Source organism: Phyllostomus discolor, chromosome 2 (genome assembly GCF_004126475.2).
Source record: "Phyllostomus discolor isolate MPI-MPIP mPhyDis1 chromosome 2, mPhyDis1.pri.v3, whole genome shotgun sequence".
In the NCBI taxonomy this organism is placed as follows: domain Eukaryota; kingdom Metazoa; phylum Chordata; class Mammalia; order Chiroptera; family Phyllostomidae; genus Phyllostomus; species Phyllostomus discolor.
The window spans coordinates 162,736,646-162,797,593 of NC_040904.2; the positions used below are offsets into that span (position 1 = coordinate 162,736,646).

Genomic DNA, 60,948 nt, shown 5'->3' on the forward strand with positions numbered 1-60,948 from the left:
ATTTGTCAAATGCTTTTTCTGCATCTATTGATAAGATCATATGATTTTATTTATGTGGTATATCACATTAATTGACTTGCAAATATGGAACCAAACTTACTTGCATCCCAGGAATAAATCCTTCTTGATCATGGTGTATGATTTTTTAATGTATTGCTGAATTTGGGTTGCCAATATTTGAGGATTTTTGCAACCATGTTCACTAAGTATATTGGTCTATAATTTTCTTTTTTTGTAATGTTTTTGTCTGCTTTTGGAATCAGGATAGTGCTGACCTCATAAAACTAATTTGGCAGCCTTCTCATTTCTTGAAATTTTTGGAATAGTTTGAGAAGGATAGGTGTTAATTGTTTTTTGAATGTTTGGTAAAATTCACCTGTGAAGCCATCTGGTTTTGGGGGGAGTTTTTGAGTACTGATTCAATTTCATTGTAGTAATTTGTTCGGATTTTCTGTTTCTTTTTTATTTAGTCTTAGATTATACCTTTCTAGGAGTTTAACCATTTCTTCCAGATTTTCCAACTTTTGGCGTATAATTGTTCATAGTGTTTTCTTATAACCCTTGTATTTTTGTAGTGTCAGTTGTCACTTCTCTTCTTCCATTTATGGTTTTCTTTATTTGGATCCTCTCTTTTTTTTTCTTGAAATCTGGTTAAAAGTTTATCAATCTTGTTTATGTTTTCAAAGAACCATTTCTTGATATCATTGATCTTTTATATTGTTTCTTAAATTTTTTTATTTTATTATATTTTTTACTGTTATTATCTTTTTCAATTACAATTTACATACAATATAGTATTTTGTACCAGTTTCAGGTATACAGCTTAGTGGTCAGACAATCTATACCCCACAAAGTGCTCCCTCTGTTATCCCAAACACCTGTCTGGCACCATACATAGTCACTACAACATCACTGACTGTATTCCCCATGCTGTTCTTGTATGGTTTTTTTAGACTCTATTTCATTTATTTCCATTCCAATCTTTACGACTTCCTTTCTTCTAATCACTTTGTGCTTTGATTGTTGTTCTTTTTCTAGTTCTGTTAAGTGCAAGTTTAGATAGTTTATTTGAGATTTTTCTTCCTTATTGAGGTAGGCTTATATTGCTATGTATTTCTCTCTTAGAACTGCTTTCTCAGTGTCCCACAGATTTCAGATGGTTGTGTTTTCATTTTCATTTGTCTCAGGTACCTTTTTATTTTTTCCTTGATTTTATTGTTAACCCACTCATTGTTTAGTAACATTATTTAGCTTCCATGTGTTTCTGTGTATTTCCATTTTTTCAAATATATTTTATTGATTATTTCATTACAGATTGTCTCCTTTTTTTCTCCCCTTTATTCCCCTCCACCCTGCACCCCACTCCCACCAGCATTCCCCACCTTTAATACATATAAGTTCTTTGGCTTCTACATTTCCCATACTATTCTTAACCTCCCCCTGTCTATTTTCTACCTACCATCTATGCTAATTATTCTCTGTACCTTTTCCCCCTCTCTCCCGCTCCCCCTCCCCACTGATAACCCTCCATGTGATCTCCATTTCTGTGGTTCTGTTCCTGTTCTGTTTGTTACCTTAGTTTGTTTTTCTTTTTGTTTTAGGTCCATTTGTTAATAATTGTGAGTTTTGTTGTCATTTTACTGTTCATAATTTTTATCTTCTTCTTTACTTAGATAAGTCCCTTTAACATTGCATATAATAAGGGCTTGGTGATGATGAACTCCTTTAACTTGACCTTATCTGAGAAGCACTTTATCTGCCCTTCCATTCTAAATGAAAGTTTTGCTGGATAGAGCAATCTTGGATGTAGGTCCTTGCCTTTCATGACTTGGAATACTTCTTTCCAGCCCCTTCATGCCCATAAGGTCTCTTTTGAGAAATCAGCTGACAGTCTGATGGGAACTCCTTCTCAGGTAACTGTCTCCTTTTCTCTTGTTGCTTCTAGGATTCTCTCCTTAATTTTAATTTTGGGTAATGTAATGATGATGTGCCTTGGTGTGTTCCTCCTTGGGTCCAACTTCTTTTGGACTCTCTGAGCTTCCTGGACTTCCTGGAAGTCCATTTCCTTTGCCAGATTAGGGAAGTCCTCCTTCATTATTTTTTTGATTTCTGGCTCGTCCTCTTCTCCTTATGGCACCCCTATCATTCAGATGTTAGAACATTTAAAGTTGTCCTAGAGGTTCCTAAGCCTCTCCTCATTTTTTTTTTTGAATTCTTGTTTCTTCATTCTGTTCTGATTGAATGTTTATTTCTTCCTTCTGCTCCAAATCATTGATTTGAGTGCTGGTTTCCTTCCCTTCACTGTTGGTTCCCTGTACATTTTCATTTCACTTTGCATAACCTTCACTTCTTCCTCTATTTTGTGATCATACTCAACCATTTCTGTGAGCATCCTGACTACCAGTGTTTTGGACTCTGCATCTGATAGAGTGGCTATCTCTTTATTGTTTAGTTCTAGTTTTGGAGCTTTGGTCTATTCTTTCATTTGGGCTGGGGTTTTTTTTTGGTCTCAGCACACCTGTTACATAGTAAGGGGCAGAGGTTTAGGTACTAGCCAGGGCAGGGCAACCCAGGTCGCTGTGTTGTTGTGCTGTATGTAGGGGAGGGGTCCAAGATGAAATAATGCCACTTGCTCTGCTCTCCCCTGGCTTTCAGTTACTTTCCCCACTACCCACTAGCATATTGGACACTTATGGTGCTGATTCCCAGGTGAGTGGGTTTGTGTGTGTTCTAGGACCCTGTGGGTCTCTCCAATGAAATTTCCTGTGAGGCTGGGAGTTTCTCCCACTGCTGCAACCCCCATAGGTTTTTATAGGTTTTGAGGCTTTATTTCCCTGCTCTGGAACCCTGGGTTGCACAGTCTGTCTCACTTCCCAGTTGGTTCTCCTGGTTTATCTGCACACAAATGTGGGACCACCCAGTTCACCTGCTGCCACATCACCTGCCCCAGCCCTCCAGCCACTGCCTTGCCATGAGTCCTCTCCACCCCGGCTTACTGTCCCCGCCTCCACTACTGGTCTGGATGAATGTTTTTTCTTTAACTCCTTGGTTGTCAGACTTCCATGCAGTTCTATTTTCTGGCAGGTCTAGTTATTTTTTGTTTTTAAATTTGTCGTTGTCCTTCTTTTGGTTGTGTGAGGAAGCAAAGTGTATCTACCTGTGATTCTATCTTGGCTGGAAGTCTGTATTTCCTTTTTTTTCCTTGTAATTGATGTCTAGTTTTATACCATTGTGGTCAGAAAAGATGTTTGATATGACTTCAATCTTAAATTTATTGAGACTTGTTTTGTGACCTATAATGTCATCTAGCCTGGAAAATGTTCCATGTGTACTTGAAAAGAATGTATATCTGCTGCTTTGGGGTGAAATACTCTAAAAATATCAATTAAACCCATCTGGTCTAATATGTCATTTAAGACTGCTGTTTCTGACTTCTGGCCAAGGTGGAAGCATAGGTAGACACACCACACCTCCTTGCACAACCAAAAGAAGGACAGCAACAATTTAAAAACAAAACAAACAAACAAAACAACCAGAACTGACAGAAGATCAAACTGTATGGAAGTCCAACGACCAAGAAGTTAAAGAAGACACATTCATCCAGACCAGCAGGAGGGGCGGAGATGGGCAAGGAGAGGACTCGTGGCAAGGTAGTGGCTGGAGGACCCAGCAAGGCGGTGGCTTGTGGAGCGGGGTGCGCAGAGCTGGAGCTTGCCAGCAAGGTGGCGGCTGGCAGAGTACATGGTCCTACATCCATGCAGAGATAAACCAGGAGAAACAACTGGGGAGCAAGACAGACCATACAACCCAGGGTCCCAGTGTGGAGAAATAGAACCTCAAACCTCTGATTGAAAAACCATGTGGGGGTTGAGGCAGCAGTGGGAGAAACTCCCAGCCTCACAGGAAATTTCATTGGAGAGACCCACAGGGTCCTAGAACACACACAAACCCACTCACCTGGGAATCAGCACCATAAGTGTCCAATATGCTAGTGGGTAGTGGGGAAAGTAACTGAAAGCCAGGGGAGAGCAGAGCAAGTGGCATTATTTCATCTTGGACCCCTCCCCTACATACAGCACAACAACACAGCGACCTGGGTTGCCCTGCCCTGGCTAGTACCTAAACCTCTGCCCCTTACTATGTAACAGGTGTGCTGAGACCAAAAAAAAACCCCAGCCCAAATGAAAGAATAGACCAAAGCTCCAAAACTAGAACTAAACAATAAAGAGATAGCCACTCTATCAGATGCAGAGTCCAAAACACTGGTAGTCAGGATGCTCACAGAAATGGTTGAGTATGATCACAAAATAGAGGAAGAAGTGAAGGTTATGCAAAGTGAAATGAAAATGTACAGGGAACCAACAGTGAAGGGAAGGAAACCAGCACTCAAATCAATGATTTGGAGCAGAAGGAAGAAATAAACATTCAATCAGAACAGAATGAAGAAACAAGAATTCAAAAAAAAAATGAGGAGAGGCTTAGGAACCTCTAGGACAACTTTAAATGTTCTAACATCTGAATGATAGGGGTGCCATAAGGAGAAGAGGACGAGCCAGAAATCAAAAAAATAATGAAGGAGGACTTCCCTAATCTGGCAAAGGAAATGGACTTCCAGGAAGTCCAGGAAGCTCAGAGAGTCCAAAAGAAGTTGGACCCAAGGAGGAACACACCAAGGCACATCATCATTACATTACCCAAAATTAAAATTAAGGAGAGAATCCTAGAAGCAACAAGAGAAAAGGAGACAGTTACCTGAGAAGGAGTTCCCATCAGACTGTCAGCTGATTTCTCAAAAGAGACCTTATGGGCATGAAGGGGCTGGAAAGAAGTATTCCAAGTCATGAAAGGCAAGGACCTACATCCAAGATTGCTCTATCCAGCAAAACTTTCATTTAGAATGGAAGGGCAGATAAAGTGCTTCTCAGATAAGGTCAAGTTAAAGGAGTTCATCATCACCAAGCCCTTATTATATGCAATGTTAAAGGGACTTATCTAAGTAAAGAAGAAGATAAAAATTATGAACAGTAAAATGACAACAAAACTCACAATTATTAACAAATGGACCTAAAACAAAAAGAAAAACAAACTAAGGTAACAAACAGAACAGGAACAGAACCACAGAAATGGAGATCACATGGAGGGTTATCAGTGGGGAGGGGGAGCGGGAGAGAGGGGGAAAAGGTACAGAGAATAATTAGCATAGATGGTAGGTAGAAAATAGACAGGGGGAGGTTAAGAATAGTATGGGAAATGTAGAAGCCAAAGAACTTATATGTATGACCCATGGACATGAACTAAAGGGGGTGAATGTGGGTGGGAGGGGACATGCAGGGTGGAGGGGAGTGAAGGGGGAAAATGAGACAATATGTAATGGAATAATCAATAAAATATATTTTTTTAAAAATTGCTGTTCCCTTGTTGATTTTTTGTCTAAAAGATCTCTCCATTGATGTTAAAGCCCATTACTTTGACTGTAGTCCCCTACTTTTGACTCAGTCCCCTACTTATACTGTCATTCTATATATATATGTCCCTAAATATCTGCTTTATATATCTCAGTGCTCCTATGTTGGGTGCATAAATATTTACAAAGGTTATAACCTCTTGTTGGATTGATCCCTTTATCATTATGTAATGTCCCTCTTTGTCTCTTATATAGCCTTTGTTTTAAAGTCAATTTTGTCTGATATAAGTATTGCTACCCCTCCTTTTCCTCATATCCATTTCCATGAAATGTATTTTTTCTTCCCTGAAAGTAAAATATATTTTATAAAATGAAAATGAAAATGAAATAAATATATTTTATTTTACTTTCAGTCTGTGTGTGTCTTTCAATCTGAAGTGGGTCTTTTGTAAACAGCATCTATATGGGTCTTGCCTTCTTATCCATTCAGCTCTCCTATGTCTTTTGATTGGAATATTTAGTCCATTTACATTTAAATTGATTATTGATAGGTGTGCAGTTATTGCCATTTTATTATTCATATTTACTTCCTATTTTTTCCATCTTCTTATAGAAGACCCATTAACATTTCTTATGATGCTTGTGTGGTGGTGATGTACTCCTTTAGTTTTTTTGTCTTCCTGGGAAGCTCTTTAACTCTCCTTCAATTTTAATTAACAGTAGCCTTTGTTACAGGTCCTTGCTTTTCCGTCACTTTGAATAATTTGTGCCAATCCCTCAGGCCTGAAAAGTTTCTGTGGAGAAATCAGCTGACAGTCTTACTGATATAGAGAGATCTAATCAGATCACAGGGGGAAGAGCAGGGAGAGTCTATAAGAGGAGGTTGCCAGAGGCAATGGTAAACAATCTAGGACCGGATTGGCTGAATGCCTCCAGAGCGCATGGAATCATGGACCAGAAAATTTAAAATAAAAGAAGGGCAGAGACAGGCTCTCTCTCTTTCTGGAGGATGCTTGAACGATTGTACTTCAGCTGCCTGTGTTTCCCAATGGATGGTATTTTGGATGGGAAGGAACTCCAGACACAGCCTACGATTGGTGGAAGGGTTATTCTTCTTTGAGTGTTTTAGAGAGGATGAGCTCTGAGGCAGAAGCCTGCCTGCCATTCTCCTAAAATTGTGCAGCTTTTATGTTGTTTTTAGTTTGTAAACTAACCTTATAGAAATAAAATGATTAAAAACTAACAGGGAAGGATAGGAGAATTCGGGTTAATTGATAGGCTTCAGTGATTAAAGCTGTAACTAAAGAGTTAAAGGTTTTAGTCCTAGCTGGTGTGGCTCATTGGACTGAGTGCTGGCCTGCACACTAAAAGATTGCCTGTTTGATTCCCATTCAGGGCACATGCCTGGGTTGTGAGCCAAGTCCCCAGTTGGGGGCAGGCAAGAGGCAACAGGTCAATGTATCTATCACACATCAGTGTTTCTCTTCCTCTCTTTCTCCCCCCCTTCCCCTTCTCTAAAAATAAATAAATAAAATATTTTTTTATTAATTAAAGAGTTAAAGATTTTAGCCTTAATTGGTAGACTTAAGTACGTAGAAACTAATGCATGTGGAAAGCTGTTATTCCAAAATCGTGTAGCTTTCGAATAGAGACTCTTTTCCTTTATCACCAAACCTCTGCCTTCAGAATTTTGCCTAGATGGTGGCAGCAGGACTCCCCTTGCTGTTCAGTAACATTATAGGTGCTCCCTTATAGGTAACTAACTGTCTCTCTTTTGCTGCTTTTAAGATTCTCTCTTTGTCTTTAAACAATCCAATTGAAAAATGGGCAAAGAACCTGAACAGACACTTCTCCAAGGAGGACACACAGAGGGCCCATAGACACATGAAAAAATGCTCAGCATCACTAGCAATCAGAGAGATGCAAATGAAAACCACAATGAGATACCACTTCACACTGGTCAGAATGGCCATCATTAATAAATCAACAAACAACATGTGCTGGAGAGGTTGTGGAGAAAAGGGAGCCCTAGTGAACTATCGGTGGGAATGCAGATGGGAGCAGCCACTGTGGAAAACAGTATGGAACTTCCTCAAAAAAGCAAAGCTGGAATTGCCTTTTGATCCAGTGATCCACTGCTGAGACTATACCCTAAGAATCCCAGAACACCAATTCAAAAGAAGCTATGCACCCTAATGTTCATAGCAGCACAATTTATAACACCCAAGTGCTGGAAACAGCCTGAGTGCCCATCAGTAAATAAGTGGATCAAAAAACTGGTACATTTACACAACGGAATACTATGCAGCAGAAAGAAGGAATTCCTAGCCTTCCTGACAGCATGGATGGAACTACAGAGCATTATGCTAGTGAAATAAGCCAGGCAGTGAAACACAAATACCATATGATCTCAACTATAAGTGGAACCTAATCAATAAAAGAAATGAGCAAAATAGAACCAGAGGCTTGGAAATAAAGAACAAACTGACAGTGACCAGAGGGGTGGGGGGAGGAGGGTAACAGGGGAAAGAAGGGGAATGGGACAAGCAAAGGTACAGGAATAGAGGACTTATGGGTGTAGACAGTGGGGAGGATTGGCTGTGGGAGTGAGGAGAACTGGGTAGGGGAGAGAAATGAGGAAAAAGGCAGGACAGCTATAACTGAACAACAAAGAATTTTTTTAATCTCTTTGTAAAAATAATTAATTTAATTAAAATTTTAAAACTCTCTTTGTCTTTAACCTTTGCCATTTTAATTATGATGTGTCTTGGTGTGGGCCCCTTTGGGTTTATCTCTTTTGAAACTCTGTACTTCCTGCATTTGTATATCTTTGTCCTTTGCCAGGTTAGGAAAGTTTTCTGTCATTATTTTTTCAAATAGGTTTGAAATCCCTTGCTCTCGCTCTTTTCTTTCTGATACCCTCATGATACAAATGTTGTTATGCTTGATGATGTCCCAGAGATCTCCTAAGCTATACTCACTTTTCAGGGTTGAGGGAGGGGTTCTGTTCTGATTATTTTCTGCTACCTTGTCTTCTGAAACACTAATTCAATCCTGTGCTGCATCTAACCTGCTGTTGATATCTTCTAGTGTATTCTTCATTTCAAATATTGTATTCTTCACTTCTGACTGGTTCTTTTTTTATGGTTTCTATGTCCTTTTTATGCTTACTATCTCTGTTGAAGTTCTCACTCAGGTTATCTATTCTTCCCCTAAGTTTCTTGGACATCCTTATAACCAGTGTTTTGAACTCTGTCTCTGGTAGATTGCTTACCTCCATTTCAGTTAGTTCTTTTTTTAAAGTTTTATTTATTCATTTTTAGAGAGAGGAGGAGGGAAAAAGAGAGGGAGTAAAATATCAATGTGAAAAATATTGACCAGCCACCCTTTGCACATGCCCCGACTGGGGACCAAATCCACAACCCAAGTATGTTCCCCCAACCAGGAACTGAACTGACAACCTTTTGCCTTGCAGGATGACACCCGACCAACTGAGTCATACTGGTCAGGGCTCATTTAGTTCTTTTTCTGGAGATTTCCCCTGTTCTTTCATTTGGGACATGTTTCTTTGTCTCCCTATTTTGGCTACCTCTCTGTGTTTGTTTCTATGTATTAGGTAGATCTGCTATATCTCCCAGTCTTGACAAGGTGGACATATGTAATAGGTCTCTGTGATGACCTGAGCCAGGTGCTCCAAGAGTGTTCTTTGTTTGGGTTGCGTGTGTTCTCCATTTTTAGTTGAGCCTTGATTGCTGTTAGCATATCAGTGGGTGGAATGACCTGAAGTCTGGCTGGCTGTGAGGACTGGCCATGACCATAGTATACAAGCTGCTGTGTGAGGGCTGACCACATGGAGTAGAGTTCATCCCAGCAGGATCTGGTTCCTTCCAAGACCCCCCTTTGGTTGTGCTACTTGTGGAGCTAATTGGTTATGATCTGAAGCCAGCCACCATGTGTGTTAGTTCTGGGCCCTCTTGAGAAGGACTCCAGTGCAGATCAATGTCAGATGCTGCCCATGACCAGCCTGTGGCTTCCTGTTTGGAGCTACAAAGTGATCTGTGGTTGGTGGCTGCCTCTGCTGCACCTGAATGCTCATGGGAGGGGCCACACTGTGAACCAAGGCCCACTGCCACCAGTCTTGGGCCTGGGGCAGGTCAGTAAAAGGGCCACGGCACCCTGAGATCTGCTGCCACAATGACTGCCCATTTGGCTCAGCTGCTGATAGAGTCTTGGTCAGTACAGAAGTTGGTTGAGGCAGGGTCTCAGGGAGTCACAGGGGTGGGACAAGTGCTGTTTGCCAGGTTAATACAGATTCAAACTTGGCACCAATGCTAGGCCCAAGGCCATTCAGAAAAAGTTTCAAGGTACACCTAGGCTAGCCACCACCTGCCAGGGGCCTGTGGAACTTTGCTGTGGGGTGGAGTTTTAGGGAATCATCAGGATGGAGCTAGTGATATTCACTAAGCTAAGGCAGTTCGGATTTGGTCATGTGGTTGCAGGGGGACTCAACACAGCAGCAATAGCAGCTGACCATCCATCCCTTGTCCTGAGGCCACACAGCTCAGTTTCTCCTGCATGTCTCTAGCACCCCTGGGTCTAACCAGAATTCAAGAGCTTTTTTTTATTGATTGATTGATTTGAGAGAGAGAGAGAATGAGAGAACTATTGATTTGTTGTTCTACTTATTTATGCATTCATTGGCTGCTTCTTGCATGTGCCCTGACCAGGGATCAAACCCACAACCTTGGTGTATCGGGACCCAAGTAGATATTGTAACCTCCTGAGCTACCTGACCATGCCAAGATTGTTTTAAGAAAGATTGCAATGCAAGCCCAGGCTGGTTGCCACCAAAATATCCTCAGGCATGCACTTAGGTAGGGATGCATCTTAGAATCATCAGGACAAACCTAGTGAAGTTCACCAGACTAATGTAGATTCAGAGTCAGCTCTGTGGGCAGAGGGTTCAACACAAAAACAATGGCAGCTGTCCCTTGCCCTGAAGCCACACAACTCAGTCTCTCCCTTTATGTTTCAGGTGCCCTCTGAGTCACTGTCCCTCCACCAGACCCCAAAGTGAGTGCCTGCAAGTGAAAGTTTGTGTGTGGGCCCTTTAAGAGGATGCCCATGTTTCCAGCAGCCTTCCATCTTACCCAGATAGAGAGAATCCCCACTGATTATCACAGCCAGATATTATGTGAGCTCTTCTTCCCAGCACTGGGCTTCTCAGCTGGGGAGCCCAGCATGGGACTGAGACCCCTTGCTTCCCAGGGGGCATATCTGCAGCTGCAATATACCTTGGATCTCAGCTGTTTCACATGGGTGTGGGGCCATCATATTTCACATCCTCACCCCTCCTACTAGTCTCCAGGTGGCTTCTTCTTTATATCCTTAGTTATAGGACTGCTGTTCAGCTAGTCTTCAGATGATTGCCCAGGTTGATGACTCTACAATTTAGTTGTAATTTTGATGTAGTCCTGGAAGGAGTTGAGTGCAGAGTCTACTTTCTCCACCATCTTGACCAGAACCATTCATGAGTTGTACTGTAATTATTTTCTAAATGATTTTCAATCAGGGTTTAAAACAGGGAGCAGAAACCACTCTCAACATCTCAATATTTTTAAGCAGAAAGGAAATGTAAGACAGAATTATTATTATTATTATTAAGTGCTTACAAAATTATTTGAATAGCTGGAGAAGTAGGCTATATAGGAATGACTCTTAGAACACTACCAAACTAACCTGCCAAGGGAGCTCCAGCCTCTAGAATACTGAGTTTGAGAACATAGCACCATAGCTACAATACAGGGATCAGGAAGCTGCCACAAGCAATCCCACAACATATGTCAGACTTTTTGCAGAAGTACTGACCAATATAAATATCCAAATGCATGGTCAGCAGAGAAAAGGAAAAGGAAACTTCACAATCAGTAGCTGAAGCTTTGAGTGTTTGTTCTAGGGTGTGTTGGAGTTTTGAATGTTTGTTTTTGTAATAAGATTGAGGTTAGCCTTTTTCTTTTAAGGAAATTAAGTTACTTTCACAGTTCACAGGAAAAATGTACCATGCCAACCTCCCCCACAAAAAAGCCAAAAATTTGTTGCTACAGTATGTGAGTACTAAGTGCTCATGGGCAGGCAAAAACTCCTTGAGAAAAGTGGTTATGAATGCAATTAAGAGGTAACACTGAACAAAGAGTTTGACCGACTTATCTTGATTCTAAAAACAACTCTGTGACATCAGACATACCAGTTAAACTTTCTGTGCCTCATTCCTCTCTTCTGTGAAGTGGGGAGATTGAACTACATGATTAGGACAACTGAAAAATTCTGTTTTTCTAGTTATTCAATTGAAAAAAATTTTAAGTAAAGAGGAGAAAGAGTGTGCAGCTGTTTCTCAGGCTTGCTTTGTTTTTGATCATTCTGCAAAATTTTTCTGTCAACCTAAAAATGTGCTCTGAGGCCATCCAGATAAGTTAAGAGAAGCAGTGGGGGAAGAAAGTAAGCTAGGGAGTTAAGGGGGCTTTGCATTCACCATGTTGAATCAAATATAGTCTTTTAAGATATGCAGAACAACTTCAGAGCTCCCTACTTTCCCAATTTGAGGTTTTGGTTAATCTGTCCCAGGATTTAAGGGGGAAAGAAATCCTTCAAAGAGCCACTACTGATTCTAGGAGCTAGAAGGCTCCTCACAACCTCAGAAGCCAGGCAATGTTATAAAAAGTACATTAAAAGCATCCTCTAGGCTATGTTCGCTAGGCCATGGATTAAGTAGTTTTCTACCAGGTTCCCTGCAGCCTCCTTTGGGCTATTTCAGGTGCTTGCTGCATTTTCTGGCCTGATTTTTGTTCCTCGAGACTTGTCCTTCATTCTCTTGTTTCTCTGATGTAAACTGCTTTTCAGAACACCATTCCCAAACAAACCAAGGGTCAGTTTGCCAGTACTGTTTTTTGTTGTTATTTCCTTCAAAGTAGGAAAGAGCGAGCAGCAACTTGCATTGTCTCCAGAGAATGCTGTGGTGTTAGGGGAGCCACGTGCAGCCCTTCATTTCTCCCCGCTAAAATGCTTCCTTGGTTTGCGTCAAAGCTTGTTTACCAACTCTAGCTTAGCCCCTGACTCTCCTCCCTTTACCCCGTACCCTGCATTGTGCATTTCAAAAGATAGAAAAAAAATAACATATTCTTCTCAACCCTCTCCAGTGAAGACTGCAGAATAACTAGAGCCAGTATGTCAAACTGTACAGCCTTTGTCAAACCGTTGGACACAGATATTTCAAGTTGGCAAAAGAAAAAGCCATTTAATATATAACACAGCTTCTTTATTTAATTTTTTATTTCTATTGTATTTTTCCATTATCATTTATCCCCTTTATGCCCTCTTCTACCTCCATGCTCCCCCTTCCCCCATTCCCGCAATTACCACACTGTTATCCATGTCCATGAGTCCCTTTTCTTTTTTGCTCAATCCCTCCACCCCTCCAACCATTGCCCATACCCAACACAGCCTCTTTCCTAAGGGCCTCTAACAGATAGGGAGGCCCCAGAGCTGCCTCTCCTTGGTGAAAAAAGAAAAAAGATCAGAGTGAATGAGCAGCTCTAGTTCTTAGCCAAGGATGATACAAACCCCAGTGTTACATCTATTGCCACATGCAGCCAAATTAAATGGGATGTACACATGAAGATGTGTTATAGTTACAGCTCTACCCTCAGGCCTTTTATAGTCAAAGGCAGTGTTTCTCAAACCATAAGCCAAATATCACCGACACTCCTTCTGCCTCCTGGATGACCCTGGTGGCCTCCTGTGGTGTAGCACACCTCCTCCTCTTGGAAACTGCTAAAAATGAAGACATTCAGTTGTAGCCTATTAGCAAATAGCTTTCTCAGCCCATTTGCTGCTCACAGAGAGTTGGAAGAACAATAGTCTCTATTAGTCCAGTGAGCCATTGGCACCCTGACCGAGAGTGGCAGTGCCAAGCTCCTTCCCTGGGAACCACACTCAGCATCAAGCCACCATAGCTTTGAACTGTGCCTAGAGAGAGGAAGGGAGAGAGAGAGAGAGAAACATCAATCAGTTGCCTCCTGTATGTGCCCTGACCTGGAATCCCACTGGCAACCTTTCAGTGCACAGAACCACACTCCAACCATCTGAGCCATGCGACCAGGGCACATGCTAGTCATCTATCATCAAGTTTAATAAAATTACTCTAAAGAATACCTTTTGTGCTGAATGAATTTTAGCTGTCCCAACAGAAATAAATTATAAAGAAAAACAAATATCACCTACATCACAATTACTTGGGTGATTATTTTAAAATGCAGATTCCTTGGCTTTAGTCCAGATTTTCTGAATTCGATTATCTAGAAGCAGCACACTGGAATCTATTTTGCACAATCTTATATAATTCTGATGCATAAAAGATTCAAAAAATACATATCACTTTGAATAAAGGCTTTTTTAAAGGAATTTACAAGAAAGATAATTACACTGAGTTTTGAGGGGTTTTCTAAATTTATTTATTTTTAGAGAGGGGAAAGGAAGGAGAAAGAGAGGGAAAGAAACATCAATGTGTGGTTGCCTCTCACATGGCCCCCACTGAGGACCTGGCCCACAACCCAGGCATGTGCCATGACTGGAAATCAAACTGGCAACCGTTTGATTCACAGCCCATGCTCAGTCCAGTGAGCTACACCAGCCAGGGCTACACTGAGTTTTTAAAGACACAAGTAGGTCCTTAAAAAAATCTACACACTAGTCACAAAGAAAAGAGTATAGCATAGTAGTGACTAAAAACATGAGGATAACAAAGGTACAGTGCCCAAATCATACAATGATTTAAAGATATAAATGGGGAAAATGTTTTAAAATTTTTAAGAGTGTTAACAGCAAGCACTCAATACATTTCAGCTCTAATGAATAAACTTGGGATACCTAGCAGAGATGACATGAGGTACATGCAGCATAAGATTATCTCCATATACTGTCTTAATTCCTAAACTTCTTCCTTTTAAGATAAAATTTGAGACGTTTAAAGGATCTCCTTTCAGTCAAGGTTAGGCATCTAAAAAATTTTTTAAAAAGAAATGACTGCTTTTTACTCAACCTGAGTAGATCAAAGGGTCAGCTGTGAAAGGAGAGTAAATTTCTGGATCTGATTTATTTTCCTAGCCCTATAACCTTCATAGATTGATATTGTATGACCTGGTCAATTTTAGAGGTATTTATTGACATTGTCCCATTTTGCCAATAAAGTATCAATGTGAGAGCCATCACTACTTATAAATGACCTTCACTTTTGAAGATGTAGTCCTGGGGACTCTCAGAACTCCCTAGCTTTTGGTTTCAACATGGACTGAATGATTGCTAATGGATTCTAAAGGAGTTGTCTTTGCTAGTGGGATGGGAAGAGAGGAATGAAGAGAACAATAGAGGATACCCTCAGGCTCTGCCATATCTGAATCAGGTAGGAACAGAGAGACAAATAAGAGCAATTCTTTAAGATTTATTTCTCCCTGCTCATAAATAAGGCTAACAGGGATCTTGTGATCCATGCCCAAGTATAATCTCACTAACTGCTGCTTCTGTCTGTGGGCAGAGTTAACCAGTGTGAGGAGGGGCATAGATTTCAGCCACCCTACAGGTAGGGCAACTGAAGCAAGAAGGTGAGGCTCTTGAGCCTCAGAGATGTTTTGAAAGGGAAAGGACCACATATGGGGGAAATGTACCCTGGTCTCCCTGGTCTGTATTTAGTCTCCTTGAAAAGGCAGTCTCCTAAAAGAGAAAACTATAACCTCAACAGATTGTGAGAAAGAACTTAACCCTGAAATAAGATGGAATATTGGTGAAGTTTTAGTCTCTGTTCCAAAGAAAGAGCTGAGCCCTGACTGGTGTGGCTGAGTGGATTGAGTGCCGGCCTGAGAACCAAAGGGTTGCTGGTTTGATTCCAAGTCAGGGTACATGCCTGTGTTACGAACCAGGCCCCCAGCTGGGGGTGCATGAGAGGCAACCACACATTAATGTTTCTCTCCCTCTCTTTCTTCCTCCCTTTCCCTCTCTCTGGAAGTAAATAAATAAAATCTTTATTTTAAAAAAGAGAGAAAGAAAGAGCTGAGGAGAAAAAAGAAAGAAAGAGCTGACACAGGCTCTTTCTCAGGCTCTTTCTGTTGATTTCTCAGTGACCAGCAGGTGGAGATACAGCCTAAGGCTGCCTGGGACTGTTGTGGAAATTATTGGGCAATAGGTAGCTCCCAGAGCCTTCTGAAACCTGTGGGGAGAGTAAGCAGGGTACCTTTGCTGCTAACCCACATATACCCCATTTCTCTTTCTTCCCTTTCTTAGAAACTTTGGCCTGAGATTGTCACCTGTCAGTTTCTTGTATGAGGGTGATACAAAGACTCTATGGTGGGGGAAAGATGAGAAGAGGAGCAGCATCACAGAGATATTTGAAGACTTACCTGAAATCCAGGAGGTCCTAAGCTGCTTAGTGCAGATTCTAGGTTGATAGTAAGGTGTCCTTCCCACCAATCTAGAACTGCCAATGTCTTAAATCCATGGAGGGGCCACCCTCCTAAAAGTGACACAAACCAGGACAGCAGACCATGCAAGATACAGCATAGGTGTCCAGCCAGCCAGCTGTCCAGCATCCATGGATGTCAGGCATCAAGTCAATACATGGGATGGGTACCCTCCCTGTCAGTGGGCACTAGGCCATAACCACCAGTTGGATACAGTCAGCTTGCCAACATGGAGGGCGTTCCAAGGCACTGTGCCCATCAGCTTTCACAAACTGAATGGAGCCCAGAACTTTTGAGAACCCTCCTGTGAATGGAGATATAGACTAAGTTCCTCATTGAGAGCAACAGGAGAAAGGGAGGCAGGAAAATGTAGTAATGCTCTACTGTACCCAAAAACAAAGCAGAGGCTCTTCACTTCCAATGGAAAAGATAAGTCTGGAAATGGACCTTTCTGAATATGACCTGGAATAAAGCTGAGAGTTAGTGGGATGAAATGGAATATATGATGAAAGTAGAGTGAAGGCAAATGTGATAGGATAGAAAGAGCTAACTTGGAATAAGGACACCTGGATTATATTCCATATTAGCTATATGACCTTGGGCAAGGCATTTCTTTTCTCTGGGCCTCAGTTTCCTTATCTATAAAATGAGGACATTGGACTATAGGTATCTGGAATATCTTCCTTCTCCAATATCTGCTATTCAATTTTGAGAAGTAATTGACTTTCTCTTGTTGAAGGTTTCTCATGTCTAAGCTAAGGGAACCATATACTAGAGGAGTGGGGGAAGTGAAAGTTCTGAGTTCACAATGTTCCTACTCCTACTGTTTCTATTCCCACACTAGACACCTACCACCACAGGGGTTTGAAGGTCAGAGGTCCAGACCTCCTAATCCTCTATACACTGGAAGACCATAGGCTCTAGTCAGCTTTGTAACTAAAAGAATCTAAAGCTACCACATCAAATAGCAAATGATGCTCATTTGGGTAACATCCATTTATTACTCAATAGAATTCGGTTTTAACGTGGTTCTATCTCTGATCTCCTCTTCATTGCCCCCAGAGCTATCCTTCCTCCCTCTGGTCCCTTCCTACACATTCAAATTCACAGTGGGATGACTCTGTTTGTTCTGACTGCCTTGTGCAGTTTACCTGGTCCCTAGGAAGGAACCTGTGCCTAAATTTATCATGTGAAGGGAGACATCTCTACTTTCCCTCCAGGCATTATCTCACTTCCTTTGCCAGAGTTTCTATGATATATTGGAAACTCCCCATCTACCAAAGCTTCCTTATATACCCAGGCTTAAGAAAATATTTCTCTTAAGAATTGAAAACAGAGAGTTTTGGGAAACTGAAAAATGACAAATAACAATACTTACCTTAGTTCCCCCCTGGGCCTCAACTCCACCCTGTGGAATGTTAAATACCCCCAGGGAGGAAAAAATGGTCAGAATATTCTGATTGATTAACATCTTATTTTTTTCAAATCCAGTTGTATCATGCTGAATTTCAAGGGCAATGTCATGTCACCTCTCATATTCTACCAGATGTTTAAGTGTGCTCTAACCTCCAATGCAGGGGCAGAGAGGTGGTTGATGCAATAGCTTAAAGAAAAATAAGTATGAGATGAATCCAACTTTCAACGAATTTATTGTCTATATTAGTTATCTATTTATGCATAACAAGTTATCCCCTACATTTAGTGACAAAACAATAAACATGTAGTCTCTCACACAGTTTCTGTGGGTCAGGAACTCAGAAGCAGCTGAACTACGTGGCTCTGGCTTGATGTCTCTCATGAAGCTGCAGTCAAGATGTTATGTGGGACTGCAGTTACCTAAAAATTTGACTGGGGTTGGCCACCTTGCACTGAAAGACGACACACATAAGTGAACTCAAATTCTGACAAGCTGGTTATGGCTTTTGGTGTAAGGCCTCAATTCCTCTCCACATGGGCTTCTCCACAGGGCTGCTTGAATGTCACCATGACATGACAGCTGCCTTCCCTTAGAGCAAGTGATCCAAAAGAGGCCAAGGTGGAAACGGCAATGTCTTTTCTGACTTAGCTTGGGAAGTTACACCTGTCACTTCCACAGTATTGTGTTCATCACACAAGCTTGTCATGATTCAACGTAGGAAGGGAACACAGAAAGGGTGTGAATACCAGAAGATGAGGGTCACTGGGCCGTCTTGGAGACTGGCTACCACATAATACATCTGGAATTTCAAAGTTCTCATAAACAGCATTGACTGGTGTGGCTCAGTGGATTGGGTGTCATCTCCTCCCCCCTGAAAAGGTCGAAGCTTTGATTCCCTTCAGGGCACATGCCTGGGTTGCAGGCCAGTGCCCAGTTAGGGGTGTGCAAGAGGCAACCTATCCACATTTCCCTCACATATTGATGTTTCTCTCCCTCTCTTTTTCCCTCCCTTCCCCTCTCTCTAAAAATAAATAAATTAAATCTTTTTTAAAAAGTTATCATAAATAATAAATTATGCTAAATAGAAGTAGGATGCTTATAAACCTGCAAGAAAATTGAATATGCTCATGACAGAACAAATTTCATAGTTTTCACTTGATTTAAGCAGACTCTATTTTCATTAAAATTTGGTAGTTTTATTTTTGAGCTCTTTGAAAACATTCTTCAGAGTAGGCTAACAGATTTCATGAATTACAAGGTGATAATCTTTATTCAAAGAATGTAGTCCATTTCACTATAACAAAGGGACCCACAAATAGAGTGGTTCAAATGAAGTAATAGAGCAGAAATAGATGGGTTAGATAGTCCTTGACTGATAGAAAAGGCTTGCATCTATCTCTTGGTCTAAGGTGGCTTGCTTAATTTGTCACCATATCCCAGCAAGCAGTAGGAAGAAAGAGAAGGTCAGAGGCAATCAACTTCCCTTTTTAAGGACATGACCCAGAAGTTACACACACTTCTTCACATCCCATTGACCAGAACTTAATTATGTGGCCACCACCCTACAGCAAGAGAGTCTGGGCAGAGCAGCATCTAGTAGGCAGCCATGTGCCCTGGTAAAACTCTGTGTGTGGGTGGCAGGGTAGAGGGGTCATATTACTAAAAGGAAGACAAGGAGACTGGATGCTGGGAGACTGTGGTCTCTGCTACACCTACAAAATATAGTTCTGTGGGGACTGGTCAGGTGACAAATATTAACAAGTAATTGGACCACAATTCCAGACACGTTTCAAGAATTGAGCTCTGTCCAGGTAGTTCAGTTGGTTTCAGCATTGTCCTGATACACCAAGGTTGCAGGTTCCATCCCCAGTCAGGGCAACCAATGAATGCATGGGTGAGTGGAACAGCTAATCACTGTTTTGATGTTTCTCTCCCTCTCTCTGTCTCTCTTCCCCCTCCCACTTCCTCTCTCTAAAAAATCAATTTTTAAACATTTGTTTTAAAGAAAAGGGTTGAATGTACAATATAATAACAATAGCAAGAAGCGCTTTCTTGCTAGAAGACTCTCTTATTAAAAAAAAAAAAAAACTAAAATTAGCCCTGGCTGGTGCACCTCAATGGATTGAGGGCAGGCTGTGAACCAAAGGGTTGCCAGTTCGATTCCCAGGCTGGGCACATGCCTGGGTTGTGGGCCAAGTCCCCATTAGGGACCAAGTGAGAGGTAATCACATATTGATGTTTCTCTCCCTCTCCTTCTTCCTCCCTTCCCCTCTCTCTAGAAATAAGTAAATAAAATCTTTAAAAAAAACTAAACTAAAATGATTTGTCATACAGTTCAGAAATTACTGTGCTATGTTTACCATTGCCTCTTTTAAAAAGGCTCAATTTATTCAAATAATATTTACTGATCTAGGCAATGTGTTAGGCAATGGAAAAACAGAAATAAACAAGATCCTTACCTCACAAAATTTAGTCTAGTGGGGGAGACACATTAAACAAGGAGATACAATGCAGTAGAAATAAATGCTCTGACAAGTCAAATCTGGGGTACTGGGTCAGGGGAAGGAAGGCTTTTTAATGTCTGTGCTGAGAACTGACCTATAAAATACATTCCATTCTTTTCAGAGAACACATCAGATTTTGAGTAGGTTTTAGATTTATCAGATAGACTGAGTAAAGCTTTAATATTTCCAGTCAAACACTGTAGTAGGTAATTGTACACATAGTATATTAGTTTAATTCTCACAACAAATCTACGAGGAAGGTATTATCTCCATTTTAAAGGTTAAAATACTGAGACCCAGGAAGATTTAGTAACTTGCCAAGGTCACATACATATCTATCAAGTGAGAAAGGCAACATTAAAACTCAGGTCTTCTTTCTAGCATAACATATACCCTTCCTGAGCAAATTGAAAGCACATTAACAAAAAGCAAACATTAATATTAAAAATTTTATGGACTATACTTTCATAACAATGTATAGTTGCTTCAATCATATGTACATCCAAATGTATTCAATTTCTAAGTTGCACAAGGACTTTATAAATACCCTGTTACAATTAAGTGTTAGGCTCTGTAGTCCAGACTAGGAGTGCAGGAATTTAGAGGAGTGAGACATTACTGAGAGAATGAGCTGGAGAAACTTATGTAGGGATTGGGTGGGCCTTGATGAATGAAGAAAGTGCGTTCCAGATGCTGGAATCACAGGAACCAAGTTAAACTGGGCACATCAGTGAGACAATACGAAAACACTGAGACTCAAGTAACTGCAGGACAGGGTTATTAAAATGAAGCTTTTGCTGGTTTTCAGAGGTGGAAGAGCAGGGAGGCCTTGATGTCAGTTTATTCCCATTTCTTTGGCCCTACCCCATCCTCTTTTCTTGGAAAAAAATATATTTCAGCATTCCCAAGATCTACCCTCCTCCAGTATTATCACATTGTCACTTTACACATCAAAAAAAATATATATATATGCAGGCCCTGGCCAGTGTGGTTCAGTTGGTTGGAGCGTCATCCTATAACAGAAAGGTTCAGTTATGACTTTGTTGCAGGTTCAATTCCCAGTCAGGGCACATACCTAGGTTGTGAGTTCGATCCCCAGTCCAGGTACATATGGGAGGCAACCAATAGATGCTTCTCTTTCACATCAGTGTTTCCCTCTCTCTCCCTTCCTCTCTCTCTAAAAGCAATGAAAAATGTTCTTAGACTTCCAGTCAAGATGGTGGCATAGGCAGACATGGCTCACCTCTTCACAATCCACATCAAAATTATAACTAAAATATAGAACACCATCATTCAGAACTATCAGAAATCAAGTTGAATAGAAGTCTAACAATTACAGAACTAAAGAAACCACATCCATCCATGGTGGTAGAAGGGGCACAGACCTGGAACAGACTGGTCCCTCACCCACATGTAGTGCATAAAAATTTGGGAGGGATATCTCAGGAGCAAAGACTCCCAGCCCCACACCAGACCACCCAGCCCAGGGTTCCAGTGCCAGGAAGATAAGTCCCCACAACTTCTGGCTGCAAAAAACAGTGGGGATTGAGTTGGTGGAAGAAACTTCTGGAGGCCCAAGCAGTTCCTCTTTAAAAACTCACACATGGGACTTCTGGCAAGATGGAGGAATAGGTGGACGTACCGTACCTCCTCACACAACCAAGATTAGAACAACAATGATTTACAGATAGAATAACACTCAGAACTGACAGAGGATTTATCTGAATGGAAGTCAGACAGCCAAGAAGTTGAAGTAGACCCATATATCCAGACTGGTAGGAGAAGACGAGCCAGGCAGGCGAGGGGCTGGCATGGGTCGGAGGCACACGGAGGTCGGGGAAAATTTGGCGCAAAATCAGCGCGACAGCCATCAGGGGCACAAGAACGCAGCGGTGGTCCCTGAGTACGCAAGCTGCGGCTGGCGGACCCAGTGAGGCAGCGATTGTGGACCAGGGCAGAGCTCGCAGCCCAGGATCCCAGAGAAGGGTCTGAGCCCAGGAGAACGGAACTACCGCCATCGTTCCCTCCTGTCCCCGCTCCCGCCCCCGCCCCCACATATAACGTCACAATCTAGTGACTGGGGTGCCCAGCCCCAGTGAACACCTAAGGCTCTGCCCCCCACCGTAACAAGAGTGACCAGGCCGGGGAAAAAAAAAAGGAGAGACAGGGAAAGATATGTTTCCAACAGATCAGTCCCCCAGGACTCATCCTTTTGAGCGACTAAGAAATAGCCAATCTATCAGATGCACAGTTCAAAACACTGGTGATCAGAAAGCTCACGGAATTGGTTGATTTGAGGCGCAATTTAGATGAAAGGATACAGGTTACCATAAAAGAAATGCAGGAAGATACGCAGAGGAGAGCCAATAGTGAGAGGAAGGAATCTGAATCTCAGAACAATACAGTGGACCAGAAGGAAGATAGAATCAACCAAGCAGGAAAGCATGATGAAATAAGATTTTAAAAAATCGAGGAAAAGCTTAAGAGCATCCAGGACACCTTTAAACGTCCCAACATCCAAATTATAGGGGTACCAGAATGGGAAGGGGAAAAGCAACAAATTGAGCACGTATTTGAACAAATAATAAAGGAGAACTTCCCCATTCTGGCAAAGGGAACAGTCTTCCAAGAGATCCAAGAAGCTCAGAGAGCCCCAAAGAAGTTGGACGCAAGAAGAAACACACCAACGCACATCATAATTACATTAGCCAAGGTAAAAATGAAGGGGAGAATCCTAGAAGCAGCAAGAGATAAGGGGACAGTAACCTACAAAGGAGTTCCCATCAGACTGTCAGCTGATTTCTCCAAAGAAACCTTACAGGCAAGAAGGGGCTGGAAAGAAATATTCCAAGTCATGAAAGACAAGGACCTACATCCCAGATTGCTCTATCCAGCAAAGCTCTCATTTAGAATGGAAGGGCAGATCAAGTGCTTCCCAGATAAGGTCAAGTTAAAGGAGTTCATCATCACCAAGCTCTTATTTTATGAAATGCTAAAGGGACTTATCTAAGAAAAGAAGATAAAGAAAATACATGTATAGTAAAAGGACAGCAAACTCACAATTATTAACAAATGGACCTAAAACAAAAAGAAAAACAAACTAAGGTAACAAACAGAACAGGAACAGAACCACAGAAATGGAGGGCACATGGAGGGTTAGCAGCAGGGGGGTGGGAGGAGGAGAGAGGGGGAAAAGGTATAGAGAATAAGTAGCATAGAATGTAGGTTGAAAATAGATAGGGGGAGGGCAAGAATAGTACAGGAAATGTAGAAGCTAAAGAACTCATAAGTATGGCACATGGACATGAACTAAAGGGGGGAAACATGGGTGAGAGAGGGGGTACAGGGTGGAGGGGAGAGAAGGGGGGAAATGGGACAACTGTAATAGCATAGTCAATAAAATATATTTAAAAAAAAACCTCACACATGGACTTACCTACTCAGACTCACTCTCTCTGATCTCCAGCACCAGGGTAGCGTCTTGAAAGGCATCAGTGGTACACAGGGAAAAGCTGAAGTGTCTGGCATCAAGGTGAGAAGAGGCCACTGTTCCTTTTCTAAATCTTCCCCCCACAAAGCCAGGAAGCTAGTGCCATATCTGAGACTCCGTCAACCTGGCTAACACTGTTTGAGCCACCCTAGAGATCCTCAGAGACTCTGCCCCAGCTGCTTTTCTGTATGAATGGCTGGTCTTGTCTCTGGCTTCACAACTCTTAAATCCTCTCAAACAAGCAACAGCTGGCTTCAGTGAGACTCAGGCCCTGCACTAGCAACAGCCAGAGTATATTCACAGCTTGGCTTTCCCTGGGAATCTCCAAGCCCAGCACAAGTAGCACCTATTTCAGATTGCTTTATAGCTCAGGCAGGGTGGCCCCAGGCAAAGCACAGATGCGGGCTAAACTTGGCCTGCACCACCTGGAAAACCCAAGAGCCTGCTCACCCAGTGAACAGCTACAGACCACATCAGAGCACCACCACCCTGTCCCTACATAGCACATCCTGCACGGAGGGCAGAGGTTGGTGGTCAGTGGTCACAGCCAGTCATTGCAGCTGACAGAACTCAGTAAATCCCTCCTTTTGATCTGCCAACAGCAACCAAGGCTCAACTGCAAGAGGAGGGTGTACTCAGCCCACACAAAGGGTGCATCTTGAGTACTCAGCTTGAGTGATAGGGGAGGCTGTGCCACTGGACCCTACAAGGCACCTACTACATTAGGATACACTACCAAGACACGGAGTCAAAGCAGCTCTACCTAATACATAGAAACAAACACAGGGAGGCTGCAAAAACGAGGAGACAAAGAAACATGGCCCAAATGAAAGAACAGATCAAAATTCCAGAAAAAGGGCTAAATGGAGATAAGCAATCTATCAGATGCAGAGTTCAAAGCACTGGTTATAAGGATGATCAAGGAACTTAGTGAAGATCTTAGCAGCATAAAAAACATCCAGTCGGTAACAAAGCATACACTAATTTAAATAAACAACAATATACAGGAAAACAACAGTAGAGTGGATGAAGCTGAGAATCAAATCAATGATTTGGAACACAAGGAAGCAAAAAACAACCAATCAAAACAAGAAGAAAAACAAATCCAATGAAGTGAAGACAGTATAAGCAGTCTCTGTGACAACTTTAAGAGGTCCGATGTTCACTTCATAGGTGTGCCAGAAGGAGAAGAAAAAAAAGCAAGAAATTGGAAATCTATTTGAAAAAATAATGGAAGAAAACTTCCTTCATTTGGTGAAGGAAATAGACGGTCAGGCGCAGGAAGCAGAGAGAATCCCAAACAAGATGGATGCAAAGAGGCCCACTCCAAGATACATCATAATTAAAGTGTCAAAGGTTAAAAATAAAGAGAGAATCTTAAAAGCAGCAAGAGAAGAAAAGTTAGTTACCTACAGGGGAGTTCCCATAAGACTATAAGCTGATTTTTCAAAAGAAACTTTGAAGGCTAGAAGGGATTGGCAAGAAATATTCAAAGTCATGAAAAGCAGGGACCTACAGCCAAGATTGCTCTACCCAGCAAAGACACCATTTAGAATCAAAGGACAGATAAAGAGTTTCCCAGACAAGAAAAAACTAAAGGAGTTCATCATCACCAAACCATTATTAAATGAAATGTTAAAGGTACTTACTTACAAAAAAGAAGATCAAAACTATTAAAAATAAAATGGCAAAAATACAAATCTATCAACAACTGAATCTCAAAAACAAACTAAGCAAACAAGAACAGAAACAGAATCATAGATATGGAGAGTGTTTGATTGAGAGTGCCAGATGGAAGGGGAGTGTGGGGGAATGAGTGAAGAGGTGAGGGGATTAAGAAGTACAAATAGGGCTCTGGCTGGTGTAGCTCAGTGGATTGAGTGCCAGCCTGTGAATCAAAGGGTCGCTGGTTCCATTCCCAGTCAGGGCACATGCCTCGGTTGCAGGCCTGGTGCCCAGTAGGGGGCGCAGGAGAAGCAACCACATATTGATGTTTCTCTCCCTTTCTCTCTCCCTTCCCCTCTCTCTAAAAATAAATAAATAAAATGTTTTTTAAAAAACTTTTTTTAAAGTACAAATAGGTAGTTACAGAATAGCCATGGGGATGTTAAGTACAGTATAAGTACAGCCAAAGAACTTATATGTATGACCTATAGACATGAATAATGGTGGGGGGATTGCCTGATAGAGTGAGGTTGCAGGGTGGAGAGGGTGTAAAGGGGGAAAATCAGGGCAACTGTAATAGCATAATCAATAAAATATAATTTAAAAAAATATCCTTGAGTGAGGATGAAAAATTACACACACACACACACACAGAGTGGGGCAAAAGGAGGTTTACAGTTTTGAGTGCATGAAACATGGAGTTTTTGTTGTATTATTATTCATTAATTATTGTATTGTTTTCCATATGAATAACTGTAAACCTACTTTTGCCCTACCCTGTGTTATTTTCCTAATGCTGGTCTGGAGGCTGTACCATACACACAATTTTTGTTCCATTAAAGCTTCCAATCTAATGGGATGCAAGCAGACAATTCAAAGAACAGAATGGGGCAAACTTAACCCAAAATAAAAGCATCATGTTTCCCATTAGATGTCAAAGTGCTTATAGTTATACAATGATGGGGCCATGACAAATTCCTTTACATGGAAGAGAATACTAGGCATAGATGGGATAGTCCCAGGCTAGATAAGGTTACTGATGCCTCCAAGTCCCTGTAGTCAATCCAGAACAGTCACCTGCAAAAGGGCTGATGGAACGGGTGCCTTTTCTCCTGAGAAGCCCAGCCTCTTCTGTCTTACCCGCCAAATGATCACTGAGTGGGAAGCTAACCAAAGAAGGAAGTAGAAGGTGCTATTAGGGTCAGACACGACCCAGCAACCTGGACCCAAGCCAGCAGAAAACACCATTGAGTACTTTTCTCAACTTCCTGCCCTCAAACATCTACCGTACCCAACATGCATACTCCATCTCATGCCTCCTCTCCACCTCCTCCATCACTATGGTTAGGAGGTACTGCACACTAGGACAACAGACCACCAAGTTTCTTCTAAAGTGAGAGGGAAGACCATCCAGACCTGTCCCCAGTGGGAAAGTGCAAAAGAGATGATATAGTACAGGTCTATGAGATCACCAGAAGAGGATGTTTCTTAATGAAAATCCAGGATATTCATCCCTCACAACACCTGCTCCTTTTTCCTAGTACAGCCTGCTGTTCCAGAAGATGAGGGTTTCTGGCAAAAGTGAGCAACAGTTGGATGTGGGGAGAGTAGGGAGTGTGTCTATACAGGTGTCTGTACCTTTAGGCATGTTCCAGTAGTTTTATCTGTGGGAAGGGAGAATTCAGCAGCCTGGGTATAGCTGTGGATGTGTCCCAAGGGGATAACGGGTCTACAACTCAGTTTTCTTAGAATCTCTTAGAATCTTAGAATCTCCCAGCCCTACCAGCCTTGACCCTGAGCCCATTTCATGACACCATTTGTAATCCCAGCTAATATCTACCAATTCCAGTTCTCAACCAGTCACTTCCAGCATCTTGGTCCCTCCCCCATACCCACACTCCTTCCTCTGGCAGGATAGCTGGACTTTTGGCTGGGAATTGAACTCAAAGGGGAAACAGGCAGTTGAGAGGTGCGATTTACGTTTCTAACTTCAACCCAGGCTGGGACCCAAATACATGGACAACCCCCAAGTGCCCTTTTGGCAAATTTCCACCTCAGAATTCTCACTCTCCTCTCCTCCACTCTCCTAGCAGGTCAGAGATCAACCAGCCCCTCCTCCACGACCGCTACTACTCATACCTCCACCTCCTGCCTACTGATGGGAAAATGCATTAACTTTACAATCACCTAAAGAAGCAAGATCCCCCTATCAGCCCCAAACAATAGGGAAGTCCCACTACATATCTAATTTCCTTATCTCTTGCTGTTGGAAACAAATGGTAGCTAGTTCAGTCAGAATTCTGCCTCTGGCTTTTCAAGTTCCTTATGCTGATTTAAGGTTACTATCCAAACACTTCTCAGAAACATTTTCAAAGATATCAGATTGCCATTTTTTACTGATTTGTAACACGTCAGCGACATTGGTGTATATCTTCACTCCCATCTGCCAATCCACCCACCCTCCCTTCAGCTAAGCCAATTTGAACCCAGAGCCAGAAAATACCTTCCCAGGAGTGAGAGTCCCATAACTCCTTCTGGGGTCTTCCAGCTTTACCAGTCAGAAAAGTCCTATTAGAAATCTAATTTTCCCTTTTCCTGCTCTTTCAGATTTTTCATCAATCAAATGGCATTATTAATTTAGAGGGTTGTTATGAAGATTAGGTGGATAAATTGATGTGAAAGATAAATAAATACTGTCTCATGGGATTATTTTGAGGTTAAACAAGGTAATATATGTAAAATGCTTAGATCTGCACCTGATACTTGTCAGGTGACTCTGGCACATATATTCAAATGCTATTTTTCTCATAATACCTCAAAAATTGAGGAAGGACCTCAGAGTTTGCCTTCCTAGACATCTAGAGCTCATATTCTCATTATAGCCTCCCTGAATGGGAAAGTCAGGTTTCCAGGTTTTAATTTCTGAAGGAACAGTAGAATGAATGAATGAGTCTGTCCATTCACTTTACTGGGGTTGGGCCTCGCCTGACCTGGCTTACTTCCCATCACCCCCTGCAGGCTTTCTCCCAGAGCCCTGAGCTCATCCTAGTTACCAAGTGTTTGTTTAGTCCTGGCCACACACAAGGACTCCAGCCCCCATGCTGGTTTTCCCCACTGAATTCCCATATAAGAATCTAAATGTGTTGGAGATAGAACCTCAGGGATCATCTCGTTCAATTCCTTCGGATTAAGAAGGACAAAACTGAGAGCCAGAAAAGGGCAGTCTTGCTCAGGCTGGAACTTCCAAGTCAAGTACCTGGATCCATCCCAGGGGGTCCCTGTCTGCTGCAGGGCTGGAAGAATCTCAACCCCTTCTTCCTTTCTCCCCCTCACTGAGTAGAATAAATCACTATTTTTAACTGCCTGGAACATAAGAAAAGACTGGAAAAGGGCCCAAGGAAGTCCCTCCACACACCCGCTGTGGTTTTTCTTCTTGGTTCTCCCAACTCTTCCCTAACTCTTCAGCCTCTTCTTGCATCCCCCACCCCTTCCCCACCAGTCCCACTTACGTGGCTTCTGTGCTAACCTACATATCATTTGCATGTCACTCAACAATAGATTTGTTTTAAATTTGTTTTTGTTTTTTTAAAAAACATGGGCCAATGGTTCTCTGGAAGTGTTTAGTCTGAATCCATGCAAATACCCAAGGGCCCATAGTGGGTCACATTTGATGGGCAGCTTCTACGAGCATTGCCACCCCATAGGCCACTTGGGCATTCCTTATGCCTTTGACAGTGAGTTTCAAGTACTCTGCAGACAAACCAAGTAGGCTGATTTCTCCTGAAGTGATGCTAAATTGCTTCATTTTGAATCCAGCTTTTCCACTTACCCTGGGCAAGTTACTTAACCAAGTCTCTGTGCCTCAGTTCCCTCATCTTACCAGATAGGTCAAAAATATCCCCCTCATAGAGTGGTAGTGTCAATCAAATGAGTTAATATATGTAAAGCTCTCAGAATACATAGTATATATTATAATATATGGCATAATATGTATAATAATATGTGTAATGGTATATATTATATAGTATGTGTAATACTAGTAGCATAAACTATTATTATTATGGGAAAGACAATAACTCTAGAAAGCTGTACCTCCATCCCCACCCCTATACATACCTAGGTCATGTGGCCTTATTCCCTTCTCTTCCTGAGATCCCATTACTCTTCTCCAAACCTGCCCATCTGGCCCCTGAGCAGTCTTACCCTTACCCAGCCCCCTTGTCTCCCCTGGGGCCCAAACCTAGGTATAGGGGAGGAAAGGAAGAAGGGAAGGAAAATGTGGCCATTTTAGGGCAGAGGAGCCGTTACAGGGGAGAGAGAGTGGGGGCAGCAGGGGAGTGGACCCAGAGTTTCAAGGCTCCTTATTGGGAAAGGCCCCTGTCTGATTCTGTGAGACAGAGGACAGGCCTGGGCTCTCAGCCAAGTCCAAAGAGCGGGCCCCAGGCCCTCATCCTGGCCCCAAAGCCAGCACCGGTGAAGAGACTAGATGCTCCTTCTCCACACAGTCACAGCACACAATCCTCTATCCCAAACCAATCTCTTTTGCCTAAACCTCTGTGTCCATTAAAGCAGCTACAACCAAGAATATGACTGCCTTGTATATGTGTATATTGGGAACAGCAAGGGGCTCCTGATTTGGCTGTCTCAGGACACTGTCCACCACCCACAGCCCCCACTAGCTCCTCACCCGTGTCTGACTCTGTGAGCTCCTCCCACAGGAATTCAGCCAGTTCTGGGGAGACAACTGCCAGTGGGGAGGGGGGGGCCGAGGGTGAGTAACGGTTCCCTTGAGGATTGGGGTGCCCATGACTAATCAATGGGAGAGTGAGAGAGAAAACTTACATTCCTTGACTTGTAGGGCAGTGCATGGAGGTGGGAGGTGGGGCGGGGGCAGACTGAGGCAAGGACAGCCAAGTAGGGACACAGAGAGGGAAGTGAGGCTAGAGTGGGGATGAGGTGTCTCTCTAGCTAGCTCTCTCCACATCCCAGGCCAAAGGAAAGGCAGTCCCCAGGTAACCAAACACCTGGCTAACTGCTTTGTTCAGACACTTCTCATTTGCTGAACCCCTCCATAGTTCATTCGGGCCTGAGTTACTGACCTTTGATAGCTTATAGGGGCACACTGCATCTCATTTGCTTCCTCAGCCCCTATTCCCACTCATCTAAGGGTCCCCTTTCCCAAAAGACCCAGCCTGGAAAAACTCTGCTGTGTCAGACTAGAAGCCGTGACTAGAAGCTGTGCTAAGGGCCATAAGAGTGGAAATGAGCTGAGGTCCAAGGTGTCACAGGGAGGAAGGAAGCCAGTCTGCCGCCACAAAGGAGTCAGGAAAGAGAGGGAACAAACAACCAAGTGCTTCCTGCCCACCCCCTTCCCTGCTTCACCTCCTAACACTCCCCACCAACCTCCTCCAGTCTGTCCCAACACCTCAAAGCCTGGGGGAAGGAGGAAATGTGTGCAGAGACCCTCACTGCTTCCAGCTCAGCAGCCTTCATGACTGTGGGCCACAGGCTACTCTCACAGCAACCCTTTCATCTACTCCTGGGGAATGACTCTCACCACAGCCAGTCCAGGCAGGCCTTTGCCCTAATTTTTTCTGGGTAGGAAAGTGACCCCTTCTCTCTCTGTTCTGTGGCTTGCTTTCTCTGGCCTTCTAGTTACCTGTGGTTGAGAGAAGGCCATGGATCAGAGAAGGGATGGGGTGGTGGCGAGAGCAAGCAGCCCTCATTCCCCAGGCAGCTGTTTCCTCTCCCTCTACACTGGGAAGAGAGCAAGGCAATCACACTCTTACATGCTTGCACACTCAACTTTGACCTATTGATCACTCTAGACATAGATGCCCCCACTCATGCATACATGTACACTGACAAAAGTACATTCAGATGTTCAGACCCCCACACACACACACACATTTTCACCTCACACAAATATTCACATCACACAGTATGTTTTCCCAGCGAGGCCAGCACAAATGTTGAACATTCGTGTGCGGGGGTAGAGAAACCTGGGCCAACTTGAGCCCAAAATCTATTTCAGCTTTGGCTCTTCTCCATGCTTGTGTCTCCTCTGTCCCTTCTCCTCCCCCAGGGCTTTCTCTGCAGAGCACAGCAGAGATGGCAGCACCTGACGGTGCTCCATCCTCAAGACTCCTCGTTGTGAAACTCAGTCAGCTCTGTCTGATTTTCTGGAACCCAGCCTTCCTCCCTGAGGTGATCACATGGAAAATGTCCAGCTGTGGTTGCTTGAAGAGATGAGCTCAGCCAGTCTGAGAGGGGCCGGGGGCCTGGACTCAGCGTCATACTTTCCACCTTGGACCTTACCCCTCCTCCCACCCTCAAATACCACCCCAGGGATTCAGGAGCAGGAAAGAGGCCAAAGGGACTTTGAAACAAACATCTCAGCTCTGGACCAGTTTGGTGAAGGAGGAGTGTCACTGAGTAGAGAGCAAACCAGAGTTGGAAACACCTCCAGTCTATTTCATCCTCGTCTATCCACTATGGGGAAAGAAACCTAGAGAAGAGGGACAAGGGAGACTGGCTTGCAGTGTGATGAGTGAGGAGGAGGTTGACATCAGAAGTCTGTACAAGAGAGATGAAAGTAGTGAAGGCAGGAGATCAGAAAAGGAAGAGAAATTCAAGGGCCCCAAAATGGCAAAGGACATAGAAAGCTAGGTCCTAAATGGGAAGGGGTTAGGAAGCAGACCAGGTAGCCTGCAGGCTTCCTGCCCACTCCCAACTGCCTCTCATTGGCCAGTGGGGATTTCCCAACCCACAAGGAAGAGAGGACTGCCCCCCCATTTCTATCAATCTCCCACTCTCCATGACCCCACACTCCTCCTCTCTACCTTTCCCCACATTCCTCTCCATTAATGCCCCCCACTTTTATTTCTTTCTCCTATCTTTTGTGCTTCCCTCTCTTCTACCATCTTTCCAGGATCTTCCTTCCTGCTTCCTCCACCCACTTCTCTTTCACTCTCCACTCATTACTCCTGGGTCTCCCTCCTACAGTCACTCTGTGTCTTCTATCTTTCTCTCTATCCATCTCTTTCATTTTATTTATGTCTCCATCCTATGTCAATTCCCTCTCCTTCTCCCTTTTTTTGCCCCCAGCATGACCCACTGAGATTTACACATAGTTAGCACTCAAAAAATGTACACTGAATTGGGTCAATGTCAATGGCACTGACCCAACGTGCCTTGTGCAGTTCTAGGCACTTTGGAGTAGACAGATCTTCATTGATTAGAAGGTTGGAGCCATGAAAGGTTTTGAGCTAAGAAGTAACATCATCAGAGCCTTGATTTCAGAAGATTAATTTGCCTGCAGTGAATAAGGCAAATTACAGAGGAAGTAAGACCCTTTTTTTTTCATTTCTTCATTCCCTCTCCTACGGTCTTCCTCCCACTCTTCCTCATCTTCACAGGCTTACCCACCTGACACAATTTTTCCTCTCTCCCTTCTTCCTTTAGTTTTTCTTCCCTACTCCCTCTATCTTCCCTTTCTCCTTTCAACCCCCACCCCTTTCCTAGAACATCTGTAAGCAATTGGCTTAAGGAGGTGGTGAGATCTCTTCCCAGCCAGCTGTGGGGGAGTGACCAGCCAATGCTGGCTGGGTGTGAGGGTGTGGCCTGAAGGAAGCGTTGATCTCCTGAAAGTAAAAGTTTAGAGCTCCATCCCACTTTTCCCTCCCCCAGCCACTCAGTTGTCTACCCAAACCCCAAACTTTCCAGGCCAATCTCTATCACACATCCCTCCTCTATCTCTGACACATGAAGGCCTTAGCCCTACAATTCTGTCAGCTGGGACCTAGATTTAATCTAACCAAATCTATGTCAGAGACTGGGACAGAGAGGTCTCTGACCTCTGAGCTACTGGACAACTCTCAGAAAGGATCTAAACCAAAAGGTCAGGAAGCTCCTCCCCTTGGCTTCTCCCCTGGCGCTTTGAAGTCCAATCCAGGGTTGAGGCCAGAGGTGATAAGGGGTGGAGGCTCAAAGAGCACAGCCCTTCAACTTGTGTTGAAGGTGAGGCAGGAAGCCCAATTTTTGTAAGTTAGACCTGGAAATAAACCACTTGTAAATGTCACACAACACTACCTTCTATTATATTACCTCAACTCATTAAATCATAACCTTGGAGTCCAGGAGTTGTTCAAGAATCTTTCAAGGCTCAGTTCCTTCCTCAAGCTATAGCTGTGGAAGAGTGAGCTCTGCTCCTCAAGAGTGCTCCATGTCACCGAGTCCGAATCTCAGGCTCAGAGACTTTCCACTTCACCCTAAGGAGCCAGTGGCTGGAGACACCTGGACCCTTGCAGGGATTACTATTCACCCTTTACCCCCTATTCAGCACCCCAAAATGTTAGATCTCCCTGAGAGGAAGGGCAAGTGGGTGGACCTATTCTTAGCTCTGTACACGATCCCTGGAAAACAAATGTGCTCATTACAAGGTGATGATGGACAAGGAGGAATTTGCAGCCAAGGAAAGAGTGTGTGTGTTTGTTTGTAGGTTAAAGGGTGAGAAGTGCCAGAGATCCAGAGAACTCATGAGAACTCATAAGGAGGACTTACGCCTTCTCATGAAAAGCAAGGAGGGGTGCCAGCTGTTCCACATCCCCAACCTGATGCTACAGCATATATATTATTATGTTAAGGTTAAACAGCATACTTATGCTGCATACACACACACACACACACACACACACACACACACCCTGATTCCTATCTGATCAGAAATGCTGACACCTTTATAGAACTAGAAAGTGATGAAGCTAGTGAAAAAGTACGTCTGGGTTTAGGTGCAATCCTTGGCCCTCTTGCCCTCCTCCTGGCCTTTTCTGATGCCCTAACTTCCTGTCTGGGATCGGTAATCCTTCCCAAGAGAGAGCTAGAAATGGCAGGCAAATTTGTGAGGGTAGGAGGAATCCTGGCTCATCCTCAGTGCCTCACAGCCTCAATCAGATTGTGTATTGAGAATCCTGATGCTCCAAGTCCCTCCCTGATGGCCTCCAGATGTGCTTACATCTGTGAAGGCCATCCCAGGAAACTGATGCTCCAGCCCACAGCTCCCACCCCGGAAGGATCTCCCCTCCAGTTTCCAGGCCCTTGAGCCCAGAAGCTTCAGGCACTCCTTTCCTCTCCAGAGGTAGGTACATGGCAGCAAAGCAGAGAAAAAGAACAGAAAATAATGGGGGTGGGGTACATGAGCAAATAAAATGAGGTTAATGTTTAGTACAACCCAGAGAATCTTATTTCCCTTTTAACTTCTTACGTGGAGTTGTTATATTTTGCTGTAGAGTTCTGTTGCTGTTGCAGGGTTGGGGGCGGGGCAGGGGAGCGGGAGGGGATAGAAAAACTGAAGAGTGATTGGAAGAGAAGGCACTAGCTGGGATAGAGAAACTTCCTTCTCATTGATCTGCTGTTTGGACCCCTGGGTCTTATATTTTTTACTCCAGTGTCTGCTTAGCCCTGCTCCTCTTCAGTGAGTGCCCTTCCCCTAATCCCTGTCCTTCTGTCCCTCCTCAGCCTAGCCCAGCCTGGAAAAACTTCCAGTTTAGTCCTTATAGAGATATATGGTCATAGTCTCAATCCTTAGGTTCAGAGTCCTAGAGCACCAAGTAAACCCAAATATCTTATCCCCCAGGCCTGATTTTGTCACCCCAACAAACATCTTTCATCCATCGTTCCTATTATCTGAGCAACGTGGGGATGAAAAGGAGAGGGGAGTTTGGGTTTATTTTAGGTCTGGGACATGGGGGAGGGGTTTCTCCCAGGTCAGACAGGGAGTGCTGGTGGTGGGCGGTGACTCACAAATGATGGAGCCGTCAGTTCCCCCAGGCCCAGACCCAGACTTTGAGTCAGGGCAGTGACAGAGTCACAAAGTTCAGATGACCTACTCCTGTACTTTCCAATTTCTCTCTCTTAGGCACACACACACACACACACACACTCAGAGCAATGCCCCAACTTTAGCTGGCTCTGGACCCAGACTCCTGGGTTAACTAGGCTCCTGTTTTCCTTCCAGAGATACACTTGAAGCTTTATAATCTTCATTAGTATCCCTCCTTCCTTCCCTCTTCCCTTACCCCACCATAGGGCAGGAGTGGGATTCCAGAGCCAAAGCCAGGAGCCACAAGCCAACAAGCTCCTCTGCCTCCTTTGTCCAGCAAACTCTTCCCAAACTCTTTTGTATCATATCACATTGATGTTATATTTTTATAATCCCCTGGAGTAAGCAAGAGAGTTCACTCTGGGAAGAAGCCACCAGCCTGGGGACTTTGGCAGGCTGCAAGAGATGAGGGGATTAATATGATCTCAGCACACCTACACCCTATTTGTGTGTGCTACCATACACCAGTTGGAAAGTTTACTTTCATGAAGACTTCACTCAACTAAAGCCCCAACCAGGCTTTTTACAGGCTCAACAAAGCTCAGATCTATCCCTTGAAATCAGGACATTCAGCCTCAGTGCTCTTTGGATTTCCAGGCATTTGAGAATCTAAAAGAAGCAACTGAGTCTCACCCCAGAAAAATCACATACATACACACAAAAACTTCCAGTTTCAGAGGATTAGTCAATTATGCACCTGATCTTCTTTCTATCCCACTCTGGGAACAATGGACCTAGGTTAAGGTCCCTGCTCCAGAATCTTCCCCCACAGAAACTTAGAGGACTAAACTAACAATTTAGAGGACTAAACTAACAGCACAGTGGGAAAAGCAACAGGCTTTGGATCAGCTGGGACTGAATTTGGATTCCACCTCTGGCCCTTTGTTTCTGTGGATCTTGGCTTAGTCACTTCATTCTCTGAGACTCAGTTCCCTCACAGTAAAATAAGGATCACAATATCTTTAGTGCTGGATAGTTGGGAAGATTCAATTCAATAAAGGCAGCCCTGGCTGGCACAGCTCAGTGGGTTGAGTGCAGGCTGCGAACTAAAGCATCACAGGTTCAATTCCCAGTCAGGGCACATGCCTAGGTTGTAGGCCACGGCCCCCAGCAACTGCACATTGATGTTTCTCTCTCTCTCTCTTTCTCCCTCCCTTCCCTCTCTAAAAAAAATAAATTTAAAAAAATCTTTTAAAAATTTTTCTAAATTCAATAAAGGCAAGTTAAATGTCAAGCCCAGGGCCAGGCATATAGCACATGCTAAATAAACCATTATTAATACTCTCTCACCCTGTTGAAACTCAGCATGGCTCCTGGCTTTAGAACTTGCACCTCTATCCTGTCCATTTCTATGGAAATTCACTCTTCTGATTCTAAGGTTCCAGCCTTCTGGGCAGGTAGGCTGGTGGCAGCAGGAACCTGGTGAGTGGTCTGCCCTTGCCCTTCACCCCTTCTATTCCTCTGTCAAGCAGACCATGATTAATAATAGTCTGTCATCACAGCAAATCATTCCTACTGATAGATAAAAGGACAGAGGCTATGAGAGAGATCATATCTGAGAGAGAAAACAGAGACACTGGCAGACACACAGGCTGGGTCAGAGACAAGCTGAGAGATACACAAGACAGAAAAAGCTGAGGAGACAGAGGATTTCAAGGGCAATGGGCTGAGAGGAGAAAGCATTGCATTTAGAGTCAAAACACTTAGGTTCTAGGCTCACCACTAACTGGCTAGCCATGTGACCTTGGACAAGTCACTTAAACTCTCTACGCCCATTTCCTCTTCTGAAGGAGAGGGCTGGGCTGATGACTTCTAGAGTCCCCTCCTGGCTGACCTTTCCAGACCTGGAGGGCTATGCTGAAACAACTCCAACTAAGAGGGAACCCCAACTTCAGGACTGACCTGGAGCAGGCACGGTGAGAAGAAAAGCAGGAGGTGTTGGGGCCACTGGGAGAGGACTTATAAGGACACAGAGAGCCAAGAGAAGAGGGATATTGGAGAGAGTAGAAAAGCCAGCCAGGGAATGACTAAGGGGCTCCTGGTGTAAACAGAAGCAGGGAATGGACAGGGAGGGGGCCTGTTTGAGTTGGCCAAGTGTGGGAGGGGGGTGGAGTTGGGAAGAAAATTGGAATAGAACGCTATGTCCCCTGTCCCCCACCAAGGCTCCTGGGAGGAGCTGAGTCACACACCTCCCTCCCTGTACCCCTCCACCCTCCAGCCCAAGCTCCCAAATCCTGAGAAAACCTAAAAAGCTTTTGCCTGGGCTGAGAAAGGAAAGAGCTGGGTTCACACACATGTGCTTTTCTGGTTTGTATGGCAGGCAGGCCTCGGCCCCTCTCCTCCCAAAGAGGGTTCTCAGCCTTCCGGCAGAGCTATGCTTAAGATCTTGATCCAGAATTTGCTTGGGTTCCTCACCTAAGTAAGGGTCGAGACCTGCAGATGTGAGTGGGATGGGGGCCAGCATTATCCCACAGTCTGACCAGCTGGCTTGTCCCTTGGGTTGCAGCTGACAACGGGCTGCGGGGCATGGGGGGTGGGGAGTGCTTTAAAAAAAAAACTGGGTGATTTTGGGCAGAAAATACAGTAGCAGAAGGAAACTCATAGCAAAAGAAAAAGCACTGATTCTGGACATTTTTATTCTGAGTCCCTGAGACCAGAGTGAGGCAGGGGACTGGGGAACAGAGGGAGCAGGGTTTGATTTGAGAAATTATTATCCTGGAAGGAAAGGAGTCCTGGAGGAAAAAGACAGGAAGGAGGCTGGAAGGGAGTGGCGGGTAGGAGAGAATCTAGTCCCCTAGGTCCCCCTCCCCCAGACTACAATAAAGACTAGAATCCTGAAAGGTGATCACAGTACACAGAGCCAGGGTTGGAGGAAGGGGTGGGCAGGGGGTTACTGCCTTCCCTTGCTACAGAGTTTCTTCCTCTACATTACCAGGGGACCTGGGGAGAATGGAGTGGCCCCTTTGCAAGATACCAACACCACCACTCCACCCCATGCTACAACTCTACAGGTTTATAGGAATCACTTCGGTTTTCATCAAGAAGACACTGAGAGGCCAAAACACCACCCTCCCTATCACTCCCAGGCTCTTGGTCAACTGCCATATTCTAGGAAGGAGCTCAACAGAGGTTTCTATACCCTGAAACCAAGAAGGGGGTGACCTGGAGCAGAATCCTCCTGGTGAGTGACCCCAGACTCCTAGGTTTTCAATTCTAGTAGCTTGGGGTGAAGGGCAGCAGACTACAGAAGCCTGTGGAGGTCCTCCATCAGACCAGGAGCGCTCTGTGCCTCAACTCCTGAGTCCCAGATCCAGCTGGCAGGAATCCAGGCGGCACCCAGTGGCCCCGGAAGGCAAAGGGGAATCCCAGTTGGCCAGATGCCAGATATGCCTCCCGCCTCTTTCTACCCAAAAGTCTCCTCCCTGAAAAAGTGAGGAAGACCTCACACATATACAGGCTCCTCCGACCTCCAGAGGTGATTCCTTTCCTCATTAGGAAATTCTCGGCTCCCTTTTTCCGACTCCTTTTCCGAGCGTTTACGTTGTACATCTGGAAAGGAGGGGGGAGGAAGGCGGGGGGGAGCAGAGAGAGGAGGGGGAAGAGCCCAAACCCGCCCAGTCTGACCCAGTACAAACTACCGGCCTCCAGCTGGGGCTAGGAGAGAGGAGTGGAGAGGTGCGGCCCCCCCACACCCCTTAGGGGTGGGGGGCGCGGGCTCAGCGTTCAGAGGACCCAGGAATGCCCCCCTGCCAGCCCCCCCGGCAGGCGGGGGGAGGGCTCAGCCGGGAGTTTGGCAAACTCCTCCCCGCGTTGAGTCATTCGCCTCTGGGAGGTTTAGGAAGCGGCTCCGGGTCGGTGGCCCCAGGACAGGGAAGAGCGGGCGCTATGGGGAGCCCGGCGCCAGGGTTCCTTCTCTACGCCGCGCAGCCACGCTGGGGCCCCCGCCACCGACCCCCGCTGCTGCCGCGGCTGCTGCCGCTGCTGCTGCTACTGCTGCCGCCGACACCCAGGGTCGGGGGCTTCAACTTAGACTCGGAGGCCCCAGCGGTGCTCTCTGGGCCCCCGGGCTCCTTCTTCGGCTTCTCGGTGGAGTTTTACCGGCCGGGAACAGACGAGTGAGTGAGGAGAGCTGGCGGCAGGATGGAGGGGGTGGTGGGGACGCCTGGAAGTGGGGGCGCGGCTGAAGTCTGGAGGGTACCGAGACTTGAGCTTGAGAGGCGGAGTTTGGAAGGACTAGGGCTGGAGTTGGGGGCCCGCACCGGAGTTGGGGGCCCGCGCAGGAGTAAGGAGGAGACAGTGGCCGGCGTGAAGGGGGCCTGGCATTTGAGAGAAATCAGTGGGGAGACATGTGTGGGGTGGGGAGAGAACACGACGCTGGAACCAGGAGAAGTCTGCGCAGGGTCTCGCGGCCAAGGGAGAGGAGGGCGCATGAATGGAGAGCGGAGGGTCTCTGGCTGAGATCTGGGAGCTGCCGGGACCGAGGCGGATGCGGGCGAAGAGGGGTCTTGGAGGCCGGGAAGGGCTCTTTGGAGCACCGGGGGACCTCAGGTCCCTGATGGCCATTGTGAGGAGAGAGAACTAGTCGAAGCAGAATGAACCGTGTGTAGTAAGAGGCGAGTTGGAAACTGAGGGGGCGCAGAGGTTAAATGGGGGCCAGCCTCATCCTCCCCTCCCCCTTCAGCTCAGACTGGGAAAGACCCGGGAGGAGACTGCGACTCCCTTCCCTTTCTTCTTGGTCTCCTACTCCACCTTCCACCCCCATTCTCTGTTCCGATGAGGGGATCCAGGAACTTGGGGAGAGTCCCAGGACCCTGGCACTGGGGGCGCCGGGGCTGCGGGTGGGCTCAGCCAAGGGCGGGTGCTCGGATGTGTCGGGAGGGGTGTGTGTGCGCGCGTGAAGGGGGGTGGGCGGTTTCCCTCTTCCTCTAGCTCTGGGGAGGAAGAGAAAAGCTGGTTTCCTGTAGCTTGTGGGCTGGAGCTGAACTAAGACCGGGAATTCTGGGGCTGGGGTCGGAAGCTCAGGAGACTTCGGCTCGCTGGGCCCAGTAGCATCAGAACACAGGACACCGGAGACAGGGGAAGGCTCAAAGGAGGATCCTCATTCTTAGCTCAGCAGGGTGACCATCAGGCCGGACCCTAAGTTCCTGGAAAATGGGGAGCCCACAGACATGGGGAAACCGAAGTTGGAGTTGAGGCAACATTAGAACTGGGGGTATTATTTAAATGTTGGGATTGGGAAGTAAGAGGGGAAGGTAGCTGCTCCTGGACTGGGACAGGGACCTCCAGATGCCAGATTCCTGATCCTCCACAGTAACCCTCTTTCTCCCACATCTCTGGGCTCTGAGCTTCCCAATGCCCCCACCCCCTACCACCACCACTCCAATCTATAGTATCTCAGGGTTGATAGGACCTCTGTCAGAAGTAAGCTGTTTTTACACCTGATACAGTTAATTGATCTCTACTCATTTTCTTTAATTTTGAGAGAAATGGGTTAATTGGGGAGGAGAGCTTAAATTTCTCCATTGTCTAGAGAACTTGGGAATGGGAAAAGAGATAGTTAGGCCCTAGCTGTTGGTTCTGGGCTATTCAAGGTCCCCACCCACCCCCCACCCCACCCCGCTGGCCACTTGCCCAAACCCCATTGCATCACCCTGGCCTGGAACCACTGCCAGGTCTGGCCTCCCCAAGGCCCCCTCAAACTGCTTACCACAACCCTGATGGAGTAAAAAAGAGGAAAGGAAGGAGGGAGGGGATGCGATTCTCCCCACATCTGGGTAACCTTTCTCTTACCCCACCCCACACCTAAAAGTAGTGTCACCTCCCCTTTAAAACATTCCTCTAAAACATCTGGACTTTCACACACTTCCGGTTCCCTAGGTGACTGTCTGGCCCCTGGCCTGATCTTGCAGTCCCTAAAGCCCTCTTCTAAAACAGGACCCAGCATTTTCATCCCTCTCCCCTCCTCTTCTCATCTCTCCTTCCAAGAGAACCCAGGTGTCTAGCTTGCACTCCTCCCCCTCTCATTTTCTCTTTACAATACACTCTCAGAATAGGACTCGGAACATTCCACCTCCCCAGTGGCCTCCCTTCCACCACAGCTGGGCCTTCCACGCCCTCCTACCCAAGTGGACACACATAGCCCCTCACCTGACACCATCTCTGGAGAGGGAGGGCTTCAGTGTTCTCAGTCCCTCTGCATCACTTCTCATTCTAGACACCAAAACAGCATCAAAGGGTGGGGTGAGCACAAAAGAGTTTGCATGGTGGACAAGGGCCAAGCCTTAGGTTAGGCAGAACTGCATGTGCACCCTGGTCCCTCCACTTACTTGTTCTTTGTGTGACCTAGGGCCAGTTCTTAGAGCCTGGTGTCCTTATGAAAATCAGACACCTAACTTATAAGGCTGTTCTGAGGACTGAGACTGTGTGTGTGTGTGTGTGTGTGTGTGTTTATCCTCACCCGAGGACACGTTTTCATTGCTTAGAGAGAGGGAAAGAGAGAAATCCTTCCGTTGCTTTCAATTTGGAAGTACCCAGATTGAACCCCAACCTGGGTATGTGCCCTGAGCAGGAATAGAGCCTGGAACCCTTCGGTCTATGGGATGACGCTCCAACCACACTGGCCAGGTTAAATGAGACAATATATAAAAGGCGTCTGGTCCATAGAGGGTGATCAGTACATGGGAGGCATAATTTTTATAAGGTAGCTGTTTTCTGTCTCTGTTTCTCTCCTCCATAGATACCACCTAGTTCTTTTTCTAAGTTTTCCCTCCATTTCTTACCTGCTTTTAATATTTTCTTATAACAGTGATAGTAATAATAGTCCCTCACATTCCTTTGCACTTTCATGTAAAGTTTTCCATTGGATCATTACAAAAATCCTTGCATTAGACAGAGGAAGCATTATTGCTCCATTTTATTTTCTATATATTTCTACACTGAAGTTTCAGGAGTCATAGAAGTTTAGAACTAGAATTTTTTTTAGGGCAACCCATTCAAGGGCAACCCATTATTTTATGGATAAAGAATCCAAGGCTTGGAGAAAAAAAGTGACTTGGCCTAGGACACAAACTTAAAGGGTACACCAGGCTTAGCCCAGCTCTTTTTCCCTTCTGGTACTCAGTTGCCGTAGGTAGAGGCAACCCTGCCTCCCCAGCCGGCCAGGCAGTTTCTTTGAGAATACACTGGGGAACCCAGAACTAGGTGTCCTGTTCTAGCCTGGCCAGGGCTGCTGTAAGACCTGAAGGAACTGGGCCCTGGTCCACTTGCTTCTCTCCTCCCCAACTTTGTCAGGCCAACGGGGTCAAACAGTAACCATCTAGTGAACAGGACCTTGGTTAATCAGAAACTTGGCTGGGGAGATAGTGGAGAGGAGAGGAGAGGATAAATTGGCAACAGGGTAGACCAGAACACTGGCCTAGGAATCAGGATTCCTGGCTTCTGGTTCTTATGTTGAGAAGGATTCTGAGTGACCTTGGACATGTTACTTCACTTTTCTGGGTCTTAGTTTTCCCATCTATACAATAAGGACATAGGATGCAGCAGAGGGTTTTTTGTTTTTGTTTTTGTTTTTTTTGTTTGTTTGTTTTTTAAGATTTTATTTATTTTCAGAGAGAGTATAGGGGAGGGAGAAAGGGAGTGAAACATCAATATTTGAGAGAAACATCTGTGGGTAGCCTCTTGGCAACCCCAACCAGGGACCTGGCCTGCAACCCAGACATGTGCCCTGACTGGGAATCAAAGTGTCAACCTTTCAGTTCTCAGGCCAGTGCTCAATCCACTGAGCCACACCAGCCAGGGCAGTCTTTTTTCCTTTATTTCCTTTTTTTTTAATTCAAATGATATCTTACCAAGACATTCTATATAAAATAAGAAAGGAGGTTGCTGTAAAGGAAGATGGGGAGGCGTGTTAGACCACACTAGACTCTCTTTACTCCCTGCGGCAGCCCTGAGGCATCTTCGAGAAGTCTTCAGACCAGTGGGTGCCCTCTACTGTGCCCTCCAGCTGCGGCAACCTGTGTCTCCAAGAACCAACTCTGGAATTTCAGGGTTCTGAGACTTCAGAATAAATTATGGCAATTATTTTTTCCCTTGGACTCTATGTTTTAGAAGAGTTTATCTACCGTGCCACGTTTAGTAAGAAATAATTAATTCCTTTTTCCCATATTTATCAACTAGAAATTAGAACAAGAAGACATCAATAGCTGCCAATCAGAGCTTGTGACCAATATGAGATATCCAGGTTCTCTATACAAGAGTTGATAAAATTCCAGCCAAAAGCAAATATACTTGAGGTTTTAATTAGCCTGGGCTGCCTTATCAGGTAAATGCATGATTTCCGTTAGGCTTTCTGAAAAATTGAAAATAGCCCAAGGACCCTCCAATGTTACCTTCTTGGACCCCTAAAAGGACCTAACCTCTCCAGGATTTAGGAAGCAGGAACTAAGAGTGAAGAGAATAAGGATAAGCTATGTGGTGTACCATCCCTGACACCAAGCACTTCACTTGGCACATAGGAGAGGGCAATGGGTATTTGACTGAGTTGGGGAAGCTAAGATAGAAGGGCCACTGACCCCTTTCGGATAACCCATGTGTGGTGGGGGGCATGTCTGGATCAGGGACTGTGTCCCTTGCCTGCATGTCAGATCTGCCAAACCTTCACACAGCCACAGTGCATATGCCCCTGGCCCATGAGCTTGTGGCCTTTACAAGCTTTGTAAGGTCTCGCTGTCTCACCTTCCAACCCTGGCAGACAAACTCCAGCCTTCTTCCTCAGGCCACCCTCAAAAGCTCAGTGTTGAAAAAAATTGAGAGTGGGAACTGGGTCCCTTGGGCACAGCCCTGTGTTCTCCTGGAAATAGACTGTCAGAGCTCCCAGAGACTTTGAGATAACCTGTTCAACCTCTTCCCAGAAAAAAAGGGAAAGAGTATAGCCCAAGTCCACACTGAGCTGGTGCCTGACTGCCGACCAGGGCTGACTCCTGGTGCAGTGCTCTTCACTGCCTCCGGTACCACAACTTTTCTGAGGCTGCCCCTGCGAAGAGAGGGTTGCACTCATCACTCCTCACCAGCCCTGAGGCAATGCAGCCTCTCCCCACCATCAATCTTACCTAAATGCCCACCTCCCAATGTGCAATGTTTGAGCGAAAAGGGTGGGGCCCAGTGGGTAGGAGACAAACGGAGAAGTGAGAGGTTGGAAACCGACAGGAAGCCACTAGCAGTAAACATTTCCTGTCCCCAGGGTAACCAAGGCTGGCACCCCACCCCCCCATCACTCCAGGAACTCTCACCCTCAGGGCCTCCCTCCTATTCTTCTGGACCCTGCCTTTTCCCTCCTCTATTCTCAAACTGGGGCCCTCCTAGACCACTGTTCACTCCCCACTTCAGTCCCTTGGAACTGTTTCCTCTGTTCCCATCACCTGTTCCTCTTGGACCACCCCTTTTACCCCTTCCCCACCCAGTCCTCTTGGAAGACAACCCCAGCTTTTGTGACCTCTACCATAATCACCCACTTAGACACTCTCTCCTGGTAAGAAATGCTGAAGAAGGTATCCTAATATCAGGGAACAGGGGTCACTGGGAATGCCAAAACTGAAAGGGGACAGGACTCAGTAGAGATGGAGAAGTCCAAGATCTGGGATCAGGAGAAAGAAGACCCAAAAACCAAAAGCTAGAGAGCAAGCAGTCACAGGCACCGAAAAAGAGAGACTAAGAAGTAGTACCAGAGGCAGGTATGGGAGGAAAGCAGAGGCTAAGGCTTGCAGGGACACGGGCCCAGGGCCAAGCCCAGTTTCCTGAGTTACCAGATGCAGTCCTCATGGGAGATCCTAGAGGAGAAAGCCAGAGGGCTGACTGCTATGCAGAAGCCTCAGAGGCAAAGACCAAGGAATGGTAGAGACCGTCAAAAATGGGAAGATTGTCCAAGACCTTAACTATGACCACCCCATTATACAGGACCCCCAGCAAAGGCAACCCTTTCCTTGTCATTTCAGGGGGGACTGAGGAACTGTGTCCAAAACTAAGATTCCAATAGAACAGGATCTGACTACAAGCTTCTAGAGGTGGTGTGTGGGAAAGGGGTTCTGAGACTGGGGATGTCCCCACCAGAGCCCAAGGTGAAGCCAGGCCCAGGCCCAAGCCCAGGGGAATGATCTATTTTCACTATCCGCCAGCTCCTCTTGCTACTTCTACTGCCTGATTTCCAAGACTCACATTTTCCTCCTACACGCCCCAGGGCTGGGCGGCTGGGCAGCAGGGCAGCTGGATGCCTGGGTCTTGGCCCAGAGAAAGGCTTTGGCTTGGGACAAGAGGGTACAGGCTAGGTGAGAAGGCCCTGGGTTCCAGGAGCTGCACATCCAATCTTGGCAGGGCCATAGAGAGATGAAGAAGCTGAGGCCAGAATCTCTGGCCCCTCTTTCCCTCCCAGAACTGACTCTGGCTCCTCTCTCTTTAACAACAGGGCAAGGTAGGACAGGAAGGAGAGTGGTGGGAGGAGGAGAGGGGTTGTGTTAGTGACAGCAGCACATGGGGACCGCCTGACTCCAGCCTATGCCTCTGGCATCCAAGGCATCTTCTGAGATATAAATACAACCCAGGGGGCATCTACCCCCCAGCCAGCCCCTGGCCCAGAGGTCTGGGTCCTTCCTGCCTTGGGAGACTGAAAAGCTAGGAACCACACTGAACTGTCTCTTCTTTCCCCTCCACAGGGTCAGTGTGCTGGTGGGGGCACCCAAGGCTAACACCAGCCAGCCAGGAGTGCTGCAGGGTGGTGCCGTCTACCTCTGTCCCTGGGGCACCAGCCTGGCACAGTGCACCCCTATTGAGTTTGACAGTAAAGGTAACCAACCTTGGTAGTCCTGTGAAGTTCAGGGAGAGGTTGGGGGTGGGGCTGTGGCTTGGGGGCGGGGCTGGTGGTGCCCAGAGTGAAGGGTAGAGCCTTCCCAGTTCCTTGGCCATGTGCCCTCACAGCGTTCTGATGCTCTGGTAGTACTCCAGCTCTGTGCAGCCCTGCAGCGGCTCCCCATGGCACTCACACCACGTTCCCAGTCCAGCCCAGCCCAAGGAGGGCGGGCATGATTCAGAAACATGTGGCTCTCATTTCCCCTGAATCACCCACAACTCAGGGAGGCCAGGGCAGTAACACAGACAAAGACAGGGAGAGGCACACAGACTATTTGATTCATGTAACTAAGCACTGACTAAGTGATAGTGCATGCCAGGCACTGTGCTGGGTCTGCGGAGGATTGAAACATGATTTAGCCACTGCCATCAAGGAGCTCAAGGTCCAGAGTAGATTCAGAGACAGAAGAAGGGAGACAGGCAAGAGATAACAGCTAACATTTCAAGAGTATTTGCTCTGTGCCTGGCGCTGTCGTAAGCACTTTATACATATTAATGCTCTCCTTTCAACAACTGTATGAGGTATTATTATCCCCATTTTATAGGTGAGGAAATAGAAGTTAAGTAACTTGTTCAAGGTCACACAGCTAGTAAATGGAAGAGTAAGGACATGAGCTTGAGCAGTCTGGCTGCAGAGATAAAGACTGGGGTGAGGGGACAAAAGGAGTGCATAAAAAGATGGAGGCGATTGGGGGGAGATAAGATCATGAAACAGCATGATTTTTTTTTAACCTGAAAGGCAGGTATGCATCAGAGAGATGAAAAAGGATGTCCTATAGAGGGCAGAACTAGGACTTAGAAAGAGGAAGACAGATGCACAGAAAAAAAAAAGGGAGAGGCAGAAACATAAAGGAACAGCAATCCAGAGCTGTGAGAAAGATCAAGCAAAGAACAAGGTGCTTAGAGAGGAGGCCCAGGTAGAAAGAAGTGCAGCCAGAGGGTTATCCTCTTGGGAAATAGCCATTCTTCCCCCAGTACCCTCCTCCCCCCACCTCACTGCAAGCACACTCGTCCCAGCTGGACCAGAGGAAGGCAACACTAGAAACCCCAGGTGTGTGTGTATAGAGAGGAGGGGTGAGTCAGGCTACACAAAGCTGAGTTTAAAGACCCTTACCCACTCCCCCTCCCAGTGAGTCATGGGCTTCAGGCTTATAAGACCTTGAGCACCCCCAGGCTGAGGGTGAGGTTGTGCTAGGGCTCAGTTGCCCACTACCTGCATGACTCCCCTTTCTCACTTCCCCAAGGCTCTCGGATCCTGGAGTCCTCATTCTCCATCCCAGAGGAAGAGGAACCTGTGGAGTACAAGTCCTTACAGTGGTTCGGGGCAACAGTTCGAGCCCACGGCTCTTCCATCTTGGTGAGGGGCCAGCAGGCTCAGGGAAGTGGCTAGGGGCCAGGCCGTGGTTGGGTGTAGTGGAGCACAGGCCTGGAGGGAGGGAGGAGGGCTCCTGTTGGTCTAAACCTGAAGCCCCCTCCTCTGGGACCTTCCCAGGCCTGCGCTCCACTGTACAGCTGGCGCACAGAGAAGGAGCCACTGAGCGATCCCGTGGGCACCTGCTACCTCTCCACAAACAACTTCACCCAAATTCTGGAGTATGCACCTTGCCGCTCAGGTAGGGCAAGAGTGGTCATGTGCCTGTGTGTGCCTTTTCTGTATGAGTCCCTACAAACTCTCCCCTTATTAGTCTTATGCTCACTGTTTGGTTCAGGGAGGTCCATCCTCGGGTTCCCTCTCCCACCTCCTTCCCCAATCTCTCTTCTCTCCTGCATGACCTATCTGTGCAGGCCTCCTTCCCACCACCTTCTTCCCTCACAGATTTCAGCTGGGCAGCAGGACAGGGTTACTGCCAAGGGGGCTTCAGTGCTGAGTTCACCAAGGTGAGAGGGTGACCTAGGAGGGAAGGGGCTGTGGGTGGCAGACACAGGGCCAGATGTAAACTCACCTGCTTCCCCCCACAGACAGGGCGTGTGGTCCTGGGTGGGCCCGGGAGCTATTTCTGGCAAGGTAAGTCCCTCTGTGCTGACCCCTAGTCGCCTGACACAAGACCTCTCACCATCCTTCCCTCCTCTCCCTTTCTTGAGACTTACAACCCTCCACAAGCCTCCCTTCCCTGAACCAGGCTTTTGGAATCCTACCCAGTCACCCCCTCCCACCCCGGTGTCTCCCCTTTCTGCCCTCTTCTACTCTGTCTATCTCCTCCTCATCCCCTTTTCCAGGCCAGATCCTGTCAGCCACCCAGGAGCAGATTGCAGAATCCTATTACCCTGAGTACCTGATCAACTTGGTTCAGGGGCAGCTGCAGACTCGGCAGGCCAGTTCCATGTATGATGACAGCTATCTGGGTGAGTGAGCAAGTGGGAGGAAACTACGGGGGATAACCTCAGGTGCCCCTGTCCTCACATACCCCCTTGCCTCTTTTCCTTCTAATCAGGCATCCACAGTGCCTCTGTCGTATGCAGGCTGACTATGAAGGCCCAGTAGGGGTGGGGGAGGGACTGGAGGATGGGCCAGGGCCGATAGTCCACAAAGCGAGAATACTAATACTCACCCACCCTGTCCCCTAGGTTACTCTGTGGCTGTGGGTGAATTCAGTGGTGATGACACAGAAGGTAAATGTGTCCCCAGGATAGGGCCAAGGGAGGAGGTGGATGGAGACCCGGGGCCTGGGGTCACAGGAACTGAAACACTTATACCACCATTCCTGTGACTCCCCTTTTCTCACCCTGGGTTCACAACTTTCTCTTCTCTTTGCAGACTTTGTTGCTGGCGTGCCCAAGGGGAACCTCACCTATGGTTATGTAAGATCATGCCTAACCCTCCTTTCCTTTCTTTCCCTCTGCTCCCCTGGCTAATCACAAAAAAAATATGCATGACAGTTTGTGAGGATTCAAAAAGTGAATCGGGACACAGGCTACGGGGTCAGATCTGGGCCTAAGTTCTGGCACTTACTCTGGATGGATCATTCTGTTATTTACTCATACCCTACTTCATTCCGTAAAATCCTTGAGACTGCTTAACCTCTCAGAGCCTCATTCTTCTCTGTATAATGGGATAATAATAGCTCTGACCTCACAAGGCTCTTGTAAGGGTGAAATGAGATAATGCATGTGAAAGTACTTAGTGAACTGTTGGGCAGTGTACAACTGGTAGCTGTTATTATTAGACCATGACAAGGGCTTTAAAAGAGATACAGATAAGAATGCCATAGGATTTTGTTCAGTTAACATTTATTAAGACAAGGTAAAAGAGAAGAAGATGAATAAGACATCATACTCCATCTCATTAGGTGCTTCTGATCAAGTATGTAAGATAAAACATACACAATTATAACCTAAGCTAGTATTCATGAGCCCCTTAGTGTGTTGAGCACTGTCCACTCATGATTTCTATTCTTCACAACAAGCCGATGGGGGTAGATATTACCATGTGCATTTGACACATGAGAAAGCTGAGGCTCTAAGAGACCAAATAAGTTGTTTAAGATCACACTGTTAGTAAGTGGCTGGATAGAGATTTGAAAGCAGGCCTGTCTTATTCCCAAATCAGCATTCTTCTTGCACTATGATAAATTTCAGAAAAGTGGTGAAGATGGCATAGCAGTTTGGGGGAAGGAATAACCTCCTCTCCAGGGCAGGGATGGGTCAGAGAAGGTTCTATGAAGGATGAGTGGAAATGAGGCAAGAGGGAATCCTAGCCAGGAGCATGGCAAAAGGCATGGAAGAAAAGAAAAAAAAGTTAGGCCTGTTTAGCAGACTCATGGGCTCATTGAGGATGAAGAGAATAAGGAAAGTTTGAGCAAAAGCAGACAGGTTGGGGCCAGTTATCTAGGGCCTCAGAGGACCAGCCAAGGAGTCAAGACTTTGGACAGTGGCTGCAGAGAACCCCTGAAGGTTTCCAAGCCAGGGGTGTCCCTCCTAGAACTGCTTGATGCCAATCATTCTGCTGCAGTGGGGGAACAGTGCTAAGAGCAAGGGACAGCCTGAGGCAGGCAGGGAGGTTGCCAGGAGGCTCTCCAACAGTCCTGTGAGAGGACTCTCACCAGAGTAACAGCAGAGAGAGTGGGGAAGAGAGCAAGGAGTCAGAAGACTCAGGGACTGATAGAATCAGTCACTAAGAGGGGGCATAGAGAAGACAGGAGTGTTTGTGGTTTGGGAGCGCTGGAAGATGAGGAATGACTGAGGCCTCATTGTGCATTCAGTCATGCAGCTAATAATTATTGAGTGTCTCCTGCTTTCCAAGCACTACTTTAGGCTTTGAGAAGAAAGCAAAGAACCAAACCAAGCTCCTGCCTGCATAGATCTTCCATGCTAGTGGGTAGAGATGGACAACAGACAGATAAATGTGAAATCTGGCAGTAGTTGATAAGTGACATGGAGAAAAATGATAAGTAGCTGTGGAACCGAGCTACTGGCATAGAGAAGGGAATGTGAGGGCAATGCTCAGGAGGGAGTTAGGGGATGAGTAGTCTGTGTCTCCCAGGAATGCCTGCCATTGGGTAGTCTGTACATATCTGCCCTTCATCCATGAAATGGTCCAGGGCCAATGATCGCATCTCCTCATTACCAGGTCACCATCCTTAATGGCTCAGATATCCGATCCCTCTACAACTTCTCAGGGGAACAGGTGAGGACACCGCCACCCCCACCCCAGCTTGGCCCTCTGCCAACCAAGCCCCAGCTCTGACCCAACAAGCTCAGCCTAACTTCTCAGGTTCCCTGAAGTCTCTGACCTCCCCCCACATCCCCTAGTGATTCTGTTGATTAAGCACACAGTTCTGATCCAGAGCTGCCCTTCTCTCCTCCCCAGATGGCCTCCTACTATGGCTATGCAGTGGCTGCAACAGATATCAATGGGGACGGGTGAGTAGTGGGAAAAGGCACACCATGATGCCCTTCCCAGGATGGAAGAGTGGGATGGGACAAAAAAATACAAGGAGAGTTTTTCTCCAGGTGTTTCCCCTGGATTCTCCTCACTTGTGCTTACATTCCCTTCACCCAGGGTCAAGGAGAGAGCTGAGGGCTAAGACCAGAAGACCTCAGCTCTTCTGACTTGGGTGGGAGGGAGCCTGGGATCCAGGATGCCTGGAATTTCCTGGCACTAGGATTGGGGAAGGGAGGTGGCAAGACACAGTGTCAGGATGCCTAGATTTTTTCCTCTACCCCCAGGCTGGATGACTTGCTGGTGGGAGCACCCCTGCTCATGGAGCGGACAGCCGATGGGCGGCCTCAGGAGGTAGGCAGGGTCTACATCTACCTTCAGCAGCCAGACGGCATGGAGCCCACACCCACCCTTACCATTACTGGCCACGATGAGTTTGGCCGCTTTGGAAGTTCCTTGACCCCCCTGGGGGACCTGGACCAAGATGGCTACAATGGTAAGTACAAGGATCTGAGGAGGAGTCAGGCACCTGAGTCAGAAGGGATTTAGGAAGAGGGTGGCTAAGATATCCAGACCCCTAGTGACTTCCCAGGCAGGTGGGTAGACTTTAATCCCAATGTCTAGGTCTTGAGGCTTTGAAGAAATTAGAATACTGGGAATGACAGGTGGGAAAAATAGGATCCTGGAGTTTGGTGGTAAAGATTTGGACTCCTGACTCCCGGCCTGTTGACTGGTGTGTGTTGTGTGTCTTGCAGATGTGGCCATCGGGGCTCCCTTTGGTGGGGAGACCCAGCAGGGAGTGGTGTTTGTATTCCCTGGGAGCCCAGTGGGGCTACGCTCTAAGCCTTCCCAGGTTCTGTTGCCTCTGTGGGCAGCTGGCCACACTCCAGACTTCTTTGGCTCTGCCCTTCGAGGAGGCCGAGACCTGGATGGCAATGGATACCCTGGTGAGTTGTGCCCTAGACCCTGTTCATCTTAGAGTTCCACCGTCACTGGCCCCTGACCCATCTCTGCACTTTCATAAGGCCTTGGGTGCAGTTCTAGGATACTGCCACCAGATGGCGATGTCCTTTCACTTCGGCCTTCTTGAGCTATGACACTAGAAGGGTGTTAGGGTGGATTCTGATTTGGGGCTCGCTGTAAGGGGGTCATTTCTTGACTTCTTACAGATCTGATTGTGGGCTCCTTTGGTATGGACAAGGCTGTGGTATACAGGTATGAACTCCAGGGTGGGCAGCCTGGGAAGAGTGGGAACTGGGGAATTCCTCAGTAGGGCTGAGGTTGGGAAAGTGTATAAAGGACACTGGGATCCTGGGGCTTGAGACTCAGCTTCCAGTGCCCAAGTTCCAGAGGAGTCTTAGTTCTCTATTGACCCCACATCCACTCTTGGCAGGGGTCGCCCCATCGTATCTGCGAGTGCCTCCCTCACCATCTTCCCTGCTATGTTCAACCCAGAGGAGCGCAGCTGCAACTTGGAGGGGAACCCTGTGGCTTGGTGAGCTGGGGCCCAGGAGAGTTCAAGGACCAGTCTGGGCTACCTCAGTCTGTGCCTTGGAGTGGTCAAGGAGACCAGACCTTCAGAAGGAAACAAATGGGGGTGTCCTAGTCTGGGTCTGTCTGGGAGATAGGTGGAGGATAAGATGCCTCTTCTAGTTGAGTACATCAGCTTTCCCCTTTGTCTTTCTCTAGCATCAACCTTAGCTTCTGCCTCAATGCTTCTGGAAAACATGTTCCTGATTCCATTGGTAAAGGAGACTCCTGAGTCTCTCAGGCACTGGGACGGGATGGAGGGGCTGGGGACATAGGCACTTACCTCCTCTCTGAACAGATTAGGAAGGAGAGAGAGAGGCAGATTCTCCTTAACATACATCCCTGCTGCAGGCTTCACGGTGGAGCTCCAGTTGGACTGGCAGAAGCAGAAGGGAGGGGTGCGGCGAGCACTATTCCTGACCTCCAGACAAGCAACCCTGACCCAGACCCTGCTTATCCAGAATGGGGCTCGGGAGGATTGCAGAGAGATGAAGATCTACCTCAGGGTATGGCCTCAAGCAGGATATAGACCGGCCTGGGGAAGGTGGCCACAGAGAACTAAGGGCCCCTCCAAGATTAGGAGATCCCACTGAAAGGCTTGGGACTTTGGGGGGCTGAGGAAGGGTCCTTCTGTCATAGGAGCTGGGGACCAGACTGCCAGGGTCTCTCAAGCAGTGGGGATGATCAAGTTTGAACACTTGAATTCTTGAGAGCCCTAAGTGGATGAAAGGAGATGTGAGTCTGAGGATCAGGGCCATCAAATCCCTGGTGTCCACTGACTCTGTGAACCCTTTCCCCTGACCCAGAACGAGTCAGAGTTCCGAGACAAACTCTCCCCGATTTACATTGCCCTCAACTTCTCCCTGGACCCCCAAGCTCCTGTGGACAGCCATGGCCTCCAGCCAGTCTTACACTACCAGAGCAAGAGCCGCATAGAGGAAAAGGTGAGGACAAGGTAGAGAAAAGCCAAGAGGAGGGGGGCCTGGGCACCTGGGGACAAGGCCCTGGAGGTGGGGAGCCTATATTCAGACCAGGAGGGGTTCTAAGCTCCCTCTCTGAAGACTGCTCTGCTTCCCAGGCTCAGATCTTACTAGATTGTGGAGAGGACAACATCTGTGTGCCAGACCTGCAGCTGGAAGTATTTGGGTAAGTGAAGGCTAACATCAAGCTGGGGGGTTCCAGATGCCAAGGTCTTGAACAGGACACACAAAACTTGCAAGTGCCTGGCACATGAAAAAGTACAATAGGGATATAGTAGCTAGCTGTCTGACCTTAGGAAGTTGCTCAACTTCTCTGAATTTCAGCTTCTTCACCCACATAGTAGAAATAATAGCGTCTACTTCTCTAGCCTTTTGGAAGAGTTAAACGAAATACTTTACATAAAACATCTAGCCTAGTGCCCGTCATAGAGTTGGAACTCAATAAATTATGTCTATTATTATCATATTATTTGTTTTAGATTTTATCTGTTCTTAGTGAAAGGGGAAGGGAGGGAGAAAGAGAGAGGGAAGCATCACTGTGTGAGAGAAGCATTGATTGGTACCCTTTCTCACACGCACCCCAACCCAACTGGGGCCCAGGCCTGCAACTGAGGCATGTGCCCTGACCAGGAATCGTACCCATGACCTTTCATGGAAGATGCCCAACCAACTGAGCTATACCATTCAGGGCTATTATTGTGTTATTATTGTTATTGCAGCCCACTGTCCCAGTTTGGAGATTAATTCCAGTGTCCCTTACCTTGTGTGCCTCCTCCAGGGAGCAGAACCATGTGTACCTGGGTGACAAGAACTCTCTGAATCTAACTTTCCACGCCCAGAATGTGGGTGAGGGTGGTGCTTATGAGGCTGAACTTCGGGTCACCGCTCCTCCAGAGGCTGAGTACTCAGGACTCCTCAGACACCCAGGGGTATGAGCGGACTCCCAGGGGGACTCTCAGGTAGGGCTTGGGAAGAAGCCCTGCCAGAGAGGGGCAACAAAAATCTTACCTGTGCACCCACCTCACCTCCAGAACTTCTCCAGCCTGAGCTGTGACTACTCTGCCGTGAACCAGAGCCGCCTACTGGTGTGTGACCTGGGCAACCCCATGAAGGCAGGAGCCAGTGTAAGTCGGGCTAGAGAGAGGACCTGAGAGGACAGTGACCAGCCCATTCAGAGTGTTGTGGGATAGGGAAGGAGAGCTGGAATTGGAGTAAGGCTGCCCAATCTAACAGCCCCCCATCCTCCTCCCCTGTCCCACAGATCTGGAGTGGCCTTCGGTTCACAGTTCCTCACCTGCGGGACACAAAGAAAATGATTCAGTTTGACTTCCAGATCCTCAGGTAGGGGGGATTGGGAGGGGTCAGGCTGCAGCCCAATTGGGGGCGGGCCTGAACTTAATGGCATCCTCCCTGGCTGGGCTCCAGCACCACCTCAGTCTCTCTATCCCACAGCAAGAATCTCAACAACTCCCAAAGTGAAGTGGTTTCCTTCCGGCTCTCAGTGGAGGCTCAAGCCCAGGTCTCCCTTAACGGGTCAGTGCCTAGGGGAAATGGGGCTTCACTGGGAGGACAGACAGACTTCTAGGAAGGGATGCATATGGTGTCCCTTCCACTGTGGTCTAAACCAGCAATACCCTGAAGACAGAGGGAAGGTTAGGGGACTGAGCTAATGTGAGCTTCCCTTCACTCCTTTGCCTGCTGTGGGTAGGTGGGGCAGGGGTAGGGAGAGAGGACTTGGAGCTCAGGTGAGCTTTGCTTGTGGCCAGGTTCCTAACAGGCCTCGGACCCTGGGGATTGGGACCCCTGCTCTAAGCCACCCTTCTCTCTTCAGTGTCTCCAAGCCTGAAGCAGTGCTCTTCCCAGTGAGCGACTGGCATCCCCCAGACCATCCTCAGAAGGAGGGGGACCTGGGCCCTGCTGTCCACCATGTTTATGAGGTGAGGAGGGATAGAGGCAGGGAAGACTAGGTCCAGGACCGGCAGCTGAGAGCAGAGGGGTGGGCCACAAGAGAAGGAAGAACTAGTATGAGTGACAGGTGGATGGGACCAGAATGGGGGACCAGAAACATGGGAGGGGCAGTGACATGTAAAGCCTGGGAAGGGTCAGTTGTGACATAACCAGAGGAAAGACAGGCCAGTTGAGTGACTTGGCAGGGAAGATGGAGCCACCTCCAAGAATACTGTTGGAGAGGATTTCATCTCTGCCCATCGATGTCCTCTTTAACTCCTGAGATAGCAGGCTTGCAGCAGGGTACACACAAGGGAGGACCAAAAACACACTGAAATTGATTTATTAAAAATTGTGTATTTATTCTTACATGTTTAAACTTCAGTCCCCTTCAAAGTACTCTCCATTTGATGCAATACACCTATTGAGGTGTTTTTTCCGCCGCTCAAACCAGTTTTTGAACTCCTCAATTTTGATGCCTTTTAGTGCTTCTGCCATTTTTTGTTTCACCTCTTCCACAATGGCAAACCGTTTCCCTTTGAGGACTTTTATTATCGGGAAAACAAAAACCTTGCTCCGGGAAAGATCAGTGAATAGGAAGGGTGGGGCACAGGGGTCCTGGCATTTTTCATCAAAAACACTCAGTGCAGTGTAAGCAGGTGCACTTGTAAATCACTCATCATGAAGTATGCAAACACACTGAGACAGTCTTCCCAAAAAATTCACTGAAGCCAAACACAGCCTCTCACAACAAGGCCAGCTGGCACACTGATACAGATGGGTTCCTAGAACACTCACCTAGTAGGGGAAGCCTGTACTACAAGGGGCCCTCCCTCCAGAAGATAATTCTGGCTTTTTTGGGGTCCCCCTCATATAGTGGGCCATGGTGACCCAGAGTCTCAATGGGGCAGAATTATTCCCTTCCTACTCATGGTGATTTTGCTCTCTTCTCCTCAGCTCATCAACCGGGGCCCCAGCTCCATCAGCCGGGGCATGCTGGAGCTCAGCTGTCCCCAGACTCTGGAAGGTCAGCAGCTCCTCTACATGACCAAGTTTACTGGACTCAGCAACTGTACCTCCAGTCACCTCCTCAACTCAGAGTACCTAGAGGTGAGAGGCCTGGAGAGTGGCATGTGGGAGGGACCAAGGGTGAGAGGTCTGGGGAAGGTCACTGGGGGCCTGGTAGAGCCAATGAGGATGTGCCTGAAGCTAGCTCTTAGGCCATTGGACAGGGGTCAGAAGGCCCACAGACACCGCATTCTGTCTGAAATATCCTTCCTTTATTTCTTGCCTTGGCATATGCTAAGAACCCAGCTCTGTGTCAACTGCTCTGTGAAGTCTTCTTCAGATCTATGCCTCTGGGCCCCAATACCTGTCTACTCATTAACAATATTAAATTAAATGAGTGCTTGTACTGAACCATATTATAGGCTCAGGAAATAATGGTGTTAAGCAAAATTAGCAAGGTCCCCACTCTCATGGAGCTTATATTTTAGTGGAGAGTAATAGAAAAGAAAAAGTAAAAAGAGAGCGATGAACAGGTATTGAAAAGTAATAAAAGTGCAGTGCTAACATTCTGGGGTGCAGTGGGGACTGGAGACTGTTTGAGTCATCAGGAAAGACCTCTTGAGGCCTGAAAGATGAGAATGAACCTGCCTCTGGAGACTAGGGGAAGAGCATTCCAAGAAGAAGAGCAGCCGATGTGAAGGCCCTAAGGCAGGGATGTGGGCCTAATTATTTATTTATATATCTCTTCCTTGTAAACTCCAAGGACCAAGTCCTATTTTATTCATTTCCATGTTTCACACTGAGCTTGGTGATTTGCCACCAGAGACAGTTAGTTGAATGAATAAAAGAACAGGTTGAAGCTGTCCTGGAACCCAGGTATAGGCTGACTTAGTTTCTGTAATGAGGTGGAAGAGGCAGCTAATAGTCTCTTTCCTCTTCCAGTTGGATTCCAAGGATTCCCAGAACCACAGACTGCAAAGACGGGAAGCTGCAGGTCAGAGCCCTTCCTCCTCAGGGCCTCAGATCCTGGTAAGTCATCCTGGGAATAAAGTCTGGACCCAAGTGTTGAGTACCTGTTTGAGTTCTCAAAGGGCAGAATTTCAGGTTCAAGCTTCCTCTTTCTTCCCAGAAATGCCCAGAGGTGGAGTGTTTCAGGCTGCGCTGTGAGCTTGGGCCACTCCACCGGCAAGAGAGCCGAAGTCTGCAACTGCATTTCCGAGTCAGGGCCCAGGCCTTCCTGCAAGTAAGAGAGCTTTACCTCAGCCCTAAGCCCCGACCTTCGGGCCTGCCTGGACTCATCCTCCTTTTCCCCACTGCCTTCACCACATCCTTCTGAGGAGTGGGACCCAGGCCCTCCAGCTCCCCTTCTGCCCTTGTTTAGTGCAGGGCTGTGTCCTTGGCACCACCTACGGCCACATTGGGAAGAGTGACATCTTCCCTTTCCTGGCCCATTCAAAGAAGGTGGGAGGGCAACCAGTGTGCAGCGAATGATAGAAAAACAGACATGGAAGATGAATCTGTAGTGGAGACACAATAGTAAAGAATAGTAATAGTCATTTATGAAGTGCACATTATTGTCCTGGGTGCTTAACCCACATTCATGATTCAAAAAAAAATTCTCTTAATTATGCATTATTTAGTTACAACTATTCAATTACACATTTATCATCTCATGTGAGGAATGTAGAGATTCAGGAGGGAATAAGCCCAAAATAAAGAAAGACCAGAACCTGATCCAGACCATGGGGAGCTCTATGTCCTCTAGGCCCCAAGGGGGGGTGGGGTGCTGCCCTTAATGCCTTTCGTCTACCCACAGCGAGAGCACCAGCCATTTAGCCTGCAGTGTGAAGCTGTGTATGAAGCCCTGAAGATGCCTTACCGAATCCTGCCTCAGCAACTTCCTCGAAAGGAACTTCTGGTGGGTCCAGGGCCAGAGGCCTGGGCCAAGGAAGATAGGGCTCAGAGTGCTGGGCCTGGCACTGGGACTGGGGCATAGATTGGAGCTGGCCTTGTTATTGTAACAAATATTTATTTATTTATGTATTTATTTTTAAAGATTTTATTTATTTTATTTTTAGAGAGGGAAGGGAGGGAGATAGAGAGAAACATCAATGTGCAGTTACCGGGGGTCATGGCCTGCAACCCAGGCATGTATCCTGACTGGGAATCAAACCTGCGACACTTTGGTTCACAGCCTGCGCTCAATCCACTGAGCTACGCCAGCCAGGGCTCACAAATATTTTTTGAGTGTCTATTATGTCCTGTACTAGGGATATAATGATAAGCCAGATGGACAGGGCATCTTCACTCCTAGAGTCCACGGTCTAGTGGGCAATAAGAACACAGTGTGACAAGTGCCAGGATATTTATGGGAACACATCACAGGGATACTTGCACATAGTCTTGCAGGCTCAGGAAAGGCTTCCTGCAAGAACTGATGTTTAAGCTGAGACCTGAACTACCAGGCTAACCACTCAGGAAAGGAATATTCTCTGGCAAGAGGAAACTAGCAAGTGTGAAGGCCCAAAACTAAGAGACAATAATGCACATTTCAAGAATTTAGATTTTGAAGTTCAGAATTCTGTTAATCCAAGATGGGAGGTGAAAGGTGGGTCCAGGTCCAATGACGAGTGGGAGCCAGGTATAGGAAGGAAGAACTAATGACTTTTCAGTGACTTCTGGCTTGCTCTCTAGGTGGCCACAGCTGTGCAGTGGACCAAGGCAGAAGGCAGCCACGGTGTCCCACTGTGGATCATTATCCTAGCCATCCTTATTGGCCTCCTGCTCCTAGGTCTGCTCATCTACATCCTCTATAAGGTCAGCCACATTCTACCTGAGACTTGGCCACCCTCTCATCAGGTTTTGCCCTTGACCCAGCACAATCCCAAGCACCTACCTCCAGATGAATTCCATAGTCATATGTCCGTACCTATGCCCTAACCACATGCATCCCATCCTGACCCTGCCTGTAGCATCCTTCCTTTCATTCTGCAGCCCCTATCTTAGAGTCTCTTGAATCAAGCTGATAAGTTTGCTTATACTTGCAAAAAAGTGTTACTCACAGGTGGCAACTATATGGCACTTGTACTGTCACTTCTCCAAAGACCCATGGCAGCTATCACTAATTGGTCATACCCTAGCAGTGGCTTCAGAATCCTCCTCAAGAGGCAGCCAATACTAGGCAATCAGACTTGAAACTTGAGTTCAAGCCTATTTGCTATCCCTGGCTTATATGTGGCCATTTTTATGGCACTAATGAAAAGATTCCTTTATACCAGAGCACCCCAGCTTTAGCCCCCCTGGCCAAATGAACTTCTTGGAGAGGTAGACATAACAGCCTAAATTTAGGCCACTTTTGCAAGATGGGGAGATTGGAAGCACTAGAGTCGTCTTCATTCCCTCTTGGGATAAGATCTGGGAAGAAATGGTAGCCAAAGTATCTAAAGTCTCCCTCCTTTCCCCTTCATTAGCTTGGATTCTTCAAGCGCTCCCTCCCATATGGCACCGCCATGGAAAAAGCTCAGCTGAAGCCTCCAGCCACCTCTGATGCCTGACTCCTCCTAATCCCAGACTCCAATCCTGAAGGCTCAGTTCCCCCACCCTGAGTCGACTGACCAGGAGGGAACTGGGTGCTTCCTGAAGGTGCTGATGGCCAGGGAGAAGTTCATCTCCCCAGCCCAGAGACATACTTGAAGGGCCAGTGATGGTAGATGAGGAGCTGGGGATCCCCACCCCCCATGCACTGTGAAGGACCCTCGTTTACACATGCCCTCCTCATGGATGGGGGAACTCAAATCCAGGGACAGAGGCCCCAGCCTCCCTGCAGCCTTTGTATTTGGGAGAGACTTTCCTGAAAACAACTTGGAATCAGAACTGGAGAATGCAGTCCCAGTTCTCTGGGCCAGACTTGCCACCAGGACTTTGTCCAGCTCCAGCCTGCAAAGATCTGTCCTCAGCTTTGCCAGAGATCCACAGGAAGCCCCAGCTAAGAACATGGAACCTGAGGAATAAGACCTGGCAGCTCTGGACAGCCCCCACCATGGTGGGCAAATATATAACAGTAACTGTGGATGGTGCCCCAGGACCAGCTCAGGACAGATAGATCCCAAACAAGGATCAATGCTGGCCCAGAAAAAGCTCCAAGGAGAATCAGAACTCTAATGGGGCCAGACTGAACTTGGGGCCTGGGGTTGATCTGGGACCCAGACTCAGACATTGATAACCTAACCAGGCAAATCCAGGTCAACATTTGAGCCTGCACCAGACACCTGGGCCTGGAGGCCCAATCCATCTGACTCAGGAGAAGTCAGGAATTGCCCAGGACTCTGAAGGGGCCATGATGGCAACAGATCTGGAACCTCAGCCTGGCCAAAGGCAGGCCCTCCCAGTCCCCTGGAGAAGGGGGAGCCCACTGTCCTGGGCCTGCAGAATTTGGGTTTTGCCCACCAGCTGCACTGATGCTGCCCTTCCTCTCCCTGCCCAAGCCTCCCCTCACCTCGGCCTGGGACACCCGGGACTTATTTAAACTCTGTTGCAGTGCAATAAACCCGGCCCGGTGCCCCCACTGACCTGGAATCTCCAAAGCTGGAATCTCTTTCATACCCTTTCCAAACCCATCCTGGAACCAGACCTCAGTGAGTAGGGAAAGTCTGTGTTTTTCGCAGCTTCTTTCCACTGGGAGCCAAGATTATAACCCCCAGGAGCTATGAAACTTGTTCTGGAGTTCCCTTCTCTTAGGTGAAAGAAAGGGTGGAAGGGGTGAAAGGAAAGCTTGACTCTTCCTCCCATCATTCAGCCCCACCAGATCTTGTCCCTAACACCTCCAAGAGCGGAAAAGAAATTC

At 46.7% G+C, this 60,948-nt stretch overlaps 1 protein-coding gene across 1 annotated transcript; it reads left to right on the plus strand.

The window, feature by feature from the left end:
• Positions 1 to 38,503: 38,503 nt before the first annotated feature.
• ITGA5 (integrin subunit alpha 5) lies at positions 38,504 to 60,680 on the plus strand. Its single transcript, XM_028531781.2, has 30 exons — positions 38,504 to 38,980; positions 45,569 to 45,699; positions 47,006 to 47,118; positions 47,254 to 47,374; positions 47,578 to 47,639; positions 47,721 to 47,766; positions 47,979 to 48,104; positions 48,327 to 48,371; positions 48,517 to 48,560; positions 50,329 to 50,385; positions 50,569 to 50,621; positions 50,928 to 51,136; positions 51,396 to 51,587; positions 51,810 to 51,855; positions 52,034 to 52,135; positions 52,330 to 52,385; positions 52,522 to 52,676; positions 52,977 to 53,114; positions 53,249 to 53,316; positions 53,929 to 54,079; positions 54,182 to 54,274; positions 54,412 to 54,491; positions 54,603 to 54,683; positions 54,982 to 55,087; positions 56,055 to 56,207; positions 57,048 to 57,134; positions 57,235 to 57,348; positions 57,922 to 58,023; positions 58,800 to 58,922; positions 59,576 to 60,680. Exons 1-30 carry the CDS (start codon positions 38,604 to 38,606, stop codon positions 59,657 to 59,659), a joined length of 3,315 nt encoding a protein of 1,104 aa, XP_028387582.1. The 5' UTR covers positions 38,504 to 38,603; the 3' UTR covers positions 59,660 to 60,680.
• The last annotated feature ends 268 nt before the right edge of the window (positions 60,681 to 60,948 follow it).

What these genes read in the sequence shown, in the direction of transcription:
- ITGA5 (XM_028531781.2), top strand. Translation starts at nt 38,604, where the DNA reads ATGCCCCCCTGCCAGCCCCCCCGGCAGGCGGGGGGAGGGCTCAGCCGG. An exon ending in TTTGACTTCCAGATCCTCAG is followed by an intron (nt 54,492 to 54,602) that starts GTAGGGGGGATT and finishes TCTATCCCACAG; the next exon opens with CAAGAATCTCAACAACTCCC. An exon ending in CTGTCCACCATGTTTATGAG is followed by an intron (nt 55,088 to 56,054) that starts GTGAGGAGGGAT and finishes TCTTCTCCTCAG; the next exon opens with CTCATCAACCGGGGCCCCAG.